Consider the following 72,089-nt stretch of genomic DNA (forward strand, 5'->3'; position numbering starts at 1 on the left):
GGCTCTCGCTCAGTTCCCCTTGCTCGGGCTCTGTCTCTCTCCCGCTCGCTCGGCTCCACCGGCGCTGGGTACACCCCGTTGACGGAGAACAGTTTCAGCCGCTCGACTGGCTCTCGCTCAGTCTCCCTTGGTTGGCTCTGCCTCTCCCACTCGCTCGGCTCCCAATCGCGCCTCCCAGCCCACTCGCAGTCCGGTGCTTCCCTCCCCGGCTGCGGCTGAGTTTATCTCTTCCCGCGCCTACGTACCCGGTCGCAGCGCTTCGTGGCTTCGGTCGCTGCCCGGCCTTTTTCGCCGGTCGCGGTCTAGCTGTCTCACGACGCCGTTGCGTCCCCCAGCCTGCCTGTACCGCGGCTTCCTTGCTCCACGCTGCCCCAGTCTCAGCACCTCTGGACCCGACTTCTGTCCGGCTCCTTTCCCCCTCGACCGTGGTCGAGAGCACCGCCCTTATCCTCCGGTTATTCTTTTTACTTTCCCTTACTCACAGTCACCGTGGCCGCCTTGCTTCTCCTGCTGATCGGCTCACTCCTCACCATGGCAGAAGGGACAGTCAGTGCCTGTTGCTGATGGAAGTCTTTGTCTCTCAATTCTTCCTCCTTTCTAGTTCTGCAGCCTCGGGTTTTCTCCCAGCAGAACGACGAGGGCGGTTGCCTCTTCTCGACGCTCGTTAACTGCTTCGGAAGTATTGTTGCCGCAGGGTACGATCGGACTCGTCGCCACTGTAAAGTCTGTGGGTTGTTTAGTTAATTAATACACAGACTACCAGAGTAACTTAAAACAGGATTTTTCTATTCGAATGTCAGGGCGAATCTGCCCAATAAATCCTGACACAACACTTATATGCTGGTGCGGTCGCCGTCGGTATTACAGTACACAGAAGCCAAACAAAGTAGTGCCACACCTAAAATAGTTCTCTTAAAGGTGAACGGTTACATAAAATAGTTCTCTTAAAGGTAGACGGGTACATACACTACAAGTGGAAGGGCACTTACCTCCTGGATCCAGCAGTAAGTAGAAGGGCACTTACCCCCTGGATCCAGCAGTAAGTAGAAGGGTACATACCTCCTGGATCCAGCAGTAAGTAGAAGGGCACTTACCCCCTGGAGCCAGCAGTAAGTAGAAGAGCACTTACCCCCTGAATCCAGCAGTAAGTAGAAGGGCACTTACCTCCCGGATCCAGCAGTAAGTAGAAGAGCACTTAACCCATGGACCCAGCAGTAAGTGGAAGGGCACTTACCTCCTGGATCTAGCACTAAGTAGAAGGGCACTTACCTCCTGGATCCAGCAGTAAGTAGAAGGCACTTACCCCCTGGATCCAGCAGTAAGTAGAAGGGCACATACCTCCTGGATCCAGCAGTAAGTGGAAGGGCACTTGCCCCCTGGATCCAGCAGTAAGTAGAAGGGCACTTACCCCCTGGATCCAGCAGTAAGTAGAAGGGCACTTACCCCCTGGATCCAGCAGTAATTAGAAGGGCACTTTCCCCCTGGATCCAGCAGTAAGTTGAAGGGCACTTACCCCGTGAATCCAGCAGTAAGTAGAAGGGCACTTACCCCCTGGAACCAGCAGTAAGTGGAATGGCACTTACCTCCTGGATCCAGCAGTAATTAGAAGGGCACTTTCCTCCTGGATCCAGCAATAAGTAGAAGGGCACTTACCTCCTGGATCCAGCACTAAGTATAAGGGCACTTCCCTCCTGGATCCAGCAATAAGTAGAAGGGCACTTACCTCCTGGATCCAGCAGTAAGTGGAAGGGCACTTAACCCCTGGATCCAGCAGTAAGTGGATGGGCACTTAACCCCTGGATCCAGCAGTAAGTAGAAGGGCACTTACCTCCTGGATCCAGCAGTAAGTAGAAGGGCACTTACCCCCTGGACAAGCAGTAAGTAGAAGGGTACTTACCCCCTGGATCCAGCAGTAAGTAGAAGGGCACTTACCCCCTGGATCCAGCAGTAAGTGGAAGGGCACTTACCTCCTGGATCCAGCAGTAAGTAGAAGGGAACTTACCTCCCGGATCCAGCAGTAAGTAGAAGGGCACTTACCCCCTGGATCCAGCAGTAAGTAGAAGGGCACGTAACTCCCGGATCCAGCAGTAATTGGAAGGGCACTTACCCCCTGGATCCAGCAGTAAGTAGAAGTGCACTTACACCCTGGATCCAACAGTAAGTGGAAGGGCACTTACCTCCCGGATCCAGCAGTAAGTAGAAGGGCACTTACCTCCTGGATTCTGCAGTATGTGGAAGGGCACTTACCCCCCGGATCCAGCAGTAAGTAGAAGGGCACTTACCTCCTGGATCCAGCAGTAAGTAGAAGGGCACTTACCTCCTGGATCCTGCATTAAGTGGAAGGGCACTTACCTCCCAGATCCAGCAGTAAGTGGAAGGGCACTTACCCCCCGGATCCAGCAGTAAGTAGAACGGCACTTACCCCCATGCATCCAGCAGTAAGTAGAAGGGCACTTACCTGCCTGATCCAGCAATAAGTAGAAGAGCACTTACCTCCCGGATCCAGCAGTAAGTGGAAGGGCACTTACCCCCCCGGATCCAGCAGTAAGCAGAGCGGCACTTACCCCCATGGAACCAGCAGTAAGTAGAAGGGCACTTACCTGTCTGATCCAGCAGTAAGTAGAAGGGCACTTACCTCCTGGATCCAGCAGTAAGTAGAAGAGCACTTACCTCCTGGATCTAGCAGTAAGTAGAAGGGCACTTTCCTCCTGGATCCAGCAGGAAGTAGAAGGGCACTTACTCCCTGGATCCAGCAATAAATAGAAGGGCACTTACCCCCTGAATCCAGCAGTAAGTAGAAGGGGACTTACCTTCTTTATCCAGCAGTAAGTAGAAGGGCACTTACCTCCTGGATCCAGCAGTAATTGGAAGGGCACTTACCTCCTGGATCCAGCAGTAAGTAGAAGGGCACTTTCCCCCTGGATCCAGCAATAAGTAGAAGGGCACTTACCCCCTGGATCCAGCAGTAAGTAGTCGGACACTTACCCCCTGGATCCAGCAGTAAGTAGAATGGCACTTACCCCCTGGATCCAGCAGTAAGTAGAAGGGCACTCACCCCCTGGATCCAGTAGTAAGTAGAAGGGCACTTACCCCCAGGATCCAGCAGTAAGTAGAAGGGCACTTACCCCCTGGATCCAGCAGTAAGTAGAAGGGGACTTATCCCCTGGATCCAGTAGTAAGTAGAAGGGCACTTACCCCCAGGATCCAGCATTAAGTACAAGGGCACTTACCCCCTGGATCCAGCAGTAAGTAGAAGGGCACTTACCTCCTGGATCAAGCAGTAAGTAGAAGGGCACTTACCCCCAGGATCCAGCAGTAAGTAGAAGGGCACTTACCTCCTGGATCCAGCAGTAAGTAGAAGAGCACTTACCCCCTGGATCCAGCAGTAAGTAGAAGGGCACCTACCCCCTGGATCCAGCAGTAAGTGGAAGAGCACTTACCCCCTGGATCCAGCAGTAATGAGAACGGCACTTACCTCCCGGATCCAGCAGTAAGTAGAAGGGCCCTTACCCCCTGGATCCAGCAGTAAGTAGAAGGGCACATACCCCCTGGATCCAGCACTAAGTATAAGGGCACTTCCCTCCTGGATCCAGCAATAAGTAGAAGGGCACTTACCTCCTGGATCCAGCAGTAAGTAGAAGGGCACTTACCCCCTGGATCCAGCAGTAAGTAGAAGGGCACTTACCCCCTGGATCCAGCAGTAAGTAGAAGGGCACTTTCCTCCTGGATCCAGCAGTAAGTAGAAGGGCACTTACCTCCTGGATCCAGCACTAAGTATAAGGGCACTTCCCTCCTGGATCCAGCAATAAGTAGAAGGGCACTTACCTCCTGGATCCAGCAGTAAGTGGAAGGGCATTTACCTCCCGGATCCAGCAGTAAGTAGAAGGGCACTTACCCCCTGGATCCAGCAGTAAGTAGAAGGGCACTTACCTCCTGGATCAAGCAGTAAGTAGAAGGGCACTTACCCCCTGGATCCAGCAGTAGTTATAAGGGCACTTACCCCGTGGATCCAGCAGTAAGTGGAAGGGCACTTAACCCGTGGATCCAGCAGTAAGTAGAAGGGCACTTACCTCCTGGATCCAGCAGTAAGTAGAAGGGCACTTACCCCCTGGATCCAGCAGTAACTAGAAGGGCACTTACCCCCTGGATCCAGCAGTAAGTGGAAGGGCATTTACCCCGTGCATCCAGCAGTAAGTAGAAGGGCAATTACCCCCTGGATCCAGCAGTAAGTGGAAGGGCACTTACCTCCCGATTCCAGCAGTAAGTAGAAGGGCACTTACCTCCTGGATCCAGCAGTAAGTATAAGGGCACTTACCCCCTGGATCCAGCAGTAAGTAGAAGGGCACTTACCTCCTGGATCCAGCAATAAGTAGAAGGGCACTTACCTCCTGGATACAGCAGTAAGTGGATGGGCACTTAACCCCTGGATCCAGCAGTAAGTAGAAGGGTACTTACCCCCTGGATCCAGCAGTAAGTAGAAGGGCACTTACCCCCTCGATCCAGCAGTAAGTGGAAGGGCACTTACCTCCTGGATCCAGCAGTAAGTAGAAGGGAACTTACCTCCCGGATCCAGCAGTAAGTAGAAGGGCACTTACCCCCTGGATCCAGCAGTAAGTAGAAGGGCACTTAACTCCCGGATCCAGCAGTAATTGGAAGGGCACTTACCCCCTGGATCCAGCAGTAAGTAGAAGTGCACTTACACCCTGGATCCAACAGTAAGTGGAAGGGCACTTATCTCCCGGATCCAGCAGTGAGTAGAAGGGCACTTACCTCCTGCATTCTGCAGTATGTGGAAGGGCACTTACCCCCCGGATCCAGCAGTAAGTAGAAGGGCACTTACCTCCTGGATCCAGCAGTAAGTAGAAGGGCACTTGCCTCCTGGATCCTGCAATAAGTAGAAGAGCACTTACCTCCCGGATCCAGCAGTAAGTGGAAGGGCACTTACCCCCCCGGATCCAGCAGTAAGTAGAGCGGCAGTTACCCCCATGGAACCAGCAGTAAGTAGAAGGGCACTTACCTGCCTGATCCAGCAATAAGTAGAAGAGCACTTACCTCCTGGATCCAGCAGTAAGTAGTGTGGTAAACCACTGTATTGTATATTGCCACCTCTGGGTGGCGCTGTGTATGGAGGCATGCCTCAGCTGACTCCACCCACCACTGTGTGGGTTTCGTTCAGACTTGTTCAGTCACTCACGAAGAAGCATGGTCTCTTCTTAGCTAATAAAAGCCTTATTCATCTCTTCTTTCGACTCATCATCTCTTCTTCGACTCATCACCTTTTATGAAGTAATTGATAAGCGTATCAATTTTATTAGCTAAAAGTTAAATGGCGACACCTGAGGAGCAACAACAGCAACGGATACAGCAGACATTGCTGAGAGCCCTCAGACCACCACGCCTGGACCTCGACCCTCAAGATGTGGGTGCATCAGCCAAGTTTGAACACTGGCTGAGCTGCTTTGAATCCTTCCTCGCAATCTCACAGGTTACAGAGGAGGATCACAAACTGAAAATTTTGACCGCCCAGGTGAGCCATCAAGTATATATGCTAATCCGGGACTCTAATACGTACGTGGCGGCCCTCGAGCTACTAAAAGGGCAATATACGCGCCCAGTGAACACAATTTACGCCCGACACCTCTTGGGATCCCGCAGGCAGCAACCGGGAGAATCGGTAGGGGCATTTGCACGGGCGCTACTGGCACTCTGCAGAGACTGCGATTGTAAAGCGGTAACGGCTGTGGAGCACGCGCAGGGACTCGCCTGTGATGCCTTCGTCAGGGGCCTCCAGTCAGACCACACCCGGCAGAGACTGCTAGAAAGCAAGGAACCCGACCTGAAGACGGCCATTGCCCTTGCGCTCTCGTTAGAGGAGGCCCACCGAAACCTCGAGGCATACCCCCGTAACGGCGCCGAGACATGGCAATCGAAACCGTGGGACACGGGACCGCCGCCCCCGGCACCAACCGCTGCAGCGACCCAACCGAGACAGCAGCCTCCGGTAAGAACTGCTTCGATGCCCAGTAACCAGGCCCAAAAATGCTATTTCTGTGGCCAGTTAAAACATCCCAGAGCGCACTGCCCAGCTAAGACAGCTACCTGCTCGGGCTGCGGGAAGAAAGGCCATTACGCTAACGCCTGCAAGGGGAAGCCAGCCAGCAGCGCAGCGTGCGGGCCGTGGGAGCAGCCATCTTATCCGCCATTTTGTGTACCCCCGGCCGCATGGCATCCGCCGCCATCGTATCCAACGCACTCAACCGCCATTTCGTCACCGGAACCGACCACCGTCTCGGCGGATGACTATAGTGACTCACTAAGCCACATACTGGCCTCCGTGACGCTGGATCAAGCCCTCCCTCACCATCTATCCAGCTCCATGATGGATATCGCGGTAAACGGCCGCGCCACCAGTTGCCTGATCGACAGCGGGAGCACAGAGAGTTTCGTCCACCCCGACACGGTACGTAGCCACTCCCTCACGATTCTGCCAACGCACCATCGCATTTCTATGGCGTCCAAGTCCCAGTCAATGGACATCAGCGGCTACTGTGTGGTGACCCTGTCAGTAGGGGGCACTGAATATCAAAAATTTAAACTGCTAGTCCTGCCCCGTCTTTGCGCTGCCGTCCTGCTAGGGTTGGATTTTCAGTGCCACCTTAAGAGTGTCACACTAGCATACGGTGGACCCCTCCCCCCACTCACAGTCTGCAACCAACAACTTTTAAATCGCCCGCTGCAAACCACCTGCAGCCTTTCCACATTAAAAGTCCCCCCCCCTCCCCTGTTCGCTAACCTCACCCGCGACTGTAAACCCATCGCTACCAAAAGCAGGCGGTACAGTGCCGGGGACAGAGCTTTTATCAGCTCTGAGGTGGAGCGGCTCTTGAAGGAGGGCATTATCGAAGGTAGCACTAGCCCCTGGCGAGCCCAGGTTGTAGTCGTTAAAACCACTGCAAAACGCCGCATGGTAATCGACTACAGCCAAACCATAAACCGGTACACCCAGCTGGACGCGTACCCCCTCCCTCGCATATCTGATATGGTCAATCAGATTGCGCAATACAAAGTATTCTCCACCATCGACCTTAAGTCAGCGTACCACCAGCTGCCCATCCGCCATGAGGACCGCCAGTATACTGCCTTCGAGGCAAACGGCCGCCTCTACCACTTCCTTAGGGTCCCCTTCGGCGTCACCAACGGGGTTTCGGTCTTCCAAAGGGAGATGGACCGAATGGTTGACCAGAACGCGCTGCGGGCAACCTTCCCCTATTTGGATAACGTCACCATCTGCGGCCACGACCAGCAAGACCACGACGTTAATCTAGCAAATTTCCTCCGTACGGCCCAACGGCTGAACCTAACGTACAATAAGGAAAAATGTATGTTTCACACCAAGCGCCTGGCCATCCTCGGCTGCGTGGTGGAGAACGGAGTCATCGGGCCCGACCCCGACAGAATGCGCCCCCTAATGGAGCTACCCCTTCCCCACTGCCAAAAAGCACTGAAGAGATGCCTGGGGTTTTTCTCCTACTACGCCCAGTGGGTGCCCCTCTATGCAGACAAAGCCAGGCCCCTCATCAAAGCCACCTCCTTCCCCCTGACACCAGAGGCGTGTGCAGCCTTCACTCTTATCAAGAACGATATCGCGAAGGCCGCAATGCACGCGGTGGATGAGTCCATCCCCTTCCAAGTGGAGAGCGATGCCTCCGACTTCGCCCTAGCCGCGACCCTTAACCAGGCGGGCAGACCCGTGGCCTTTTTCTCAAGGACCCTCCAGGGCCCCGAGATGAGACACTCCTCCGTCGAAAAGGAGGCCCAGGCTATTGTAGAAGCGGTGCGTCACTGGAGGCATTACCTGGCCGGGAAACGATTTACCCTGCTCACTGACCAGCGTTCAGTAGCTTTTATGTTTAATAATAAGCAGAGGGGTAAAATCAAGAACGACAAGATCTTGAGGTGGAGAATCGAACTCTCCACCTACAATTATGATATCTTGTATCGGCCAGGGAAACTCAATGAGCCCCCAGATGCCCTATCACGTGGTACATGCGCCAACGCGCAGAGTGATAGGCTGCAGTCCCTCCACAATGACCTCTGCCACCCGGGGGTCACCAGGTTTTTCCATTTTATCAAATCCCGTAACCTGCCCTACTCCATCGAGGAGGTCAGGACCATGACCAAGAGCTGCCAAATCTGCGCCGAGTGTAAACCGCACTTCTATAGGCCGGACAGAGCAAGCCTGATCAAGGCCACCCGCCCCTTCGAACGCCTGAGCGTCGATTTTAAAGGGCCCCTCCCCTCCGCTGACCGCAATGTGTACTTCCTCAACATAGTTGATGAGTACTCCCGTTTCCCCTTTGCCATCCCTTGCCCAGACATGACCAGTACCACGGTCATCAAGTGTCTGAATGACATCTTCGCTCTGTTCGGGTTCCCCAGCTATATACATAGCGACAGGGGCTCATCGTTCATGAGCGACGAACTTCGGCAGTACCTGCTAACAAGAGGTATCGCCACGAGCAGGACCACCAGTTACAACCCCCGGGGGAACGGCCAGGTGGAAAGGGAGAACGCGACGGTTTGGAAGGCAGTCCTCTTAGCACTAAAATCTAAGGGCCTTCCGACCTCCCGCTGGCAGGAGGTCCTCCCTGCAGCGCTTCACTCCATTCGGTCACTGCTTTGTACTGCCACTAATGCGACCCCTCATGAGAAAATGTTCGTTTTCCCCCGGAAGTCTACATCGGGAACCTCGCTACCGGCATGGTTGACTTCTCCTGGGCCCGTCCTACTGCGGAGGCACGTGAGGACGCATAAAACGGACCCCCTGGTCGAGCGGGTGCACCTCCTACACGCCAACCCCCAGTATGCCTGGGTGACATACCCAGACGGGCGGGAGGACACGGTCTCCATACGAGATCTCGCACCCTCGGGTACCCCTGAATTACCACCGTTATCCCCCTTACCACCGTTATCCCCCTTACCACTGTTATCCCCCACCACCCCTCCCAACCCAACCCCTGCAGACGGCATGCCAAAGCCCCAGGAATCTTCGCCAACCACCCAGACACCAGACCCGACGTCGGATGCTGCAACACCACCGCCGCCACCACGACGATCAGGACGTCAGACAAGGCCTCCTGATAGACTTAACTTGTAGTACCCTTCACCCCGCCGGACTTCACATTAAACAAGGGGTGAATGTGGTAAACCACTGTATTGTATATTGCCACCTCTGGGTGGCGCTGTGTATGGAGGCATGCCTCAGCTGACTCCACCCACCACTGTGTGGGTTTCGTTCAGACTTGTTCAGTCACTCACGAAGAAGCATGGTCTCTTCTTAGCTAATAAAAGCCTTATTCATCTCTTCTTTCGACTCATCATCTCTTCTTCGACTCATCACCTTTTATGAAGTAATTGATAAGCGTATCAAGTAGAAGGGCACTTACCTCCCGGATCCAGCAGTAAGTAGAAGAGCACTTACCTCCTGGATCCAGCAGTAAGTAGAAGGGCACTTTCCTCCTGGATCCAGCAGGAAGTAGAAGGGCACTTACCCACTGGATCCAGCAATAAATAGAAGGGCACTTACCCCCTGAATCCAGCAGTAAGTAGAAGGGGACTTACCTTCTTTATCCAGCAGTAAGTAGAAGGGCACTTACCCCCTGGATCCCGCAGTAAGTAGAAGGCACTTACCCCCTGGATCCAGCAGTAAGTAGAAGGGCACTTACCTCCTGGATCCAGCAGTAATTGGAAGGGCACTTACCTCCTGGATCCAGCAGTAAGTAGAAGGGCACTTTCCCCCTGGATCCAGCAATAAGTAGAAGGGCACTTACCCCCTGGATCCAGCAGTGAGTAGTAGGGCACTTACCCCCTGGATCCAGCAGTAAGTACAAGGGCACTTACCTCCTGGATCTAGCAGTAAGTAGAAGGGCACTTACCCCCTGGATCCAGCAGTAAGTGGAAGGGCACTTACCCCCTGGATCCAGCAGTAAGTAGAATGGCACTTACCCCCTGGATCCAGCAGTAAGTTGAAAGGCACTCACCCCCTGGATCCAGTAGTAAGTAGAAGGGCACTTACCCCCAGGATCCAGCAGTAAGTAGAAGGGCACTTACCCCCTGGATCCAGTAGTAAGTAGAAGGGCACTTACCTCCTGGATCCAGCAGTAAGTAGAAGAGCACTTACCCCCTGGATCCAGCAGTAAGTAGAAGGGCACCTACCCCCTGGATCCAGCAGTAAGTGTAAGAGCACTTACCCCCTGGATCCAGCAGTAATGAGAAGGGCACTTACCTCCCGGATCCAGCAGTAAGTAGAAGGGCCCTTACCCCCTGGATCCAGCAGTAAGTAGAAGGGCACATACCCCCTGGATCCAGCAGTAAGTAGAAGGGCACTTACCCCCTGGATCCAGCAGTACGTGGAGGGGCACTTACCCCTGGATGCAGCAGTAAGTAAAATGGCACTTACCCCCTGGATCCAGCAGTAAGTAGAAGGGCACTTACCCCCTGGATCCAGCAGTAAATAGAAGGGCACTTACCTCCTGGATTCAGCAGTCCTCACCTCCCTTTAGCCGTCAGGTATCCTGAGGCCCGGGAAACACGGCTGGCCAGGTTTAAATTTAAATTGGTGATTAAATGTGAGACTCCCAACCTCATTATAATATTTAAATTGCCAACCTGGCTCCTGCGAGTGGGTTGATTGCCCACCCCCCCGTCCCGCCTCTGTTAAAGCCAGAAGTGGGCGAGTTGGAGCCAGGTTGGGGGTCAGGATTCAGATTTTTAACATCCCACCCGAACCCAACCAGCCGTTTTTGAGGGTTAAAATTTCCACCCATGTCTTTTGGCGGGGTGTGGGGGGGATGTTGGGGGAAGCCTTAACCAGGTGTAAAATTCATGAATTGGTCATTGGAAATCCTATTTTCTTTTTTCTCCACCGTTCTTTGCCAGCACTCAAGTCAGGCATCCAATACAATGGAAGTTACTGAAAGTGACTGTTATGCAACCCAAATCCTCGGTTTGGAAAATACTGGCCTGTAAGAACAAAGATACATCAGCTCAGAATAAAACGGCAAACTTTTAACAGCCTATCAAAGAATCTCCTAAAGCAATAAGGTGGGCAGCACATCAAGGGCTGGTGGGCTTTTCCACACCAGCAAGTACTGGATAAGGTTGTTACCACAGAGACCTTGGACTTTGAAGAGCCCTGCAGCTGCCTGATGACATGGACGCACCCTTCTTTTGTCAATTATCTTAAATCTGTGTCCTCTACTTACCCACCCTCCTGCCAGTGGAAACAGTAGAAGGAAGGAAGCAAGTTATTGAAACATTAATATAATGCAGTTTTTGTATGTCTTTTTTTGTTGAGGGGGTATGGCATCAGTTTCCTTAAAATATCTTCAGCAAATGAATGAGAAAACCATTAATGGCCCAGAACTTGGTGTCGGGGGCTTGCCGCGCGTGCAAGCCCCCGATGTGCACTTACCCGGCGCGCCGACATCTGAAACCTGGCCCGCAGTGGATTTCCTGTCAGTGGCCCGGTTCTGATGTCAGCGCGCTGTGCTAACCTGACCCAGCGACGTAGTTAGTGCGATCTGCCGGCTGGGATCAGGTGAGCACTGTTCAGCCAATCAGGGGAGGGGAAACTTCATTCATAAGTTTGAGAGTAAGAACTGTCCAACTCATGAAAAGTACTGCACCCCAAAACACTACTTAAACTTTAAATAAAATTTAAAAAAAACATCCCAAATTAAATTAAGTATAAATAAGTTAAAAAAAATAATTTAAACAATAATTTTTTTTGAAAAAAATAAATTTTTAATAAAAAGGGTTTAAAACTAAACTTACCTTATTGTAGATTCTTTAAAATAATAAACCTGTGGAAAAAAAAATTCTAAATTGCACTAAAACACCACTTACCTGTAAAAATAAATACTTACGTGTGCTTTTTACAAGCGTAAAGACCGGAGGCCTTTACACATGCGCAAATCCCCCAAAACAGAGGAAATCCAAGACGCACGCGCTGCCCCCTACAGCGCACGCGCTGGCCTCTTCACCTCTTGGGTTAGAGGAGAGGAAATGCCGCTGTGCATGCTGAAAACCGGCATTTCCTCCGGCCAGACGCGTGCGTACCCCTTCCGGCGTTTGGGGAGGAATTACTGCCCCATTATTTGACAATACCATGTAATGCAGGACACAGTTGCCACAGTGACATCAATTCCTGTTGGGTGAGCAGCACCATGCATGTGCTGCCCTCCTCAGGACTGATGGTAACTGTGCAGCCACAGCTTTCTTTTAATGGAGAAATGGGTGTAGCCCATTTAACCTGCACTTATCATTCCACCTTTTTAAAAATTAATTTGGCTCCAAACTGTCATCCACAAACCAAAATTGGTGATGAGTAGAAATTAAGCCAAGCCTTGCTAAATGATTGGAAATGTATTTTTGAAGTCATATTTCTGATACAATTGTTAAATGTTAGGATCGTTTGCTGATATATTTCTTTCAGCACCAAAGACTTCTCCTGTAAGCAAACCTTCACTCCCTATAAACTGGAGTGTACCTTTTTATACGTACAGCTATCTGGTAATGTAGAGCGCCCGGGGCCGAAGAGAAGCCCTCGTCACTGTACTTAGCTCTCTGGATCTGTCCGATCCTCCACCTGTAACAACAACTTGCTTTTATATCACGCCTTTAACATCGTAAAATGTTCCAAGGTGCTTCACAGGAGTGCAATCAGATAATTCTAGATTTCACAAAGCAGTAGAACATTCTATCAGACAGTGGCGTAAGATATAAACTACAGAATTGGTCTGTTAAAAATGTAATAACTAGTAGCAAAGACCATACAGCAGCTTGCAGTGTTTGTACTGAACTTGTAACTTTTATTGCTTCTTCGGATACAAAAAGTAATAAATGCGATGTTTCACTAACCCTCCTGATACTAAACCTAGAGTGACACCCGCATCAGACCATACATCGGTATTCGCACAGCCCATGGAGTCTGGATAGGTCTCCTCCAGACACTTGTAGTAGTACAGTGCTATGAGAGAAACTGGGAGCATGGCCCCTGAGATTAACGCTCGGTACCCTTTGAGATTCGACCAGGAGCATAGGAAATAGAATATGTGTCTTTCAAAATCAAATAAAACTGCCAATCAAATGGAAAAAAACATCTGCAGGCTAAAGTCTTCCACCTGGCATCTTGGCAAATTCCATCTAATAGGTGCTTGCTACAAATTCATTTGTCAGCTCATTGTAAAACCCCTTCCACCTGAATAGACCGCTCACAGAATAAAGCAAGCTGTTTAACAAAATAGTTTCCAATCAAAGGGCATCTACTCTTACGATAGCAAAATACTGCAGATGTTGGAAATCCGAAATAACAACAGAAAATGCTGGAAAAACTCAGCAGGTCAGGCAACATCCGTGGAGAGAAATTTGAGTTGACGTTTCGGGTTTGACCCTTCTTCAAAACTTAACCAGTTTTGTAAACAAAATGTTGAGTTGAATATGAAAACCACAGATCTCATCAGCAGTGACTTCATTATTTCAAGCTGAATACTGACTGGCAAAAAAATCAAGGCCATGAAACTTCTCCCTCTTGGCGCCGGCATTTAAGGCCACCTCGCTTCCGGCCACTTCTGGCGTGGGCTGCGACAATCGCCATTTTGGGCAGGTCAGTAGCGCGGCCGTTGCATGCGTTCACCAGAAGAATGCTCATGAGGTAGACTGTGACGTCAGTCAGTGTGCAATGCTGATTTGAAGCATGACCTACTATTTTGGATGTTCCCGCTTGACTGCAAGCCCTTTCCAATGCACACACAAATGAACATGCGTTCAGCTGCACAAGGGACCAACAACTTTCAGGTGACTTGCTTTTTGATTTCTACTGGCTCTGCGTAAATTTGTGCAACTGTTTGGAGCTTCCTACAGTTTTTTTTAAAGTTGGTGACGTGACAGGGAGTGGTGCTGCAAGTGGAGAAGGCCTTACTTCTGAATTCAAGGGGCTCAGACTCTACTTGCAGTCCCCCTCGCGCTGCAGCATGACGGGGAGATGAAGCAGAGGCAGCAAAGAAGATGACAAGCTGCTCACAGAGGGAGGAGGAGGAGGGGCAGAAGGGCTCTCAGCAGGAGGTCTTACCCACTTAGGGGCCTCGAGATCTCTTACACCCACAACTAAGCCAGTAGCAGTGTATTTGGAGGCTCTGCTTCACCAAGGAGGTGGTCACAGAACTCTGCCATCTCTTGGAACCTGCAGCCTCAGAGCAGAGCGAGAACGGCGCTGCCAGTGGCCCACAAGGTCACCGTGGCCCTGAATCCGTCCAGTCTGGAGCAGGCGACATAGCTAACATCTCTCAGTTCTCCATCCATCGCTGCATCTGGGACATCACAGAGGCTGTACTCTAGGAGAAGGGACGTCATTGTCTTCTTTCTGAACAGAGAGAAGCAGGAGGAGCGCACATATGGCTTTACCAGGATATGGGGCTTCCCCATGGTGCAGGGCTTTGCAGGCGCCGCAAATCAATCCTGAGATGTGCCGCAACCGAAAAGGCTACCATTCACTTAATGTGCAGTTAGTGTGCGACCACGCCCAGCGCTTCCGGATGGTCAATGCCCGGTATCCTGGCAGCATTCATGATGCCTTCATTGTGTGCCAGTCCGCTGTGCCAGCAATCTTCCAGCCACCACGTCAAACCTGAGGGTGGCTGCTTGGAGACAAGGGCTATCCACTCTACACCTGGCTGATGAATCCCCTCCGCAACCCCACCAGTCATGGCCAGCAGTCATATAATGACAGCTATGCTGCCACAAGGAAGCTCATTAAGCAGACCTTTGGAGTGCTAAAACAACGGTTCCACTGCCTTGACCGCTTGGGAGGAGCCCTCCAGTACATGCTGGAGCGGGTGACCCATTTTGTGGTGGTCTGCTGCATGCTCCACAACTTGGCTATCATGAGGGCACAGCCCTTGCCACCATGGTTCCTCAACCACCTCAGGAGGAGAAGGAAGAGGAGGAGAACGAGGAGGAAGAGGAAAAGGAGGAGGAGGAGAAGGAAGGGAGGAATCAGGCAGCAGATTCCTGATCTGGATGGGCTGTCCGTGAGCGCCTCATCAGACTCCGGTTCCAATGAATGATACTCCAGATCCCCGTTGCTCAACACTTCCTCACCTTATCATCCTGCTGTCACGGAACATCACAGCATCCTCTTGGGCACAAAGTTGAAATGAAAGCCACCACTAAACAAACATTCCAAACATAATTTATAAATGATTCAATCCAATACTATGTAACAAAGTCAACTGATCAACCTTGTGCATTCCCTTAGTGTCTGTCTTTCATGCTCCTTTGCCTACACTAGCGCTCCTACGCAGTGCTACCCTAGTGGCTGCAGCATGGCCGGTGGAAGGCTGCTGACTTTCCATGGTGGTAACTGCAGATGGCCTTGTAGGATGACCTCGAGCAGCTCTGGGCTTAGAAGGCCCAGCTGTAGACTGCACCACCTCGGCATGAGCGGCAGTAGTCTGGGCTGGATGGCAGACAGGCACCAGCAAGGGCACTGGCGGAGTGGCAGTTGTGGGAGTTTGGATTCTAGCATCCTGAGAAAAGACACCAAGTTCTTGCTCCGCTTAGCCACTGCCACTCCCCGGGTTGGCACCTCAGCATTCCTAGCCATTTGTTGGAGCACAGATTTCTGGACTGCTGTGAGCCCCTGCAAGCCCCTTTCCACATTCATAAACCCAGTCACGATGGCATCAGTCTGAGCTTGCGTGGCAGAAAATTGAGACTGCATGAGAGCAGTCTGAGCTTCCACTGTAGCTCTCAGACATTGGGTCACTTACGCTTGTGTTGCAATGGAAGCTGCAACATCGCCCATCACACCCAGGATCGTGGTTGAGCCCACAAGTGTGCTGATGGAGTTGCCCATCATTTGCATCCTGGAAATCATGGGCTCCAAACTCCACGCAAAGCCACATGCAATGTTGGAGCCGGACTCTTCCATGCTCCTCAACACTGACAAGAGGCTCTCTGGCAGGCCTGCCATTGCACCTAGCATTTCTGTGTACATGCCCATCACCCTTCTTCTGAAGGCCGCCCCATCAAAGGCCTCACCTGAATCCTGTGCAGCAGAACTCGTGTGCGAACTCGCCCTCCGGGGAGCTGGAACCTGAGCTACCCTTTCCCCCTGACCTGGCTGCAGCCCACTTGTGCCCGGTGACTCACCACGTGCAGATCCCACCTATATACTACCCTCTAAAATACGCACAGTGCCATTTTCTGAGCTGGTGCCTGGGAGTGTCAGATCGAGTGACGGTGCCTCTTCTCCATCATTCTTCTCCTCCACTAGGTCAAGGACAGGCTGGGCTGCTGGCAGTTCTTGAAAGGAGAAAGGCACAAGGGTTGGGCTGTGGTGAGGGGAGGGGCCAAAGCAAGATGTGCATGCTTACACCATCTGCACCTTGTAAGTGAGAAGAGATTGTAAGTTGAGGCGGAAGTGAGATGTGAGAAGAAGGATTAGTTATGAGCATACCGTCATCAGCAATGCTTTCAGCCTCGCTGCTCACATGGCCTCAGTGATGGCCCCTCCAATAATCTCCAGAACCGTCACATCCAGCACAGTAAGGTCCTGCAGACATGCTTCACCCCTGCCTGTCTGCTGCTGCTCATGTTAGTTGTAAGCCACCTTGGCCTGCAAGAGAAAGGGAAGTGAGTCAGTGAGTGTGGTGCAATGTGTTTTGGTGATGTGCCTGTCATGGTTGAATAGCTGACATTGTGTGCAAGGAGTGAGATGTGGGTGTGAGGCTTGCAGCAATGGTAAGTGTGTGAGGGTGAGATGAAGCTATGATTATGAAGCATGAATCGTGATTGCTAGAGATTCTTGGTAGGTGAGTGATGGGTGTGTGGTGCATTGAGCAGTGTGGAAGGCTAGTGGTGCAGTTGGTGGGATATGGCATTTGAAGATGCATTCACTGAACTTGGCCACTCGTGTGAGGTCATTAAACTTCTTGCAGCACTGGATCCAAGTCCTGGGAACAACACTCATAGCACTGACGGCTTGGGCTATCTCCTCCCACTGCCTTCTGGCATTCTGTCTGGATGGCCTCCTGCTCACCTGTAGGTAGAGGACCTGTCTTCTTCTGTGTACCCCCAGGACCAAGGCCTCCAGTGCTGCATCTGAGAAGCACATACCCCTTCTCTTCACTGTTGTGACATGGCTGCATCCACAGTGACAATGAGGTGCTTTTGCAACAAAGCACCTCCCCTTTAAGAAGTGCAGAGTGCCTAGGCAAAAGTTTATTGGCTAGTAGACTGAACCCGATATTGGTCCCCCTGTGGAGCGCTGAGCCAATCAGCAGCGCGGTTAGCGCTGGGCTCAGCACTCCAGTCATTATAATGGGCAGGCAGCACGAACTTTGTGCGCTGCCTCCACCATGTTGAACGGGCGCGGCCACATCGTGCTTCGTGATCCCCGTGCCCACTTTCAGGTCTTATCCAATTTCACCCAAAAAATTTAAAATCACTGCTAATTTCCGACAACAGTGACTACAATTCAAAAGGAATTCATTGGCTCTATATAAAGGCAAGTTCTTTTTTTCTGTACATATAGAAATTAAACTTACGATTAGAATTGAGACTGAGTCCCTATTCACCACAACTATTGCATTTGATATATCCCATTTACAAAACTAAGGGAGAAAAATTCAGTATCACCCCGTTTGGGGCGCCATTATCGGCCGTGCGCAAAGTTTAGTGCCTGGTGCTAATTATCGCCTCCGATGGCAAACTTGGCTTTTAGCACCCCTGGAGGTGATTGGAGCGCTAAATCAGGTGCTTTACATCTGTCTTAAGGCGCAAAGGCCGAGGAGCGAGGCGCTACCTCAGAGAGCTGGCGAAGCAAGGAAGGGCAAATCAAAATGAACCTGCAAAGTGCTGCTCAGTACCCAAAACTCCTTCACACAGCATTGAATCTCTCCAGAAGTCTCTGACCTAGAAATTCGGTATAGCCGCGTTTGGGGCGCTAGTCCTGGCGATGCGCAAAGTTTAGCGCCAGGCGCAATTTAGCACCACCTAGCGTGATATTGGGTTGCAGCGCCCCTAAAGGTGATTACGGCACTAAATCAGGCACTGCACGCTAATCTTAAGGCGCAAACCCGGCAGCGCAATCCAATTTCACCGCGGCGGGGCGCCGCGAGGGTGCTGGCAATAATCACTTTCCCTGAGACACACTGGCGCCGGCCAGCTCTTAAAGGGGCAGGTCAATTGGCATCACCAGACACACTCACTGCCTTGTTGGCCTTCAAAGTGGTGGAAGCCTACCTGTGGCACACCAGCCCAGCAAGACATGGAAAGGGTGAGGCAGAGGGTGGAACGCCTCACTGATGGGGCATTGGATGCTTTGGTTGGCGCAGTGGAATCAAGGCCAAGGAAGATGGTCGGAATGTGATTTATGTTTTGGACAGTCTCCCGGGTGTGAGAAGCAGTTATGTGTCAGTGTATTAGTTTTGCTTTCTGTTGCCATAGCTTTCTCATGTTTGAAGGAACTACATTTTGTGTAATGAAACACTTTCTTCATTTACAATGGCCATGCCTTCTATTTACATGCATCTTGCCCTTCACAGGCTTGGGGGTATCAGACCTATTATGTCCGTCTATAATTGAGACACAGACTGCAGGAGTTGATTATAACAAGTCTTTACTGAATGGAGACAACCTGGAAACTGAAACTACAGAAGCCTGCTAGGGCCTTTTATACAGGGGTGGTCACTGCCGGTACTGCAGTCTGAGACCAGTTATTCCCTTAAAGGTACATACACAACAATTCCTCCCCTTTTAGATAAACAGTACATAACATTCATTTAACAACTAAATAATAACTAATTACAATTACAATTACGGTTGCTAGATATATTGGTTGAAGTTAAGCAATTATAAGTTCAGTCTTTGAGGAGGCTTCCTGATTCTGTCTGGATAATGCCTCTTTGGGATATCAGGTTCTTCTGGTAAGGTTGAGTCGGGATCAATGTCGTTGTTTGGTTCGTCTGCTTCCAATATCACCGATTCTGCGGTAGATGCAATTGGTACTTCGGTTTCATCGTCAGGTGTATCAGATCGTGGTGTGGAGTTGACGTTTTCCAGTGACTCTAGAATCTGGTCAGCATGGCATCTTACAATGCTCTCCCCAACGTCCACGGTATACATTAGAGGTCCTTGCCGTGTACAGATCGTTCCTGGCTGCCATTTCTCTGTGCGGTAGTCCCGGGCCAAAACTGGTTGACCTATCTTAAAACTCCTGGTCGGCCTTTCATTCATATTCTGAAACTGCCTGTTCTCCACATCTCTTCTGACGTTTGGCTTAACCAAATCCAAGCGGCATCGTAGTCTTCGATTGAAGAACATCATGGCTGGAGTTTGGTTGGTAACCACATGTGTCGCATTCCGGTAGGCAAACAAGAAGTTATCCACCTTGTGTTGTAGGGGTATATCTTCATTACACATTGCCTTGATAGCCTTCTTGAATGTTTGAACAAACCTCTCGGCCAATCCATTAGTGGCTGGATGATATGGGGCGGATGTGTAATGGTTAACACCATTGTTCTTTAAGAGCTTCCGGAACTCTTCAGACACAAACTGTAGTCCATTGTCAGAGCAAATCTGTTCAGGCAGCCCATTCCTGACGAATATGGTTCGTAAGATTGTGATCGTTTTTTCTGTGGTGGTTGAGGACATTTTTATTACCTCTGGCCACTTTGAATGTGCATCCACCGCAATTAAAAACATCGAGTCCATAAAGGGACCAGCAAAATCAATGTGTGCCCTTTGCCATGGAGATGAGGGCCACTCCCATGGATGGAGAGGGGCTTGTGGTGGGGCGTTATGGACCTTCTGGCATCCTGTACAGCTCTTGGTCATCTCTTCGATTTCTCTATCGATTCCCGGCCACCACACAAACGCTCTGGCTAAGTTTTTCATTTTTACCCCTCCCAGATGACCCTCATGAAGCTCATTGAGCACTCTATCCTTCAATTTGGGTGGAATTACTACTCTGGATCCACACATCAAGCTTCCTCTGCACACTGACAGCTGTTCTCTTCTCGGCGAGAATGCTGGCAGCAGTGGTTCGCCATGTGCCGGCCATCCCTTCACCATTAAATCATAGACCCAGGAGAGTGTCGGGTCATTTCGTGTTTCCTTTTCTATGTTTGCATTCGTCACAGGGAGACATTCGACTATAGTCGAGTGGAATAACTCCACTGGATCCACTGCCAGTTCTTCTTCCACCGTTGGCAACGGTAGGCGCGACAATCCATCAGCATTCCCATGCTGTTTAGTTCCTTTGTACTCGATGTCATATTGGTGAGCCCCTAGGAAAAGGGACCACCTCTGTAGCCGTTGTGCCGTCATTATCGGTACGCCCTTCTGAGGGTTGAAAATGGAGACGAGAGGTTGATGATCAGTTAGTAGAGTAAATTTCTGACCGTGCAGGTAGTGATTGAACTTCTTCACCCCCCACACCAGGCTGAGGGCCTCTCTGTCAATCTGGGCGTAGTTACGCTCGGCTGAAGTTAACGAGCGTGACGCAAAAGCTATCGGCCTCTCAGAACCATCAAGGAATTTATGTGACAATACCGCCCCAATGCCGTAGGGAGACGCATCACACGCCAGTCTTATCGGTAGTGATGGGTTGTAGTGAGCCAATACTTCTCTTGAAGTGATTAGGTCCTTACTCTTCTGAAAGGCCCGCTTGCATTCATCGCTCCATTTCCATGCTACTCCCGTTCATGTGGATGCAGAATTGTGGACAAATTCGGCAAAAACTTAAGATAGTAATTCACCAATCCGAGGAATGACCTCAGTTGCGACACATTTTCAGGCGCTGGAGCCTTAACTACCACTTCAATTTTGTCAGGGGACTTATGCAACCCCTCTTCATCAATCACGTGGCCGCAATACGATATCTGTTTCTTAAAAAACTCGCACTTGGGGCGATTGGCTCGTAGCCCATGTTCACGTAGTCTAGTGAGCACCTGCTTTAGGTTGGCAAGGTGTTCACTGTCATCTTCACCTGTCACTAGGATGTCGTCCAAGTAACACTGAGTCCCCGGAATCCCTTGCAGGACTTGTTCCATCGCTCTTTGCCATATCGCCGGAGCTGATGCTACTCCGAATACCAGTCGATTATATTGGTAAAGACCTTTGTGAGTGTTTATCGTGAGATACTTCCTAGAGGATTCTTCAACCTCCATCTGCAAATATGCTTGTGCTAGGTCAATTTTTGTAAAACGCTTCCCTCCAGATAGTGAGGCGAAGATATCTTCTATCCTTGGAAGAGGATATTGTACTGTGTGAAGGACTGGGTTCACCATCACCTTGAAGTCCCCACAGATGCGAACCTTCCTTGGCTCCTCAGACTTATTGTTTAATGTTTTCTTCATGACAGGAACGATGGGTGTCGCCCACTCGCTCCAGTCTACCTTAGATAACACGCCTGCATTCTCCAGATTCTCCAGCTCTGCCTCGACGGCTGGGCGAATTGCATATGGTACCGGTCTTGCTTTGAAAAACTTGGGAATTGCATTCTCCTCTATTTTTATCGAGGCGGTTATGCCTTTAAGAGTGCCCAGTTCTTGTTGAAATACCTCTTTGGCGTCAGCTAAGATTGTTGACAATCATCCAGGAGTGACGTCGTCATCCTTTTTACCAGCCACCGTCAGTGCCTGAATGGAGTGCCAGTCTAAACTTATCTTTCTGATCCATTCGCGTCCCAATAACGGTGGTCCACCATCTTGCAGAATGTAGAGATACAATTTCTGTATTTTCTTGCCGTTGTATTCGACAGGCACCCTTATTTTTCCTCTGGGGTATACTTTTTGCCCAGTATACGTCCTCAAGACAATGGATATCTCTCTCAAGGGTATGTGTGAGAATAGCCGCTCGTAGTCTCGTCGATTCATGATGGTTAGAGCTGATCCTGTATCCAATTCCATTTTGACTTGGGACCCTGCTATTGTGAGGGTGACCCAAATGGTTCGGTGATCCTCTTTTGCGATTACGTTGTGAAGTTTGAGACAGCTTAGTCTCTTGTTCCCGGATTCACTATCGCTCATCTGGTCTTCGGAACTACTGTCCGTCATCTTTTGTACTTTCCTGTACGGTTCCTTAGTAGCCTTTTTGTTGTCGTTGGTCTTCTTCCCAGACCTGCAAACTCGTGCAATGTGTCCCATCTTTCCACATTGCCTGCATATTTTGTCCTTGGACCAGCAGTCCTTCTGGTCATTGTTTGTTCTGCCGCAGCGATAACATTTTGCAAATCCCTGTGTCATTTCGTGGGTGCCGTATTCCTGTGGCTTTTGTTGTATTTCCGCAGCTCCCCTTGCTGCTGCTTCGTACGATACTGCCACGCTGAAAGCCTTATCTAGCGTCAGCTCTTTCTCTGAGAGTAACCTCCTCTGGGTTCCTTCACTCAGGAGTCCACCGACAAATTTGTCCCGTAAGGTATCTGCCAGTCCTGCTCCGAACTGGCAGTGCTTTGATAGCTTGCGTAGTTCCGTAAGGTAATCAGCATTGCTCTCATTTTTATGCTGATTTCTCCTGTAGATTTTAAATCTTTCTGCTATCAGCAGCAGTGTAGGATTTAGGTGTTCCTATAGGATAGCAACAATTTCGTTAAAACTCTTCGCCTTCGGTTTGGCTGGAGTAATCAGGTCCCACAATAGGCCGTACGTTCTTGCGCCCATTAAATTTAGCAATACCGATGCCTTTTTCTCATCGGCTATTTCGTTTGCCTCGCAATATACCTCGACTCTTTCCACATACGTGGTCCAGTCTTCTATTGCATTATCGAAGGCAGTGATATTGCCAGTCTTTGGCATCTTGAAAATCTGAGATGGCGCCTCCCGCGCTTTTCCTTCTTCCCCGCCGAGTTAAGATGGCGCCTCCTGCGCTTTCCCGCCACTGCCGCTGCTGCCAACGCTGTTGCTGGCGATTATATTTATTTTACTATCCTGTAATGGCGACGCCCTATGGTCTTCACGCCTCCCCGATCGCTGCTGCCAATGCCGCTCTCCGCGGTATTTTTATTTTTCTATCGCGCTTCAATATTTGCTCCGTTAATTGAAGAACTGTTCCCATCGTGGAGCAGACCCTCTGGGACACTTCCCTCCCTCTTCTTAGGTCCGAACGCTGCCCGGCTGTGAAGCACCGGCTGCGCCCTGTGTGCTCCACCCTCTCTCTCTCTCTTTGCTTCCCGACTCGCTGACCGGCCCCGTTGCAGAGCCACCCGATCGAGCTCTAGCCTGCCGCAGCCCACAAAGGATCAGTGCACTACCTGCCACCAGCCCTATTAGCTGGGAAATCACAGACTGGAGACCAAGCCTGGCTCTCGACACTCTCTCCTGCAATTTTTCAATCCGATGATTTGGAGGGCGGTTGCCCACGGTCGACGCCCGTTTCTCGAGTTTCTTTGGATTATTTTTTTTTTCTTTCTTCTGTCTCCGACCTTCAATAACGTCGCCTGAGGTGCTGCCGAGTTGCAGGTAAGTTCGTTTCTTGCTCGTCGCCAGTATTGTGTCCGTGTATAATTGAGACACAGACTGCAGGAGTTGATTATAACAAGTCTTTACTGAATGGAGACAACTGGAAACTGAAACTACAGAAGCCTGCTAGGGCCTTTTATACAGGGGTGGTCACTGCCGGTACTGCAGTCTGAGGCCAGTTATTCCCTTAAAGGTACATACACAACAAGACCGGTTCCATTCCTGTTCTTGGAATGGCAGCAAGCATTCCGTGAGAGGGGCCTAGATGGTACTTCTGATCAGCCTCTGAAGCGCAGCCTGAGAAGAGCCGCTCGCGTAGAAGTTCAAGCCAGCAGGCATCTTCTCAGCCACCAACAGAGATGTCCTGCACCTTATCTGAGGCTGCAGATCTGGCTGAAGCAGCTGGCACAGCTCAGTCACCACCTCCTTTCTAAATCGCAGCCTTCTGACACACTGCTCCTCCGGCATGTTCATGTAGGAAAACTGCTGTCGGAAAACCCTGCCAGCGTAAGGTCTGCTGTGGCGACGTCTGTTGGCCCTGCTCCGTCTGGCCATGCCCGCCCCCCTCTCCCAGCATCTCAGTGCCTTTTCCAGATGATTCAGCAGCAGGACGTTCCCCTCCAATGCAGCCCCCATAATAAGTGCCCACAGGATGGTTCCCCGTTGCCAAGGCTCACCAACAGCAAGGTGATGGTCAGAAGGCTGAAGATCGTCTGCCTGCGCTGGCTCAGTGGTAAAATGGCCCTCAGTGTGCAGCTCAGCAACTCTTTGTAGCTCTCGAGGAAGTTGTGCTCCAAAAATGGCTGCCGCTTTTAAACCACACCAGGCCCCTTTAAATAACGCTCCTCCAGCCCGAGAGTGACTTGGTAAGGTCCAGGTAAGCTGTCACTATTAGCGCCAGGCGCTACGGAGGGGGGCGCCACTGAATTTCCGGTCCAGGGCGCCCAAAAGGCGTTGCACACTCAAATGACGTCATAATCAGCCTGCGCCCATGAGCGGGCGCTAAGATTTAGCGCCGGCGCTAAATGCATGCTCAATATGGGGCGAGGCGCTAGGCACCTTGCGCCCGCCTGGAAATTGGCTAGCGCCCCACTTCTCGGCCTCTTTAGGAGTTAATCGGTGGCGTTAACAACCGAATTTCTCCCCCCCTCTCTCTCTCTCTCTCAGAATGCGTGGTGCAAAAATGTCACCAACAAAAAAAGGCAGGAAGTGGTTGCCTTTAAGTAGCGCTCCCCCAGTCCCTTCCTGACTGCAAAATGGTCCCCTCAACCTGTCGTTGCTAGCGGCAGGCGGTGAGGCAGGGGGCCCCACTCAATATGCGGTCCGGGGCGCTAACGGGGCGATGCACACTCGACTGACGTCACGATCTGCCGCCGCAGGAGATCGTGGCGGTAGTGTTTAGCGCCGCCACAAAATGTCTGGTTAATTTCGCGTGCAGCGCAAACATCGCCGCACCCGGGCGCTAGTTGCTTTGCGCCCCATTAGCGCCCTCTTAAGGCGCTAACGGGAGGCGCAAACAATTGAATTTTCCCCCCTTTAAATCTATTATTTAAGCAATAGTCTTAGTGTTGGTCTCTTATTGCAATATCATATTAGTTTAAAAGCTGCTGTAAAATATTGCGGTCATACAGCATATTTAGTACAACAGGAATGATATAACTAATGTCACTGAACGGCTGCAGGGCATTCTGAAGGGGGAGGGTGAACAGGCAGAGGTCGTGGTTCACATTGGGACCAACGACATAGGTAGGAAGAGGGATGAGGTCCTGCAACAAGAATTTAGGGAGCTAGGTAGCAGATTAAAGAGCAGGACCTCAAAGGTTGTAATCTCTGGATTACTCCCGGTGCCACGTGCTAGTGAGTATAGGAATAGGAGGATAGAGCAGATGAATGCGTGGCTAAAGAGTTGGTGCAGGAGGGAGGGCTTTAGTTTCCTGGATCACTGGGCCTGCTTCTGGGAAAGGTGGGACTTGTACAAGTCGGACGGGTTGCACCTGAACCAGAGCGGGACAAATATCCTTGCGGGGAGGTTTGCTAGCACTGTTCGGTGGGGTTTAAACTAAAATGGCAGGGGGTTGGGAACCTGAGCAGGGAGACAGAGGAAAGGAAAACAGGGATAAAAGCAAAAGATAGGAAGGAGAAAAACAAAAGTGGCAGTCAGAGAAATCAACGGTTTAAATCAAACGTGGCCACAGTAAATAATAATTCTAATAGGTCTAAGAGCGTTAAAAAAACAAGCCTGAAGGCTTTGTGTCTTAATGTGAGGAGCATTTGTAATAAGGTGGATGAATTGGCTGCGCAAATAGAGGTAAACGAATACGATTTGGTTGGGATTACAGAAACGTGGCTCAAGGATGGCCAAGACTGGGAACTCAACATCCAGGGGTATTCGATATTCAGGAAAGATAGGCAAAAAGGAAAGGGAGGTGGGGTAGCATTACTGGTGAAAGAAGGGATTAATACAATTGGAATGAAGGATATTAGCTCTGATGATGTGGAATCTGTATGGGTAGAATTGAGAAATACTAAGGGGAAAAAAACATTAGTGGGAGTGGTATATAGACCTCCAAACAGTAAGGTGAAGGTTGGGGATGGCATTAAAAGGGAAATTAAAGAAGCGTGCAATAAGGGCACAGCAGTCATCATGGGTGACTTTAATCTACATATAGATTGGGCCAACCAAATTAGTAACAATACTGTGGAGGAGGAATTCCTGGAGTGTTTACGGGATGGTTTCCTGGACCAATATGTCGAGGAACCAACCAGAGATCAGGCCATCTTAGACTGGGTATTATGTAACGAGAAAGGATTAATTAGCAATCTTGTTGTACGAGGCCCCTTGGGTCGGAGCGATCATAATATGATCAAATTCTTCATTAAGATGGAGAATGAAGTAGTTGACTCAGAGACAAGGGTCCTCAATTTAAATAAAGGAAACTACGATGGTCTGAGGAGCGAGTTGGGTAGGATTGAGTGGGGAATGGCGCTCAAAGGGTTGACGGTGGATAGGCAATGGCAAACATTCAAAGACCGAATGGATGAGCAACACAATTTGTTCATCCCAGTTTGGCATAAAAATAAAACAAAAGAGGTGACTCAACCGTGGCAAACAAGGAAAATTAGGGATAGCATAAGATCCAAGGAGAGGACATATAAATTGGCTAGAAAAAGCAATAATCCTGAGGATTGGGAGCAGTTTAGGAGTCAACAACGGAGGACAAAGGGATTAATTAAGAAAGGGAAAATAGAATATGAGAGTAAGCTATCAGGGAACATAAAAACTGACTGTAAAAGCTTTTATAGATATGTGAAGAGAAAAAGATTAGTGAAGTCAAGCATAGGGCCTTTACAGTCAGAATCAGGGGAATTTATAATGGGAAACAAGGAAATGGCAGACCAACTAAATACATACTTTGGTTCTGTCTTCACAAAGGAGGACACAAATAACCTCCCAGAGATGCCGAGGAACATAGGGTCTGATGAAAGAGAAGAACTGAAAGAAATCAGTATTTGTAGGAAAATGGTGTTAGGAAAATTGATGGGACTGAAGGCCGATAAATCCCCAGGGCCTGATGGTCTACATCCCAGGGTACTTAAGGAAGTGGCCCTCGAGATAGTAGATGCATTACTGGTCATCTTCCAGAACTCGATAGACTCTGGAACGGTACCCATGGATTGGAGGGTAGCTAATGTTACCCCACTATTCAAAAAAGGTGGTGGAGAAAAAGTGGGGAATTATAGACCGGTAAGCCTGACATCGGTAGTGGGGAAAATGCTAGAGTCTATTATAAAAATGTAATAGCAGAGCACTTGGAAAGTAGTGACAGGATCGGACAAAGTCAACATGGATTTACAAAAGGTAAATCGTGCTTGACTAATCTACTGGAATTTTTTGAGGATGTAACTGGTAAAATAGATAAGGGAGAACCAGTGGATGTGGTGTATTTGGACTTTCAGAAGGCTTTCGATAAGATCCCACACAAGAGATTAGCGTGCAAAATTAAGGCACATGGGATTGGGGGCAAGGTATTGACTTGGATAGAGAACTGGTTGGCGGACAGAAAGCAAAGAGTTGGAAAAAATGGGTCGTTTTCCAAGTGGCAGGCAGTGGCTAGTGGGGTACCGCAAGGATCGGTCCTAGGACCCCAGCTGTTCACAATATATATTAATGATCTGGACGAGGGAATTGGATGTAATATCTCCAAATTTGCAGACGACACAAAGCTGGGCAGGAGGGTAAGCTGCGAGGAGGATGTCGGGAAACTCCAGTACGATTTGGACAGGTTGGGTGATTGGGCAGAAACATGGCAAATGCACTATAATGTGGATAAATATGAGGTTATCCACTTTGGTGGCAAAAACAGGAAGGCAGATTATTATTTGAATGGCAATAGATTGGGAGAAGGGGAAGTGCAAAGAGACCTGGGTGTCCTTGTGCACCAGTCGCTGAAGGTAAGCATGCAGGTGCAGCAGGCGGTTAAGAAGGCAAATGGTATGTTGGCCTTCGTAGCAAGAGGGTTCGAGTACAGGAACAAGGATGTCTTGCTACAGTTGTACAGGGCCTTGGTGAGACCGCACCTTGAGTATTGTGTGCAGTTTTGGTCACCTTACCTGAGGAAGGACGTTCTTTCCATGGAGGGAGTGCAGCGAAGATTCACCAGGCTGATACCTGGGATGGCAGGAATGACGTATGAGGAGAGATTGTGTCGATTGGGCTTATACTCACTGGAGTTTAGAAGATTGAGAGGGGATCTCATGGAAACCTATAAAATTCTATCAGGTCTGGACAGACTAGATGCAGGAAGGATGTTTCTGATGGCCAGGGAGTCCAGAACCAGGGGTCATAGTCTAAGGATAAGGGGTAATCCATTTAGGACTGAAATGAGGAGGAATTTCTTCACCCAGAGAGTGGTGAACCTGTGGAATTCTCTGCCACAGAGGGCGGTGGAGGCTAGTTCATTAAATATATTCAAGAAAGAGTTGGATATATTTCTTGAGGCTAAAGGGATGAAGGGATATGGGGAAAAGGCAGGGACAGGGTACTGAATTTGGATGATCAGCCATGATCACATTGAATGGCGGAGCAGGCTCGAAGGGCCGAATGGCCTACTCCTGCTCCTATCTTCTATGTTTCTATGTTTCTATAGATTATTTAAAAAGGGTTAAATTATTTACAATTGCCTGCTGCATTTCCTACAATAGTGACTACACTTCAAAAATACTTCATGGCTGTAAAACACTTTGGGGGAGAAATTTGGTTGTTAACGCCACCGATTAACGCCTAAAGAGGCCGAGAAGTGGGGCGCTAGCCAATTTCCGGGCGGGCGCAAGGCGCCTCGCCCCATATTGAGCGTGCATTTAGCGCCGGTGCTAAATCTTAGCGCCGGCTCATGGGCGCAGGCTGATTATGACATCATTTGAGTGTGCAACGCCTTTTGGGCGCCCTGGACTGGAAATTCAGTGGCGCCCCCCCTCCGTAGCACCTGGCGCTAATAGTGACAGCTTACCTGGACCTTACCAAGTCGCTCTTGGGCTGGAGGAGCGTTATTTAAAGGGGACTGGTGTGGTTTAAAAGCGGCAGCCATTTTTGGAGCACAACTTCTTCGAGAGCTACAAAGAGTTGCTGAGCTGCACACTGAGAGTCATTTGACCACTGAGCCAGCGCAGGCAGGCGATCTTCAGCCTTCTGACCATCACCTTGCTGTTGGTGAGCCTTGACAACAGGGAACCTTCCTGTGGGCACTTATTATGGAGGCTGCATTGGAGGGGAACGTCCTGCTGCTGAATCATCTGGAAAGGGCACTGAGACGCTGGGAGAGGGGGGCGGGCATGGCCAGATGGAGGAATTCCAACAGACGTCGCCACAGCAGACCTTACGCTGGCAGGGTTTTCCGACAGCAGTTTTCCTACATGAACATGCTGGAGGAGGAGTGTGACAGAAGGCTGCGATTTAGAAAGGAGGTGGTGACTGAGCTGTGCCAGCTGCTTCAGCCAGATCTGCAGCCTCAGATAAGGTGCAGGACATCTCTGTCGGTGGCTGAGAAGATGCCTGCTGGCCAGAACTTCTATGCGAGCGGCTCTTCTCAGGCTGCGTATCAGAGGCTGATCAGAAGTACCTTCTAGGCCCCTCTCACGGAATGCTTGGTGCCATTCCAAGGACAGGAATGGAACCGGTCTGATACCCCCAAGCCTGTGAAGGGCATGATGCATGTAAATAGCAGGCATGGCCATTGTAAATGAAGAAAGTGTTTCATTACACAAAATGTGGTTCCTTCAAACATGAGAAAGCTTTGGCAACAGAAAGCAAAACTAATACACTGACACATAACTGCTTCTCACACTCGGGAGACTGTCCAAAACGTAAATCACATTCCGGCCATCCTTGGCCTTGATTCCACTGCGCCAACCAAAGCATCCAATGCCCCATCAGTGAGGCGTTCCACCCTCTGCCTCACCCTTTCCATGTCTTGCTAGGCTGGTGCACCACAGATAGGCTCCCACCGCTTTGAAGGCCAACAAGGCAGTGAGTGTGTCTGGTGATGCCAATTGACCTGCCCCTTTAAGATCTGGCCGGCGCCAGTGTGTCTCAGGGAAAGTGATTATTGCCAGCACCCTCGCTGTGCCCCGCCGCCGTGAAATTGGGTTGCGCTGCCGGGTTTGCGCCTTAAGATTAGCGTGCAGCGCATGATTTAGCGCCGCAATCACCTTTAGGGGTGCTGCAACCCAATATTGCGCTAGGTGGCGCTAAATTGCGCCTGGCGCTAAACTTTGCGCATCGCCAGGACTAGCGCCCGAAACATGGCTATACCGAATTTCTAGGCCTTTGGAACATCCTGAGGTCATGAAAAGTGCTATATAAATGCAAGTTTTTTTCTTTCTTCATTGCTAAGTTGTAAAAATCACTAAACCCACTAACCATTTTCTACCTCGAATACTAATATCACACATGTTCCAAATTACAATGAATGTAGGTTTCATAGTACTCACAAACAACTTTCACACACATTAAATGTGTTAGTGGGATCTCCATTTTGAAGAGCAGCTGCTGTACAGCAGGAGGGGAATAACTGAAGGATCCACGGAACATGTGGAGGATGAAGTGTTGTCCTTTCCAAAGAATATCCTGTACTGACAAAAGGATAATCACTTGGCCGTAACCTGAAATAGTGCCTGTATTGATTTATTTTGGCTCAGTGGAGAGGTTCTCACTGGTGTATGCTATCAGTTGCTTACAGACTCAGTTAGTCCTCCTTTGCAATTGCACTTGCTTTACAATTAGCTATGACGGTCACCACAACAATGAACTTCTATAATCCTGGTGCGTTCCCTGCCCCAGTGGTTGATTTATAGAGGGAGACTTCCATTAACCACACCGGAGGTCACTGATCCATGACTAATGAAGCTTCCTTAATACCTACTTTCCTAAGGCAGAGAGCCAGCAGCTGCCCAACCAAGATTTTGTGTCCTAACTGGCTTCCAGAGGGTATTTTATGTCACCAACAGCACGATTCTTGAGAGGATGAGTATTTTGAAAATGATGCATTTAGGGATTGGGGGCGAGGAAGATGAGTGAGGTGAATGCAATAAGGGATAGGGTGCAGCCAGCAGAGTTCAGGATAAGTTTGCGTAAGAGGGAACTCAGGAGGCTGATGAGGAGTGCATTGGAGAAATAGATCCTGTAGCTAACAAAGGCATGGGTGAGTGGTGGTGGGGTGAAGTAGGTATGGAGTTGGTGATTTGTCAATGTGAAATTGGGCGGTGTTGATGTTGGGTTGGATAAGCACAGGGTCAAACAGAACACCTGCGCTGTTTAGACTGAGTGGGCAGCTGGGGCGAGAATTCAGGGACATGTGACAAAGTCAGAGTTTCTGCTGAGAACCAAATAGGATGATCTGCTATTGTCAGTGCTTGTTTCTGGGTGACATCCACAAATACCATTTCATTTTTAGAGGGAAACTGAAAGTCTGTTTATAGAAAAACTGATATTGTATTGTTTGCTCTAAGCAGCTTATACCTTATGAGAGACTGGACAGTCCAACAACAGTAGCAGAAGGTTCTATAAAAATGAATTTTGCATAATCGGGCCAGCGTGCCTTTATCCTGAAGCTGGAGTCTGAGGTACAGACATTGCGATGCATCAGGGAGGGGGAGAGTTACCTGGATGTTTTGACCCAGGAGGCAGTCACACCCCTTAGGTTAGGTAGTGGTTCAGATTTGGTTAGTGGTCAGGGACAGGAAGATGTGACTGTGACTCAGGCAGGTAAGGAGAATGCAGATGCAGTAGTGGAGGAGCCTCAGCCTTTGAGAAATGGGCGTTCACTGGCAGAGAGTTGGGCTATTACTACTGCCCTGCAAATGCCGGTGGAACTCATACGCCTGGTAAAAGCAGGTGTAGGGTGTAAGAGTTTAAATAAATATTAAAATAATTTTTAAAAATTATTTAAACAGAAAAAACTTTAAAATTATCTCTAGGTTATTTTTAGCCCTTTAAAACGTTTACATATATTTTTTTTTTAATTAAATTTTAGTTTTAAATGTTTAATTTAATTGTATTTTAATTAATTTTGAACATGTAATGATTTATTTTTACTTAACTGGTGTGTAATTGTCTTTTTTAGGGGATTCCTATTCATGCTTATGGGGATTCTGTATGTAAATGGAATCCCCATAAGCATAATGGGGAATCCCCTTTTTGATTGGTTGGTTTGGCACACATGATCCCTGGGGCACTTGTGAACCACGTGCGCCATTACACATAGAGGCCCAGGAGCACGAGTCTATGAACCTCTGGGACCATCAGGTAGGTTTGTACTTTTCTTGTGGTTTAGAGGCATTCGCTCATGGGAAGCCTATGACAGCAAATTCAGGCCCATTAAAAAGTTAAAATTAAAGGCGCTATATCTGAATGCACGAAGCATTCGTAACAAGATAGATGAATTAATGGCACAAATAGAGATAAATGGGTTTGATCTGGTAGCCATTACTGAAACATGATTGCAAGGTGACCAAGGTTGGGAACTAAATATTCCAGGGTACTTGACTTTTAGATAAGATAGACAAAATGGAAAAGGAGGTGGGGTAGCTCTGATAATAAAGGATGAGATAAAGGCAGTAGTGAGAAAGGATCTTAGCCCAGAAAATCAGGATGTAGACTCAGTATGGGTGGAGCTAAGAAATAACAAAGGTCAGAAAACACTGGTGGGAATAATTTATAGGCCCTCTAACAGTCATCATAGTGTTGAACAGAGTAGAAATCAGCAAATTAGAGGAGCATGTAACAAGGATAATCGTGCGGGACTTTAATCTTCATATAGACTGGGCAAACCAAATTGGCAAAAGTAGCTTGGAGAATGAGTTCATGGAATACATTCAAGACAGTTTTCTAGAACAATATGTCAAGGAACCAACTAGGGAACAGGCTATTTTAGATCTAATATTGTGAAATGAGACAGGGTTAATTAATAATCATATACTAAAAATCTTATACTCTGGGGTAGAGTGATCGTAATATGATAAAATTTCATATTACGTTTGAGAATGATGTGGTTAAGTCTGAAACTAGGGTCTTAAATTTAAACAAAGCCAATTACGGAGGAATAATGGGCGAGTTGGCTGAGGTAGACGGGGGACTTAGAGTGAAAGATATGATGGTAGATAAGCAATGGCAAACATTTAAATAAATCATTCATAAATCTCAATGAATATACATTCCCTTGAGGAATAAAAAATCCAATGGAAAGGTGGTGCAGCCATGGCTAACTAGAAAAGTTAAGGATAGTATTAGATTAAAAGAAGAAGCTTATAATGTTGCCAAAAAGAGTGTTGGTAAGCCTGAAGATTGGGAGGGTTTTAAAAATCAGCATAGGATGACCAAGAAATCGATCAAGTGGGAGAAAATAGAATATCAGAGTAAACTAGCAAGAAATATAAAAACAGATTATAAGAGCTTTTACAATTATGTAAAAAGGAAGAGATTACTAAAAGTGAACGTGGGTCCCTTACAGGCAGAGACAGGAGAAATTATAATGGAGAATAAGGAAATGGCAGAGATGTTAAACAAATATTTTGTGTTTGTCTTCACAGTAGAAGACACAAAGAACATATTGGAAAGGGTCTAACGAGAGTGAGAAACTTAAATTAATTAATATTAGTAATTAATATTAGTAAAGAAAAAGTATTAAGATATAAGTAGAAAGATATTAATGGGACTAAAAACTGACAAATCCCCTGGGGGAAAAATTTGTGTTCATCAGCAAAGTTGCCAGGCACTTAACAGCCGTTGGAAATGGCCGCAACGCTAAACGAGTGAAATTGGTCTGGGGAGCAAGGAGATAGTGGGCGCAGAGCTCACTTTCCATGTAATGCAATCCTGGTGGCATTGATGGAGGGAGCCGGGATGAAATTTCTGCCCAAGTCCGGTGTAGCAGCTTCCCACAGCCTCTGGGAGTGAAGCTGTGGAGCTCGCAGGGAACTGGGGGTAATGAAGAGGTATGAGAATTAAAGGGGCCATGCACACTGAAGCAATACAAAAATAAAATGCTGTGAATCAATATATTTTTCAGCCCTTTCTGCCTTTTAAGAAATATTCAATGTTTAAAAGAAGTTCCAAATGTGAATATTCAGCTGTTAAAGCTGAATTAATTTCCTAACCGCAACAATTGGGAAAATTGTCTCAGCACTAACACAAATGGCTCAGCAAGCCAGGGAAGGTGCACTGAGGATCTCACATGCAGCACTCCAGCTTTGTGAAGGGGGTAAGCACTGCAAGAGCGGCCCTCTACCTACAGGGGTCAGGAGGCCCTCCAGAAATAATGATGTGGGAGTACATCATTAAGGCCATCACTGCCAGTAGTGTTGCCCCCACCTCCTGGCTCCAGTGCCCAAAGAAGCTTCATGACCTCAGACCACTGGTCAAGGTCAGTGAATGCATCTTCAAAAGTTGTCTCCTACCAACTGCACCACTAGCCTCACACACTGCTCAATGCACAACCCCCAATCACTCACCTACCAACAATCTGCACCAATGATGAGGCACATCTCCCATTCCTAGCCTCACCTCACCCCCTTGGAGGAGACAGTGCAGGCCATTCTTCCAGGGGCATGGTTGAGCCCTTGGCCAGCGACGAGGCTGAAAGGATGCAAAATGCTGGTATCCTCATATGTTATCCTCCTTCTGGCATGCACCTCTTGCTTTCTCGCCCTCCCATCAGCACAACTCCACCCTTGTGCCTTCCTCATTTCATACACTCAAGAAATGCAGTCTGCCCAGCCAATGGGTCAACAAGAAGAAGCAGCCTGCCCAGCCAGTGAGACCGCAGGCAGATGATTCCATCCTGGATATCCCGGCCACAAAGGCACTATCTGGGATGCATCCTTCCATCTGATTTCTCCTCTTCAGCTTCCTCCTCTTCTGCATCTTCCTCTTCTGCGTCTTTCTCTTCCCTCTGCGAGTGGCTGTTGTAAATGTGAAATGACAGCATAAAATGCTGGAAATACTCAGTTGGTCAGGCAGCATGTCAACCTGAGATGTGAGCTCTGTTTTTCTCTCCACGAATGTTGCCTGACCTGCTGAGTATTTGCAGCATGTTCTGTCTTCTCAAGACCTTCATTTACCATCCGAGCCCTTGCAAGCATCCAGCAGCACTCCCTACACACCGAAAACACTTTTCACATCTATTGCAGCAAGCCACCATTCAATAAAATTAAAAAAAACAGTGCAAACCTTAAATTCAAATTTACCTGAATGATGTGTGTGTCCCTCTAAGAGCTGCAGACATCGCCACTGTCAGCCTGCTTGCACGCCAGGTTAGCCTGGCATGCTTAGCACCCAGTGGGTTAAAATTCACATTGACATCACCACGCCGCCATTTTTTTGCAGGGCGCTGCCAGTTACCGGCAGCACAAAGGGGAAGAGCAATATGGCAGCCAGCATGGGACCCACCACCAGCTGACAAAAGAGCAACAGCCGCCATTTTATCGCCATTTCATGGCGCGACGGAGTGGCACTCAACAGATGAATTTCTAGCCCCAGATGGCCTACACCCTAGGGCCGCGATTTTACTTACTTCGGTGAGTCTGTGGCGGGCGATGTCGGTGGCAGGTCACGGCCCTGCTGCTGGCTCCATCCCACTGTGTAAAATTACTTTCCGTTGATTGTGTTGTTAAGTCTGCCCAGCACATTACCCAGCCCAATTAGAGGAAGCGGGTCCGGTGATGTCATTTCATGACACGTCATCAGTCGGTTTCCTTAAAGGGACCAAGTCCAAACTTCTTTTGACATTTGTGCTATCAGTGTTCCACAGCATTGAAGTGCTGTAAACAGTGACAACAACATAGGTAGAAAGAGGGATGAGGTCCTGCAGGCAGATTTTAGGAAGCTAGGAAAGAGATTAAAAAGCAGAACCTCAGAGGTAGTAATCTCTGGATTACTCCTGTGCCACACGTGAGTGAGTATAGAAATAGGAGGATAGAGCAGAGATAGTGGCTGGAGAAATGGTGCAGGAGGGAGGGCTTCAGATTCCTGGGGCATTGGGGCCGGTTCTGGAGGAGGTGGGACCTGTACAGGCCAGATGAGTTGCACCTCAACAGAGCCAGTACCAATATCTTCACAGGAAGGTGTGCTAGTGCTTTTGGGGAATGTTTAAAATAAGTTGGCAGGGGGTGGGCACCAGGATGTAACATTAGAAAAGAGAAAAGGAGAAACAAAATGCACAAAGGATTGGGAGGGACGGATAGCACTAAAGTAACAAATAGTAAGGTATTAGGTGGGGTCAGACTAAGAGAGAACACAGTATGGTTTAAGATAGGTTTACAGTGTATGTATGTGAACGCACGAAGCATAGTAAGCAAGGTTGGTGAGCTGCAGGCACAAATAGCCACATGGGAATATGATGTTGTGGCAATAACGGAGACCTGGCTCAAAAAAGGGCAGGATTGGGTATTAAATATTCCTGGATATAAGGGGTTCAGGAAAGATAGGGAAGGAAAGATACGAGGTGGTGTGGTAGTATTGGTTAAGGAGAATGTTACAGTGCTGGAGAGGGAGGGTGTCCTGGAGGGGTCAAGGACAGAATCTATATAGCTAGAGTTAAGAAATAATAGAGGTGCCAGTGCACTACTAGGTGTATTCTATGGGCCACCAACTAGTTGGAAAAATATGGAGGAGCAAATTTGCAGAGAAATTACAGAGAGATGCAAGAACTATACAGTACTGATAATGGGGGACTTCAACTATCCTAATATAGACTGGGATAATAATAGTGTAAAGGGCAGAGAGGGGGAAGAATTTCTAAAGTGCATTCAGGAGAACTTTCTTGATCAGTAGGTTTCTGTCCCAACGAGGAAGGAGGCATTGCTGGATCTGGTTCTGGGGAATGAGATAGGCCAAGTGGAGCAAGTATCAGTAGGTGAACATTTAGGGAACAGTGATCACAGTATCATAAGGTTTAGATTAGCTATGGAAAAGGACAGGGAGCAATCTAGAGTAAAAACTTAATTGAGGAAGGCCAATTTCAGTGGGATGGGAACGGATCTGGCCCAGGTAAATTGGAATCAAAGATTGGCAGGCAAAACTGTAATGGAACAATGGGCTGCCTTTAAAGAGGAAATAGTTTGGGTACAGTCGAGGTACATTCCCACTAGGGGGAAAAGTAGGGCAACCAAAGTCAGAGCTCCCTGGGTAACGAAAGAGATATAGAGTAAGATGAAGCAGAAAAAAAGCGTGTATGACAAATGTCAGGTCAAGAATACATCTGAGAATCAGGCTAACTATAAAAAGGTCAGATGAGAAGTAAAAAAGAAAATAAGTCAGGCAAAGAGAGGGTATGAGAATAGAATGGCAGCTAACATAAAAGGCAATCCAAAGGCCTTTAGTAGGCATATAAATAGTAAACAGATAGTAAGAGGATGGGTGGGGCCAATTAGGGACCAAAAAGGAGACCTACGTATGGAGGCAGAGGGTATGGCTGAGGTGCTAAGTGAGTACTTCAACAAGGAAGAAAATGCTGCCATAGACATAGTGAAGGAGGAGGTAGAGGAGATACTGGATGGGATAAAAATTAATAAAGCGGAGGTACTAGAAAGACTGGCTGTACACAAGTAGGTAAGTCACCAGGACCGGATGGGATGCATCCTATGATGCTGAGGGAAGTGAAGGAAGTAATCGTGGAGGTACTGGCCATAATCTTCCAATCCTCCTTAGAACCAGGGTGGTGCCGGAGGACTGGAGAATTGCAAATATTAAACCCTTGTTCAAATAAGGGTGTAAGGATAAACCCAGCAACTACAGGCCAGTCAGTTTAACCTCGGTAGTGGGGAAGCTTTTAGAAACAATAATCAGAGACAAAATTAACAGTCACTTGTACAAGTGTGGATTAATTAAGGAAAGCCAGCACAGATTTGTTAAAGGCAAATCGTATTTAACCAACTTGATCGAGTTTTTGGATGAGGTAACAGAGAGGGTTTGTGAGGGGTTTTCCTGAGAGATGTCCCTGAGCTTTCTCTCTCTAGAGGCCTCTCTCTCTTGCACAGTAAAACCTTGAGTGGTTCGACCCACTCGCCCCTTAGATTCTATACTCTGGACTTTGGGGCAGGAACTACAATGTAGAGAAAACTCTTGTAGACCAAGTTTGATGAAACAAAATGAAATTTTATTGCATAAGGAAAAATATCTAATCAAATGCAAGCAGATAAGAGAGTACATGGGAGGGAAAAACACAAAACAAATCATAACGACACGATACTAACTAAGGCAAATACAGGCATCTTATACTCTACAAAAATCATCATGAAATAAGGAAACACACGGAACATCGAGGGACAACAACTCATGTTAATTGTACCCTTAAATCCACCCCCTTATTAAACCTATCTAGATCTGATTGTGAAAGGCCAGAAAAATGCTCACCAATCCCACTAGGAAGTGCAAGGTTTTGAAATCGAGTCTGTGTTTGGTCCTTTCAGGCGTTTCGTCTCCACGTGGATCGTGGAGCCCCTGTGAGCTGCGCCACACCTCTCTCCTGAGGTGGGGGCCGGGGGCGGCTGGACACCGGCGGGCCTGGATGTCGGCGGGGTCGAGGATCGTCGGCTCGACCCTGGTCAGAGGAGCCTTGGGCTGGCTCCCATCGCTTCTTCAGTTTCTTTTTATTTCTTCTCCCGAGCCAGGGTGGCTGGAAGGTTTCTTCTCTTGGGGTTTTATTTTTTGTTTCTTCTCCCAAGTTGGGTCGATGGCCTCTCGTTCTGGCAACGGCCCGGGGATGATCGATGATCTCCCGATGTGTTTCCCCGGGGCGGGATGCCGGCTTCGAGACGGCCTTCTTGATGTTGGCTTGGTTCTTCTTCCTCCTCCGAGTGCCTGCTTCTTCTTCTGAGTGTTCGGATTCAAGCTCCTTCCCGAAGCTGTGTCTGTGTTCAAGCTTGCCTCAACTGCCAAAAAGTCTTCCAGATATACCTTTCTTCCAGAAGCTTCTGTCTCCCGCCCAAAATCAGGTTAGTCTTTGTTTAACTTTTGGTGGGCTGGGAGCATAGCGGGGTAGTTATTATATTTTTTAATGTTTTTGATGGCCGGTAAAGGCCCATCTCTGGTCTGGAATGACCTTCATTGTTTTTAATGTCCTGCTGATCTCGTTATCTAGTCCTGGGTGCTGTTCTCATGAATATGAAATTGTCCCCTTTTGTCTGGGTCAACATTTAGATGGCCTCTGTCTCCAGGCTGATCTTGACTGGATCTGCATCTAATCCATATGTATATGTGGGGGTCTGGTTTTGTTCCCTCAGAAACGGCTTCCAGAACTTGCTGTGGGTTGAATCCACAAAGCTGTCTGAGGTTGCGCAGGAACCATTTTAAAGTGTTCCAATAAGCTGGTCACATGGTATGGCGGCCATTTTGTATGCCCCTTTTTCTGGGCTTCTTTTAAAACAGTCTTTAAAATCACGGCCTCTTCTGCCATTTGACCCTTATTAATATAAAGTCCAATTTTGCGAATCCTACAGGTTGATGAGGGGAATGCGGTTGATATGGATTTCCAATAGGCATTCGACAAAGTGCCATATAATAAGAACATAAGAGCATAAGAAATAGGAGCAGGAATAGGCCGCTTGGCCCCTCGAGGCTGCTCTGCCATTCAATAAGATCATGGCTGATCTTGGGCTCAAAGTCAATTCCTCGCCCGCTCCCCATAACCCTTCACTCCCTTATCTTGCCAGGCTTGCCAGCAAAGTTCAAGCCTACGGAATAAAAGGGACAGTGGTAGCATGGATACGAAATTGGCTAAGTGACAGGAAACAGAGAGTAATGGTGAACGGTTGTTTTTCGGACTGGAGTTTTCTTTTATTCGTTCACGGGATCTGGGTGTCGCTGACAAGGCCAGCATTTATTGCTCATCCCTAATTGCCCTTGAGAATGTGGTGGTGAGCCGCCTTCTTGAACCGCTGCAGTCCGTGTGGTGAAGGTACTCCCACAGTGCTGTTAGGGAGGGAGTTCCAGGATTTTGACCCAGCGGCGATGAAGGAACAGTGATATATTTCAAAGTCAGGATGGTGTGACTTGGAGGGGAACATGGAGGTGGTGGCATTCCCATGCGCCTGCTGCCTTTGTCCTTCTAGGTGGTAGAGGTCGGGGGTTTGGGAGGTGCTGCCAAAGAAGCATTGGTGATTTGTTGCAATGCTTCTTGTAGATGGTACACACTGCAGCCAAGGTACGCCGGTGGTGGAGGGAGTGAATGTTTAAGGTGGTGGATGGGGTGCCAATCAAGCGGGCTGCGGGGAAAGGGCAGAGGAGTGGGACTAGCTGAAGTGCTCTTGCAGAGAACCGGCACAGGCTTGATGGGCTGAATGGCCTTCTTCCGTGTTGTAACCATTCTATGATTATATGATTCTATGGGAGTGGAGGTAATATATTAGCACGGATTGAGGATTGTTTAATGACAGAAAATAGAGAGTAGGAATAAATGTGTCATTTTGGAGTGCTGCAAGGTTCAATGTTTGGACCTCAGCTATTTACAATCTATATCAATGACTTAGATGAGGGGACTGAGTGTAATATATCAAGTTTGCTGACAATACAAAGCTAGGTGGGAAAGTAAGCTGTGAGGAGGATGCAAAGGGGCTGCAAAGGGATATAGACCGATTAAGTGATTGGGCAAGAAGGTGGCAGATGGAGTATAATGTGGGGAAGTGTGAAATTATCCACTTTTGTAGGAAGAATGGAAAAGCAGAATATTTTTTAAAAGGTGAGAGACTAGTAAATGTTGGGATTCAGAGGGATTTGGGGGTCATTGTACACGAATCACAGAAAGTTAACATGCAGGTAAAGCAATCAATTAGGAAGGCAAATGATATGTTGGCCTTTATTGCAAGGGGTTTGCAGTATAAGAGTAAGGAAGTCTTGCTGCAATTATACAGGGCTTTGGTGAGACCACATCAGGGCCTGTATTTTCTGGAGTTTCGAAGAATGAGAGGTGATCTCATTGAAATGTATAGCATTCTTAGAGGGCTTAACAGGGTAAATGCTGAGAGGCTGTCTCCCCTGGCTGGAGAATCTAGAACTAGGGGTCATAGTCTCAGGATAAGGGCTGGGCCATTTACGACTGAAATGAGGAGAAATTTATTCACTCAGAGTGTTGTGAATGTTTGGAATTCTTTACCCCAGAGGGCTGTAGATGCTCAGTCGATGAGTATATTCAAGATTGGGATCGATAGATTTTTGGGCACTCAGAGAATCAAGGGATATGGGGCAATGTCCCCCCTAATTTTTTTGGGGTGCATGGCCCCCTTAAGATGCTGCGCAGCTCGTTCTCAGTTTTGCGCATGCACGAAACGTAACATTGAAAAGCCGGTCCCAGACTTTGTGGGACTGGCAGCGAGCTGCACAATCGCATGGCCGCGCAGCTTATAGGGAACATTGATATGGGGATAGGACAGGAAAATGGAGCTGATGTAGAAGTTCTGCCATGATCTTATTGGATGGTGGAGCAGGCTCGATGGGCTGTATGGCCTACTCCTGCTCCGAATTCTTACGTTCTTATGTACTTAAAACTTCCCAAGGCACTTCACAGGAGTGTTATCAGACAAAAGTTTCCACCGAGCCACTTAAGGAGATATTAGGACAGGTGACCAAAAGCTTGGTCAAAGAGGTCGGTTTTACGGGTCATCTTAAAGGAGGAGAGAGAGGTAGAGAGCTGGAGAGGTTTAGGGAGGAAATTCCAGAGTTTAAGGAACATAGGTACAGGAGTAGGCTTTTTACCCCCTTGAGCCTGATCCTGCATTGAATGAGATTATGACTGATCTATGACCTAACTCCATATACCGGCCTTTGCCCTATATCCCTGAATACCTTTGGTTAACAAATATCTATCAATCTCAGATTTAAAATGAACAATTGATCCAGCATCAATTGCCATTTGTGGAAGAGAATTCCAAACTTCTACCACCCTTTGCATGTAGAAGTGTTTCCTAACTTCACTCCTGAAAGGTCTGGCTCTAATTTTTAGGCTATGTCCCCTAGTCCTAGACTCCCCAACCAGCGGAAATAGTTTCTCTCTATCTACACTGTTAGAACCGGGTTTTCCTGGTCCTCGTCTTGAGTTCCGTAGTACGAAGAATGATTTCAGGCTCGAGGGTTCGGAGAGTTAAAACAACATTTTATTACTTCCAACTGTTCGCAGTGGTCACACAGTATATTGAGGTCTTTTACAGTACATTCGTGTCCCGAGAGTCACACCGGGTTAGGCATGTGTTGCCAGCATTTACGTCCCCGGGAGGTGTCTGACTCTCTTGATGATCCACACGTCTTCTGGCTAAGAGCGAATACCGGTAGGGAAGCCCCTTTTATACAGTGGGACAAGGGTCATTACATCACTTCCCTGGCAACAAGTGTTCTCCAATGGGAATCACTTAAGCCCTTTCAGTTTGGCCATGATCTGGTCTTCAGTCTGGCGGGCAAGTCCTGACTTGTCTCACTGCTGCATATGCCTTCCTGAAGTACCGGATCATGATTGGGCACCGCACAATAGCTAGTCAGTCGCCTTCTAGCTAGCAGTTAAGCCCTTTCAGTGACCTTTATTGCTCATTAACACTTGGCCGCAGGCTGGGGCAGGTGTCTCTCTTTTCTGCTAGCTTTGCACTTTGCAAAGCTGGGGCTGCTCTTTAATCTAATCTAGACTTTCCTTGTGCGAAGCCATTTTTGTAAGCCAATTCATCGTCCATTTTATTCACATTTCCACAACACTATGAGTTCCCCTTAATATCTTGGAAACTTCAATCAATCAACCCTAACCGTCTAAATTCCAGGGAATAGAACCCTAATTTGTGTAATCTCTCCTCATAACTTAACCCTTGGGGACCATGTATCACACTGGTAAATCTATGCTGCACTCCCTCCAAGGCCAATATAACCTTCCTAAGTTGTGGTATCCAGAACTGAACATAGTACTCCAGGTGTGGTCTGACCAGGGCTTTGAATAGCTGTAGCATAACTTCTACCTCCTTGTATTCTAGACCTCTAGATATAAAGCCAAGCATTCCATTAGCCTTTTTGATTATTTTCTGTACCTGTCCATGTCAATTTAATGATCTAATGTAGGGCCTAGATAGCTGAAGGCACAGCCGCCAATGGAGGGGCGAAGGAAATTAGGGATGCACAAGAGGTCAGATTTGGAGGAACGCAGAGTTCTTGGAGGGTTATAGGGCTGGAGGAGGTTACAGAAATAGGGAGGGGTGAGGCCATAGAGGGGTTTGAAAATAAGAATGAGAATTTTAAAATCGAAGCACTGCTGGACCGGGAGTCAATGTAAGTCAGCAAGCACAGGGGTGATGGGTCGACGGAACATCGTGCAAGTCAGGATATGGGCAGCAGAGTTCTGGAGGATGGAAAATGGGAGGCCGGCCAGGAGTGCATTGGAATAGTCGAGTCTGGAGGTAACAAAAGCATGAATGAGGGTTTCAGCAGCAGATGGGCTTAGGTAGGGGCGGAGACAGGCAAGATTCACATTGAAGTGCTACTGTCGGGGCAGAACAAGAGGTTTTGTGATAGTTCACATAGGAGAAAATCACATTAGGAGTTAAAGAAATATATGTGTGGATCACCTCAAAACTCCGGGTAATGTTCTCTGGTATAGGTCTGATTTTTGTTGAAGGAGACACTACCCAGAAACACTGAGGGCTAGATTTTCGGGCCGCCATCAGGTGGGGTTTCAGGCATGTGGGGGGGGGAAATCCTGAATTCGGGGGTCCCGACACCATCCCGCCCAAAACCCCGCCCCACGTAAGTTTCAGGGGCGGCAGGTACCCGCCCCGCACTGGGACCCACCGAAACCAGGCGGGAAGGGATTAGTGCCAATTAACTGCCTGTTAACAGGTAGTTAACAGGCAGTTTTTAGCCTAACCCCTATTTTGAGGGGTTTCGTGTGGGTTTCCCGACGGCTCCAAACCACGCCAGGTTGGAGCGGCGGGCCGTCGGGTTGAAGGAGTTGGAGGGGTCGCGATGTCGGCGCTCAGGTGAGTGATGGGTGCATGAGTGCAAAGGTAAGTGTGTTTGGTGAGTCTAAAGTGTGTAAAGAAATTTTACTTACCTGTACTTACCTTAACAGCCTTTCTTCCTGTAGCCGTCGGGAGCGGCATCACTCACCCGGCACTTAAAGCTGAACGGCTGCGATCTGTCAAAAGTGATAGCCTTCAGCTTTGAGTGCCAGTAAGAGTTCTAACTGAGTCTGTGCAGAATGACTCATGTCAGAACTCAGAGTGTCAGTGTTTCACAGCTTCAAACAGCTGTGAGACACTGATATTTCATCTGTCAAGAACTCTTGACAGATGAAATTGCAGTCTGTGATGTCACCTGTTGCTGGGTGGCCCTTAATTGGCCTGCTGAGCCTGCTGGGCGGGCTCAACAAGGTCAATCAAAGGAAAATCGCGTGGATTGGCTGGACGTCGAAGTAGGCGGGTCAAAAACCTTCTTCCCGACAGGTTCGGCAAAATCTACTCCTGAAGATGCAAATAAATGGCTGGTACACAATTTGGCGTAAAAATAATATTGGCACTTTAATAAGAACTGGGACTGTTTTCAAGCCACATGGGCTGGTATAAGGGAGATGAACTACACTGGTACAGAGCAGGAACGATGAGACTGGAGAGGGGGAAGGTGAAGAGGTGCTGTGGTAATAAGCATGATGAGTTACAGTAGTTCATTCTGTAGATGATACATTCTGTAGCCACAGTGCACCAGTAGAGAGAGGATGGATACTGTGTCCAGTAGCACCTGATCGATCCTGGGTGATGTTGATCTTTTTCAGTGTTGATGCAGATGCACCAATTCAGGCATGTAGAGAATATGTGAGGCATGTGCCGGAGATGCATCCATCTGCAGCTACTAGCAGACCGCATTGAGGCGCTGGAGCTGCGGGTGGATGGGTTGTTGAGCATTCACGATGCTGAGAGGGTTGTGGATAACACGTTTAGTGAGTTGGTCACACCGCAGGTAAACCTCCCCGCCACAGGAAGATAGGAAATGGGTGACCACCAGGCGGAGCAATAGAAGCAGGCAGGTAGTGCAGGAGACCCCTGTGACCATTCCCCTCTCAAACAGATTTTCCGTTTTGGATACTGTTGAGGGGGATGACTCACCAGGGGAAGGCAGCAGCAGCCAACTTCCTGGCACTGGGGGTGCTCCTGCTGCCCAGGAAGGGGGGAAAAAGAGTGGGAGAGCAATAGTGGTAGGGGATTCTATAGTAAGGGGAACAGATAGGCGTTTCTGTGGCCGTAGACGTGAATCCAGGATGGTTTGTTGCCTCCCTGGTGCCAGGGTCAAGGATGTCACTGAGCGGCTGCAGGGCATTCTGGAGGGGGAGGGTGAACAGCCAGAGGTCGTGGTCCACATTGGTACCAACGACATAGGTAAAAAGAGGGATGAGGTCCTGCAGCAAGAATTTAGGGAGCTAGGTAGAAGATTAAAGAGCAGGACCTCAAAGGTTGTAATCTCTGGATTACTCCCGGTGCCACGTGCTAGTGAGTATAGGAATAGGAAGATAGAACAGATGAATGCGTGGCTAAAAGGGATGGTGCAGGAGGGAGGGCTTTAGTTTCCTGGATCACTGGGTCTGCTTCTGGGAAAGGTGGGACTTGTACAAGTCGGACGGTTTACACCTGAACCAGAGGGGGACCAATATCCTTGCGGGGAGGTTTGCTAGCACTGCTGGGGGGGGTTTAAACTAACTTGGCAGGGGGATGGGATACAGAGTGGAACTATAGTAGAGGGTGATTTACAGCCAAATACGGAGGAAAAAACAAGTCAGCTGGGAAGGCAGAGCAAATATGTGAAGGCAAAAGGGAATATGGCAAGGCTGGAAGGCATTTATTTTAATGCAAGGAGTCTTGCAAATAAGGTGGATGAACTGAAGTTGTTGTTGAACACATGGGAGTACGATATTGTTGCTATCATGGAGACATGGTTGAGGGAGGGTCAGGACTGGCAGCTCAATATTCCGGGGTATAGAATCTTCAGGCGAGACAGAGGGGGGTGTAAAAGGGGAGGGGGTGTTGCAATATTAATTAAGGAATCAATTACTGCTGTAAGGAGGGATGATATATTAGCGGCTTCCTCTAATGAGGCCATATGGGTAGAACTTAAAAACAAAAAGGGGGCAAGCACTTTGCTGGGAGTGTACTATAGGCCCCCAAACAGTCAGGGGGAGATAGAGGAACAGATATGTAGGCAAATGTCAGAGAAGTGCGAAAATAATAGAGTAATAATAGTGGGGGATTTCAACTTCCCCAATATAAATTGGGATAGTCAGAGTGTGAAAGGCTTAGAGGGTGCAGAATTCTTAAAGTGCATCCAGGAGAGCTTTTTGAGCCAACATGTAGAAAGTCCTACAAGAGAGGGGGCGGTACTGGACCTAATTCTAGGGAATGTAGCCGGGCAAGTGGTGGAAGTGTCAGTGGGAGAGCATTTTGGCGACAGTGACCATAATTCGGTGAGATTTAAGATGGTCATGGAAAAAGACAAAGACGGCCCGGAAATAAGGGTTCTAAATTGGGGAAAGGCCGATTTTAATATGATAAGGCAGGATCTGGCCAAAGTGGACTGGGAGCAGCTACTTAGAGGAAAATCCACATCAAAGCAGTGGGAGACTTTCAGAAGTGAAATAGAGAGAGTACAACGCCAACATGTTCCTGTAAAGGTCAAGGGTGGGACCAACAAGCAAAGGGAACCTTGGATGACAAGGGATATACAAAAATGCATTGGGAGAAAAAGGGAGGCTTTTGGCAGTTACAAAAGACTAAAGACGGAGGAAGCCCTAGAGGAGTATAAAAAGTGCAGGGGCATACTTAAAAAAGAAATTAGGAGGGCGAGGAGGGGCCATGAAATAACACTGGCGAGCAAAATAAAGGAATATCCTAAGATGTTTTATAAGTATATACTATCTGAAGTGCCCGGCGGTGCCGAGGCTTTTTCGAGGGCATGTTGTTGTTGGAAGAGAGAGAGAGAGAGCGACTGGGGGGGGGAAGGGGAGGGGGGGAAGGGAGGGGGGGAAGGAAGGGAGATGGGGAGGGGGGGAGGGAGGGGGGAAGGGGGGGAAGGGAGGGGGGAAGGGAGGGGGGGAAGGGAGGGGGGGAAGGGAGGGGGGGAAGGGGGGAAGGGAGGAGGGGGAGGGGGAAGGGAGAGAAGGGGGAGAAGGGGGGGAAGGGAGGGCGGGGGCAGGGGGGAAGGGAGGGGGCGGGGGCGGGGGGGGGAAGGGGGGAAAGGGGGGAGGAAGGGGGGCGATGGGGGGGAAGGCGAGGGCGGGGGCGGGGGGGAGAGGGAGGGCGGGGGGGAGAGGGAGGGCGGGGGCGGGGGGGAGAGAGGGAGGGCAGGGGGAGGGGGGCGGGGGGAAGGGAGGGCGGGGGGAAGGGAAGGGGGGAAGGGAGGGGGAGGGAGGGGGAGGGAGGGGGAGGGGGAGGGAGGGGGGAGGGGGAAGGGGAAGGGGGGCAAGGGGGGGAAGAAGGGGGGGCGAGGGGAGGGGGGAAGAAGGGGGGAGGGGAGGGGGAGGGGAAGGGGGGAGGGGGGAGGGGAAGGGGGGGAGGGGGAGGGGAGGGGAAGGGGAGGGGAAGGGGGGGAGGGAGGAAGGGAGGCTTGAGGCTGAGAGACGGCCACGGCCATGCCCCGTTGCCGGGGTAACCCTGCTGCGCCGCCCCGCCCCGCACTCCCGAGAGCCCCGCACTCCCGAGAGCCCCGCTCTCGAAGCCCCAGCCGCCCCGCCCCGCACTCCCGAGAGCCCCGCTCTCCGAGCCTGCCCCACACTCCCGAAAGCCCCGCTCTCCAAGCCCCAGCCACCCCGCACTCCTGAGAGCCCCGTTCTCCAAGCCCCAGCCGCCCCGCACTCCCGTTGCCGGGGTAAACCCTTCCCGCTCACCAAGGGCGAGATCCGCACTCTCGAGAGCCCCGCCCCGCCCGAGCCAAGCGTGGAACAGAGTCACACCTGCTCCTGCTGCCGCGCGCACCCTGACCCTCGTGGCTGACGCCGTTGCCCCGGGTAACGTGACACCGGGGTCGGGGGGGGTGGGGGTGGTTGCTGAGGAGCTTAGCTCGGGCCTGGCTGGCCAAGAAAGGCCAGGCTTTCAGGCCTAAGAAAAAAACAGGGAAAGGTAGGAAAAAGAATCTTCAGGTTAGATAAAATATTTAGAAATGAGTGATTTATTTTAAAAGAATTTAATAAATTCAATTTTATTTTGGTGGAAATGTATATTTGAAAAGAAAGACGCAGAAAGCAGGGAAAAAGAATGGAAGCAAGATGGCGGCTACTCACCTCGGTTCAGAACGATAAGGCCCGCCCGTCGACCGTCAGGTGACCAAAGCGTAGGATTTGTCAATCGTCCCGTCACTCGACCGTAGGAGGGCCCGGCCGCACGCGGCAGCAAGCCGGCGTACGATTGGTCGACCTCGAGGTCACTCTGTCGCTAATGAGCGGATAATGAGATGCTAATGAGCGGAATGTTAAGGTTTTTTGGATACCGCAGGCGCGATTTTAGCCCGGCCGAAACGTAAATACGCTTAAAACTGTTTTGGAAAGGTTAGCTTTCTTTCGACGTAACGCACGCGTAGGTACGCCCTGTAACTTTCGAGCGCATAGCCGCCCAGATGCACACGTGCAGACAGACAGAAGGAAAGACAGACAGAAGGACAGAAGGACAGACAGAAGGACCAATTTATATATATAGACTAGCTGAAGTGCCCGGCGGTGCCGAGGCTTTTTCGAGGGCATGTTATTGTTGGAAGAGAGAGAGAGAGAGAGCGACTGGTGCAGGGGGGAGAGAGGACAGAGCGCAACTGGGGGGGAAGAGAGAGAGCGACTGGGGGATAGAGAGAGAGTGACTGGGGGGAAGAGAGGGCGGGTGGTGGAAGAGAGGGCGGATGGGGGAAGAGAGGGCGGGTGGGGGGAAGAGAGTGCGGGGTGGGGGGAAGAGAGGGCGGGTGGGGGGGAAGAGAGGGCGGGGGGGAAGAGAGGGCGGGGGGGAAGAGAGGGCGGGGGGGAAGAGAGGGCAGGGGGGAAGAGAGGGCGGGGGGAAGGTGGAAGGGGGGAAGGGAGGGGGGAGGGACGGCGGGGGGGAAGGGAGGGGGGAGGGGTGGGGAAGGGAGGGCGGGGGGGAAGGGTGGGAGGGCGGGGGGGAAGGGGAGGGCGGGGGGGAGGGGGGAAGGGAGGGGGAAGGGAGGGCGGGGGGGAGGGGGGTAAGGGAGGGGGGAAGGGAGGGCGGTGGAGGGGGGAGGAAGGGAGGGGGGAGGGGGCGGAAGGGAGGGGGGAGGGGGCGGAAAGGAGGGCGGGGGGGAGGAAGGGGAAGGGGGGAGGGGAGAGGGGAAGAAGGGGGAGGGGGAGGGGAAGGGGGAGGGGGAGGGGGGAAGGGAGGGGAGTGGGGTAGGGAGGGGGAGAGGGAAGGGAGGGGGAGGGGAGAAGGGTGGGGGAGGGGGGAGGGGGAGGGGGTAAGGGGGGGAAGGAATGGGGAGGGGGGAAGGGAGGGGGAGGGGGAAGGGAGGGGAAGGGCGGGGGGAGGGAGGGAGGAAGGGAGGGCTTGAGGCCTGAGAGACGGCCACGGCCACGGCCCGGTTGCCGGGGTAACCCTGCCGCGCCGCCCCGCACCGCACTCCGGAGAGCCCCGCTCTCGAAGCCGCAGCCGCCCCACCCCGCACCTCCCACGAGCCCCCGCTCTTCAAGCCTGCCCCGCACTCCCGAGAGCCCCGCTCTTCGAGCCCGCCCCGCACTCCCGAGAGCCCCGCCCTCCAAGCCCCAGCCCGGGCCCGCACTCCTGTTGCCCGGGGTAACCCTTCCCCGCTCACCAAGGCCGAGATCCGCACTCTCGAGAGCCCCGCACCCCCCCCGCCCGAGCCGAGCGCGGAACAGAGCAGCTCCTGCTGCACGCGCACCCTGACCCTCGTGGCTGACGCCGTTGCCCCGGGTAACGTGACACCGGGGTGGGTTGGTGAGGAGCTTAGCAGCAGCCCAGTTACCTAGCTCGGGCCTGGCTGGGCAAGAAAGGCCCAGGCTTTCAGGCCTCAGAAAAAAACGGGCAAAGGTAGGAAAAAGAATGTTCAGGTTAGATAAAATATTTACAAATGAGTGATTTATTTAAAAGAATTTAATAAATTGAATTTTATTTTGCTGGAAATGTATATTTGAAAAGGAAGACGCAGAAAGCAGGAAAAAGAATGGAAGCAAGATGGCGGCTACTCACCTCGGTTCAGAACGATAAGGCCCGCCCACACACACACACCGATTAGCTCGACCGTCAGGTCACCAAAGCGTAGGATTGGTCAATCGTCCCGTCACTCGAACGTAGGAGGGCCCGGCACACGCGGCAGCAAGCCGCCGTACGATTGGTCGACCTCGAGGTCACTCTGTCGCTAATGAGCGGATAATGAGATGCTAATCAGCGGAATGTTATGATTTTTCGGATACCGCGGGCGCGATTTTAGCCCGGCCGAAACGTAAATACGCCTTAAAACCGTTTTGGAAAGGTAAGCTTTCTTTCGACGTAATGCACGCGTAGGTACGCCCTGTAACTTTCGAGCACATAGCCGCGCAGACGCACACCTGCAGACAGACTGACAGAAGGACAGAAGGACAGACAGACAGACAGGAGGGCCGATTTATATATATAGATAGACTAGCTGAAGTGCCCGGCGGTGCCGAGGCTTTTTTCGAGGGCATGTTTGTTGTTGGAAGAGAGATAGAGAGAGCGACTTGGGGGGGGGGGAGAGAGAGAGAGAAAGCGCGACTGGGGGGGAAGAGAGAGAGCGACTGGGGGGTAGAGAGAGAGCGACTGGGGGTAGAGAGAGAGCGACTGGGGGGAAGAGAGAGAGAGACTGGGGGAAGAAAGGGCGGGTGGGGGGAAGAGAGGGCAGAGGGTGGGAAGAGAGGGCGGGGGGAAGGGAGGGCGGGTGGGAAGGGAGGGCGGTGGGGGAAGGGAGGGCGGGGGGGGAAGGGAGGGCGCAGGGGGGAAGGGAGGGCGGGCGGGGGGAAAGGAGGGGCGGGGGGGAAGGGAGGGGGGAAGGGAGGGGGGAAAAGGGGAGGGGGTAAAAGGGGAGTGGGGAGAGGGGAGAGGGGAAGGAGGGGGAGGGGGAGGGGAAGGGGGAGGGGGAGGGGGAAGGGGGGGAGGGAGAGGGCGGGGGGGGAGGGAGGAAGGGAGGGCATGAGGCTGAGAGAAGGCCACGGCCACGACCGGTTGCCGGGGTAACCCTGCCGCACCGCCCCGCCCCGCACTCCCGAGAGCCCCGCTCTCGAAGCCCCAGCTGCCCCGCCCCGCACTCCCGAGAGCCCCGCTCCCCTAGCCCGCCCCGCACTCCGAGAGCCCTGCTCTCCGAGCCCCCCCCCCGGCCGAGAGCCCCGTTCTCCAAGCCGCAGCCACCCCGCCCCGCACTCCCGAGAGCCCGCTCACCAAGGCCGAGATCCGCACTCTCGAGAGCCCCGCCCGAGCCGAGCGCGGAACAGAGAGAGACGCCGCGTCTCACCTGCTCCTGCTGCACGCGCACCCTGACCCTCGTGGCTGATGCCGTTGCCCCGGGTTACGTGACACGGGGGGGCGGGGTGAGGAGCTTAGCAGAAGCCCAATTACCTAGCTCGGGCCTGGCTGGGCAAGAAAGGCCCAGGCTTTCAGGCCTAAGAAAAAACGGGGAAAGGTAGGAAAAAGAATCTTCAGGTTAGAGAAAATATTTACAAATGAGTGATTTATTTTAAAAGAATTTAATAAATTCAATTTTATTTTGGTGGAAATGTATATTTGAAAAGAAAGACGCAGAAAGCAGGAAAAAGAATGGAATCAAGATGGCGGCTACTCACCTCGATTGGTCGACCGTCAGGTGACCAAAGCGTAGGATTGGTCAATCGTCCCGTCACTCGACCGTAGGAGGGCCCGGCCGCACGCGGCAGCAAGCCGCCGTACGATTGGTCGACCTCGAGGTCACTCTGTCGCTAATGAGCGGATAATGAGATGCTAATGAGCGGAATGTTAAGGTTTTTCGGATACCGCGGGCGCGATTTTAGCCCGGCCGAAACGTAAAATACGCTTAAAACCGTTTTGGAAAGGTAAGCTTTCTTTCGACGTAACGCACGCGTAGGTACGCCCTGTAACTTTCGAGCGCATAGCCGCCCAGAGGCGCACCTGCAGACAGACAGAAGGACAGACATACAGAAGGACAGACAGAAGGACAGACAGAAGGACAGACAGAAGGACCGATTTATATATATATATAGACTAGCTGAAGTGCCCGGTGGTGCCAAGGTTTTTTCGAGGGCATGTTGTTGTTGGAAGAGAGAGAGAGCACGACTGGGGGTGGGGGAGGGGGAGAGAGAGAGAGAGAGAGAGAGAGAGAGAGAGAGAGAGCGACTGGGGGGGAAGAGAGAGAGCGACTGGGGTGTAGAGAGAGAGCGACTGGGGGGTAGAGAGAGAGCGACTGTGGGGAAGAGAGAGAGAGCGACTGGGGGGAAGAGAGAGAGCGCGGGTGGATGGAAGAGAGGGCGGGGGGAAGAGAGGGCGGGGGGGGAAGAGAGGGGGGGTGAAGAGAGGGGGGTGAAGAGAGGGGGGGAAGAGAGCAGGGGGGAAGAGAGCAGGGGGGAAGAGAGGGGGAAGGGAGGGGGGGAAGGGAGGGTGGGGAAGGGAGGGGGGGAAAGGGAGGGGGGAAGGGAGGGCGGGGGGGAGGGGGGGAGGGAGGGGGGGGCGGGGGTAAGGGAGGGGGGTGGGGGGAGGGGGAAGGGAGGGAGGGCGGGGGGGGAAGGGGGGGGAAGGGGGGGGAGGGGGAGGGGGGGAGGGGGGGAGGGGGGAGGGGCTGGGAGAGGAGGGAAGAGGGAGGGGGGGAGGGAAGGGGGAGGGGGGAAGGGGGGAGGGGAAGGAAGGGAGGGGGAGGGGGGGGCGGGGGAGAGGGGAGGGGCCGGGGGGGGCGGGGGGGAAGAGGGGGAGGGGGGAGGCAGGCAGGGGGGCGGGGGGCGGGGTCGGGCGGCGGGGCGGGGGCGGGGCGGCGGGGCGGGCGGGTGGGGGAGGGCGGGGGAGGGGGGGAAGGGAGGGCGGGGGAGGGGGGGAAGGGAGGGCAGGGGGAGAGGGGGGAAGGGAGGGCGGGGGAGGGGGGAAGGGAGGGGAAGGGGGGGGAGGGAGGAAGGGAGGGCTTGAGGCTGAGAGACGGCCATGCCCGGTTGCCGGGGTAACCCTGCCGCGCCGCCCCGCCCCGTCCCGCACTCTCGAGAGCCCCGCTCTCGAAGCCCCAGCTGCCCCGCCCCGCACTCCCGAGAGCCCCGCTCTCGAAGCCCCAGCTGCCCCGCCCTGCACTCCCCGAGAGCACGCTCTCGAAGCCCCAGCCGCCCTGCCCCGCACTCTCGAGAGCCCCGCTCTTGAAGCCCCAGCCGCCCCTGCCCCCGCACTCCCGAGAGCCCCGCTCTCCGAGCACGCCCCGCACTCCCAAGAGCCTCGATCTCCAAGCCCCAGCTGCCCCCACACTCCCATTGCCGGGGTAACCCTTCCCGCTCACCAAGGCCGAGATCCGCACTCTCGAGATCCCCGCCCCCCCCCGCCCGAGCCGAGCGCGGAGCAGAGTCTCACCTGCTCCTGCTGCGCGTGCACCCTGACCCCTCGTGGCTGACGCCGTTGCCCCGGGGTAACGTGACACCGGTGTGGCGGGGGGGTGAGGAGCTTAGCAGCAGCCCAATTACCTAGCTCGGGCCTGGCTGGGCAAGAAAGGCCCCAGGCTTTCAGGCCTAAGAAAAAAACGGGGAAAGGTCGGAAAAAGAATCTTCAGGTTAGATAAAATATTTGCAAATGAGTGATTTATTTTAAAACAATTTAATAAATTCAATTTTATTTTGCTGGAAATGTATATTTGAAAAGAAAGACGCAGAAAGCAGGAAAAAGAATGGAAGCAAGATGGCGGCTACTCACCTCGGTTCAGAACGATAAAGCCCGCCCACACACGCACCGATTGGCCCGGCGGCACACGCCAGCAAGCCGGCGTACGATTGGTCGAGCTCGAGGTCACTCTGTCGCTAATGAGCGGATAATGAGATGCTAATGAGCGGAATGTTAAGGTGTTTTCGGATACCGCGTGCGCGATTTTAGCCCGGCCGAAATGTAAATACGCTTAAAACCGTTTTGGAAAGGTAAGCTTTCTTTCGACGTAACGCACGCGTAGGTACGCCCTGTAACTTTCGCGCGCATAGCCGCCCAGACGCACACCTGCAGACAGACAGACAGACAGAAGGACAGAAGGACAGACAGACAGACAGAAGGACCGATTTATATATATAGGACTAGCTGAAGTGCCCGGCGGTGCCGAGGCTTTTTCGAGGGCATGTTGTTGTTGGAAGAGGGGGGTGGGGGGGGAGAGAGGGAGGGAGAGAGAGAGAGAGAGAGAGAGAGAGAAACTAGTGTTTTCACACTCATCCCACAAAATAGGTCCATTTTATTTCGTTTTTTGAACTATATAAATGCGTTCTTTCCACATAAGCTGCTGGAATATCCAGGGTCTCCGCTCCTGAACTTTTGGGATGAAGAGTACAGACCCTGAATTCCTAAAAGCTATAAAAGACATTGATATAATTGTGTTAACAGAAACATGGTGCCAAAAGGACGTGCCCACCCACTGTCCTCCAATGTACCATGAAATCATTGTGCCCTCAGTAAAGAACACTAAGACACGCAAGGGCAGAACCTCCGGGGGAATCTTGGTGTGGGTATAAAGGAGAACTGGACAAACAGATCTCACCGATAAAACAGGGAAAATCACACGTATGGCTAAAATTAGATAAAAATATAGGAATAGCAAAAAAAGATGTTTACTTATGTGCGATCTACATACCTCCAATAGAATTGCCATATTTTGAAGAGGAGTTATTTGATACTCTCCACATGGAAATCAGCCATTTCCAGGCCCAAGGAAAGGTGCTACTATGTGGGGGACCTAAATGCAAGGACCGGATGTGAACCTGACTTCATAGACCCACAGGGCAACAACCATGTGTTTGGCCAGACCCCTTTATATGTCACACCAGCCATCGCAAATCGGAACAACCTTGATTGTGAAATAAATAAAAGCGGTAGGGAGGTAGTGCAACTCTGCCGAGCCTTAGGCCTGTACATAGTTAATGGTAGGTTCAGAGGGGACTCCTTAGGGAGACTATTCCTCAACTCTTGGGTCTAGTGTGGTGGATTATACAATCACTGACCTGGACCCCTGCGATATCAACGCATTCACTGTCAGGCAGCAATCCCCCCCTCTCAGACCATAACCAAATAAATGTGTACCTTAAACTTTTCTGCCCAAACAACAGACACAAAAAAAGGAACCCAGTAAGCTCCATAAAATAAACCAGACATACAGATGGGCCCCAGGCAGTGGAGATAAAATTCATCACAGCACTAAATTCACCTGATCTCTCAAGTAAAATATCAAAATTTAAAGAAAATCTATATGAGATCACCAGAGATGGTGTAAACATGGCCATAGATGATATAAATATGATCTCTCCATGAGGCAGCTGTAAAAAGCCGACCTTGTGAAACAGAAGAGGAAACGTTACAAAAGACAAAATAAAAATGAGAAATGGTTTGACCACGAATGCAAAAATGCCAGAAAAGACCTGAGAAAAATATCAAACCAAAAGCATCGCCAACCAAACAATCCAGACCTACGTATTAGATACAATGAGACCCTCAAAAGATATAAACACACCATTAGGAACAAAACACAAAATTATACCCACAAAATACTCGAAGAAATTGAAAACTCCATTAATCCAAATCAATTCTGGGATATGTGGAATAACCTGAGTACAACACAATTGCAAGCATTACAAATCCAAGATGGCGACATCTGGAGAACACATTTTGAAAACCTCTACAAAGACATCCCAATAAACGAAACAAACCCAAGTCAACATCATGTCACAGAAAAACTCCACACACTAGAAGCAACAATTAAAGACAACCAAAACCCTCTAGACTCCCCAATCACATGGAAAGAACTGGCCACAAAAACAAAATCCCTCCACCTAAAGAAAGCCTGTGGTCCAGACAACATCAAAAATGAAATGCTCAAGTTCAGCAATATGGAGATGCAGGGTGCGGTACTCAAGTTATTCAACATCATATTACGTTCAGGCTGTTTTCCCGATATCTGGTGCCAAGGACTCATCTCTCCCATATATAAAAGTGGAAACAAATCAGACCCAAATAACTACCACGGCATCTGTGTCAACAGTTGTCTAGGGAAGTTATTCTGCAGTATTCTAAATAGTAGATTACTGGATTTTCTTAACAAACATAATATCCTTAGAAAAAATCAAATAGGCTTTCTTCCAAAACACCGCACCACTGACCATATCTATACCCTTCACACTCTCATTGAAAAACATATACACCAAACAAAAAATGGGAAAATATTCGCTTGTTTCATTGACTTCAAGAAAGCCTTTGACTCTATCTGGCACGAAGGGCTCTATTATAAACTTCTTCAGTGTGGAATAGGGGGCAAAGTCTATGACCTTATTAAATCGATGTATCTGAAAAATAAATGCGGTGTCAAAATTGGAGACAAACGCACTGGTTTCTTCACCCAGAGAAGAGGCGTCTGGCAGGGCTGCAATTTGAGCCCGACCCTGTTCAACATATACATAAATGAATTAGCAGACATGCTGGAGCAAAGCGAGTCACCGGGTCTCTGTCTCCTGGATGGAGAAGTGAAATCCCTGTTCTATGCGGACGACCTGGTTCTGCTGTCTCCCACAGAACAGGGATTACAGCAACAACTAGACCTACTCGACAAATACTGCCAAAATTGGGCCCTAACAGTAAATCTATAGAAAACCAACATCATGATTTTTCAAACAAGGGCCAGGTGTCAGGAAAACAAATACCAGTTTACTCTCAGTGATACCATCATAGGACACACTATGAGCTACACTTACCTTGGTCTAACCATTACAGCATCAGGGAGCTTCAGCATAGCAGTGAATGCACTAAAAGAAAAAGCCCGAAGAGCCCTATATGCAATAAAAAGAAAATTCTACAACATCCAAATCCCAATCAAAATCTGGCTCAAAATATTTGACAGCATAATCCTGCCCATTGCGCTCTACGGTAGTGAAGTATGGGGCCCGCTCAATCACCATAGCTACACTAAATGGGAAAAACACACAATAGAAGCCCTACATGCAGAATTTTGCCGAAGCATCCTTCGCACCCAAAGGAAAACACCAACAAATGCATGCAGAGCCAAACTAGGCAGATACCCACTGATAATAAACATCCAAAAACGAGCACTAAACTTCCTAAATCACCTCAAATCTAGCTCCCCAGACACCCTTCATTTTAAAGCCTTCCAGACCCAAGAGCTAAACCCAGAAAAGAGTCCCCTGAGTCAGCTGCTACTGAAACTAAGTACTCCTACTCAGCCGGACCCTGACCAGTCCCAGACCAACACTGCCGTCCAAACACCAATCCGAGTGAACCAAATCATTAAACAATGCAAAGAAACCTACCTGGAACACTGGAACAAAATAACCAAAAGCCAAAGCAGATTAGAATGTTACCGGGCCCTAAAAAGAGAATATAAACTGGCAGACTATCTCTCGACCATCAGAGACACAAAACAGAGACAGACCCTCACCAGGTACAGACTAAGCGACCACCAACTGGCAATTGAAAAAGGAAGATACAAGAAATCCTGGCAGCCTAGAGAGAATAGAATATGTGATCAATGTCTGGCCGGCGAGGTTGAGACAGAGATGCATTTCCTCCTAAAATGCGAAAAATTCAACACATCAAGAAACATATTATTTGACAAGCTCAGCCAAACAACCCCAGATTTCAAGGAATTGGATGACCTGTCAAAATTAAGATTAGTCCTGGGAGAAGGAGACAGACCATACCTTGGTGCCAAATATGTAACAACATGTCACAACCTGAGGACTGTTTAAAATTAATACTGAATGTACCCAATGATGTACAAAGACTGTTTAAATTATTATTGTTTAAAGTAATATTGTATGTACCCAACGAAGGTCAAAATTGTTTGACACCTACAGAATGTTGGAAAACTGTACTTTTTGTTATGTAAGCTTTGGCAATATGGTTCTCTGTAAACTTTCATGCCAATAAAGCATTTGAATTGAATTGAATTGAGAGAGAGAGAGAGAGAGCGCGCGACTGGGGGGGAAGAGAGAGAGTGACTGGGGGGTAGAGAGAGAGCGACTGGGGGGTAGAGAGAGAGCGACTGGGGGGTAGAGAGAGAGCGACTGGGGGGAAGAGAGAGAGCGCGGGTGGGGGGAAGAGAGGGCGGGGGGAAGAGAGGGCGGGGGGAAGAGAGGGCGGGGGGGAAGAGAGGGCGGGGGGGAAGGGGGGGAAGAGAGGGCGGGGGGGAAGGGGGGGAAGAGAGGGCGGGGGGGAAGGGGGGGGAAGAGAGGGCGGGGGGGAAGGGGGGGAAGAGAGGGCGGGGGGGGAAGGGGGAGGAAGAGAGGGCGGGGGGAAGGAGGGGAAGAGAGGGCGGGGGGGAAGGGGGGGAAGAGAGGGGGCGGGGGGGAAGGGGGGAAGAGAGGGCGGGGGGGAAGGGGGAGAAGAGAGGGCGGGGGGGGAATGGGGGGAAGAGAGCGCGGGGGGGAAGGGGGGGAAGAGAGGGCGGGGGGGGGTTAGCGGGGGAAGTGTGGGCAGGGGGGAAGGGGTGAAGAGAGGGCGGGGGAAGGGGGGAAGAGAGGGCGGGGGAAGGGGGGAAGAGAGGGCGGGGGGGAAAGGGGGGGGAAGAGAGGGCGGGGGCGAAAGGGGGGGGAAGAGAGGGCGGGGGGGAAGAGAGGGCGGGGGGAAAGGGGGGAAAGGGTGGGGAAGAGAGGGCGGGGGGGAAGAGAGGGCGGGGGGAAGAGAGGGAGGGGCGGGAAGAGAGGGCGGGGGGCAAAGAGGGGGGAAGAGAGGGCGGGGGGAAAGGGGGGGAAGGGGGGAAGAGAGGGCGGGGGGGAAGAGAGGGCGGGGGGGAAGAGAGGGCGGGGGGAAAGGGGGGCGAAGAGAGGGCGGTGGGGAAGAGAGGGTGGGGGGAAAGGGGGGGAAGAGAGGGCGGGGGGAAAGGGGGGGAAGAGAGGGCGGGGGGAAAGGGGGGGAAGAGAGGGCGGGGGGAAAGGGGGGGGAAGAGAGGGCGGGGGGGTGAAAGGGGGGGAGAGGGGGGGATGGGGGGAAGAGAGGAGGGGTGAGAGAGGGCGGGGGGGAAGGGGGGGAAGGGAGGGGGGAGGGAGAGAGGGCGGGGGGAGAAGGGGGAAGGGAGGGGGAGGGAGAGAGGGCGGGGGGAGAAGGGGGGAAGGGAGGGGGAGGGGGGAAGGGAGGGGAAGGGGGAGGGGGAGGGGGGGAGGGGGGAGGGGGAGAGGGGAGGGCGGAGAGGGGATGGGGGGAGGGGGGAGAGGGTAGGGGGGGAGGGGGGAGAGGGTAGGGGGGGCAGGGCGGGCGGCGGTGCGGGGGGGGCGGCGGGGCGGGAGGGAGGGGGTGGGGGGGAGGGAGGAAGGGAGAGCTTGAGGCTGAGAGACGGCCACGCCCGGTTGCCGGGGTAAACCTGCCGCGCCGCCCCGCCCCGCACTCTCGAGAGCCCCGCTCTTGAAGCCCCAGCCGCCCCGCCCCGCACTCCCGAGAGCCCCGCTCTCCAAGCCCCAGCCGCCCCGCACTCCCGTTGCCGGGGTAACCCTTCCCGCTCACCAAGGCCGAGATCCGCACTCTCGAGATCCCCGCCCGAGCCGAGCGCGGAACAGAGTCTCACCTGCTCCTGCTACGTGCGCACCCTGACCCTCGTGGCTGACGCTGTTGCCCCGGGTAACGTGACACCGGGGGTGGGGGTGGGGGTGAGGAGCTTCGCAGCAGCCCAATTACCTAGCTTGGGCCTGGCTGGGCAAGAAAGGCCCAGGCTTTCAGGCCTAAGAAAAAAACGGGGAAAGGTAGGAAAAAGAATCTTCAGGTTAGATAAAATATTTACAAATGAGTGATTTATTTTAAAACAATTTAATAAATTCAATTTTATTTTGCTGGAAATGTATATTTGAAAAGAAAGACGCAGAAAGCAGGAAAAAGAATGGAAGCAAGTTGGCGGCTACTCACCTCGGTTCAGAACGATAAGGCCCACCCACACACGCACCGATTGGCCCGGCGGCACACGCCAGCAACCCGGCGTACGATTGGTCGAGCTCGAGGTCACTCTGTCGCTAATGAGCGGATAATGAGATGCTAATGAGCGGAATGTTAAGGTTTTTCGGATACCGCAGGCGCGATTTTAGCCCGGCCGAAATGTAAATACGCTTAAAACCGTTTTGGAAAGGTAAGCTTTCTTTCGACGTAACGCATGCGTAGGTACGCCCTGTAACTTTCGAGCGCATAGCCGCCCAGACGCGCACCTGCAGACAGACAGAAGGACAGACAGACAGAAGGACAGACAGACAGAAGGACAGACAGAACGATCGATTTATATATATAGACTAGCTGGAGTGCCCGGCGGTGCCGAGACTTTTTCGAGGGCATGTTGTTGTTGGAAGAGAGAGAGAGAGAGCGACTGGGGGGGGGGAGAGAGAGAGCGACTGGGGGGGGGGAGAGAGAGAGAGAGAGCGCGACTGGGGGGGAAGAGAGTGAGCGACTGGTGGGTAGAGAGAGAGCGACGGGGGGAAGAGAGAGAGAGACGGGGGAAGGGAGGGCGGGGGGGGGAAGGGAGGGCGGGGGCGGGGGGGAAGGGAGGGTGGGGGGGAAAGGGGGGTGCGGAAGGGGGGGGCGGGTGAGGGCGGGGGGGAAGGGAGGGGGGGGAAGGGAGGGCGGGAGGGGTGGGGGGGGAAGGGAGGGGGGGAAGGGAGGGCGGGGAAGGGGGGGCGGGGGGAAGGGAGGGCGGGGGGGGAAGGGGGAGCAGAAGGGGGGGAAGGGGGGCGGGGGGGAAGGGAAGGGGGGTAGAGGGGGGGAGGGCGAGAGGTAGGGGAAGGGGAGGGGAAGGGGCGGGGAGGGCTTGAGGCTGAGAGACGACCACGGCCACCACCGTTTGCTGGGGTAACCCTGCCGCGCCGCCCCGCCCCGCACTCCCGAGAGCCCCGCTCTCGAACCCCAGCCGCCCCGCCCCGCACTCCCGAGAGCCCCGCTCTCCGAGCCCGCGGAGCTCCGTGCCGCCCCACGCACTGACATGGCCCCGCCCTCCCGAGCTGTCTTGAAGATCGCCCCGCCCCGCACTCCCGAGAGCCCCACTCTCGAAGCCCCAGCCGCTCCGCCCCGCACTCCCGAGAGCCCCGCTCTCCGAGCCCGCGGAGCTCCGTGCCGCCCCACGCACTGACATGGCCCCGCCCTCCCAAGCTGTCTTGAAGATCGCCAATTGCGGCTGAGACGGCCGGCGGGCCCGGTTGCCGGGGTAACCCTAAGCCCCGCCCGAGATCAGCACTCCCGATAGCCCCGCCCCCCGCCCGAGCCGAGCGGGGAATAGAGAGAGAGACGCCGCGTCTCAGCTGCTCCTTCTGCGCGCGCACCCTTTAGTAAGGTAGCGGTGCTGGGCTGAGGCCCGCCCCTGCAGCTTTCGAGTGGGGCCAGGAGGTGCCTAGCTCGGGCGTGGGTGTGGAGGAGTTGCCGAGGCTTCGAGGCCTACCTGGAAAAACAGGGAAAGGTAGGAAAATTAATGAGATTAGATAAGTTAATAACTTTCTAAATCATTTTTTTTTAAAACAATATGTGTTTTAAAAGCAACGTTTTTTTTAAAGACGCAGAAAGCGGGAAAAAGAAAGGAAAAGTTTGGAATCAAGATGGCGGCGACTCACCTCGGTTCAGAACGATAAGGCCCGCCCACACATGCACCGATTGGCCCGGCGGCACACGCCAGCAACCCGGCATACGATTGGTCGAGCTCGAGGTCACTCTGTCGCTAATCAGCGGATAATGAGATGCTAATGAGCGGAATGTTAAGGTTTTTCGGATACCGCGGGCGCGATTTTAGCCCGGCCGAAACGTAAATATGCTTAAAACCGTTTTGGAAAGGTAAGCTTTCTTTCGAGGTAACGCACGCGTAGGTACGCCCTGTAACTTTCGAGCGCTTAGCCGCCCAGACGCACACCTGCAGACAGACAGAAGGACAGACAGACAGAAGGACAGACAGAAGGACAGACAGAAGGACAGACAGAAGGACCGATTTATATATATAGATAGATTAAGGGCACGAGGATAACCAGGGAAAGGGTAGGGCCCATTAGGGACCAAAGTGGCAATCTGTGTGTAGAGCCAGATGATGTAGGCGGGGTTTTAAATGAATTTTTTGCATCTGTGTTCACTATGGAGAAAGACGATGTAGACATGGAAATCGGGCAAGGGGACTGTGACATACTTGAACATATTAGCATCGAGAGGGAGGAGGTACTAGCGGTTTTAGCAGGCCAGAAAGTGGATAAATCCCCAGGCCCGGACGAGATATATCCCAGGCTGTTGTGTGAGGCAAAGGAGGAGATTGCAGGGGCTCTGACACAAATTTTCAGAACCTCTCTGGCCACAGGGGATGTACCAGAGGACTGGAGAACAGCTAACGTAGTACCATTATTCAAGAAGGGTAGCAGGGATAAACCAGGGAATTACAGGCCAGTGAGCCTAACATCTGTGGTAGGTAAATTATTGGAAAAAATTCTGAGGGACAAAATTAGTCTCCACTTGGAGAGGCAAGGAATAATCGGGGATAGTCAGCATGGCTTTGTCAAGGGTAAATCATGTCTGACCAATCTGATTGAATTTTTCGAGGGGGTGACTAGGTGTGTGGATGAGGGAAATGCTGTGGATGTGGTTTACATGGATTTCAGTAAAGCTTTTGACAAAGTCCCGCATAGGAGACTGGTCAAGAAGGTAAGAGCCCATGGGATCCAGGGTGCCTTGGCGCGTTGGATCCTAAACTGGCTGAGTGGCAGGAGGCAGAGGGTGATGGTCGAAGGTTGCTTTTGTGACTGGAAGCCTGTGTCCAGTGGGGTACCTCAGGGATCGGTGCTGGGACCCTTGCTGTTTGTGATCTACATAAATGATTTGGATGAGAATGTAAAAGGTATGATCAGTAAGTTCGCAGATGACACGAAAATTGGTGGGGTGGTAAATTGCGAGGAGGAAAGCCTTAGGCTACAGGACGATATAAACGGGTTGGTCAGATGGGCGGAAAAGTGGCAAATGGAATTTAATCCTGAAAAGTGCGAGGTGATGCATTTTGGACGGACAAATAAGGCAAGGGAATACACAATGAGTGGTAGGACCCTAGGAAGTACAGAGGGTCAGAGGGACCTTGGTGTACATGTACATAGACCCCTGAAGGCAGCGGAACAGGTAGATAAGGTGGTTAAAAAGGCATATGGGATACTTGCCTTCATTAGCCGAGGCATAGAATATAAGAGCAGGGAGGTTATGATGGAGCTGTACAAAACGCTGGTGAGGCCACAGCTGGAGTACTGTGTGCAGTTCTGGTCGCCTCACTATAGGAAGGATGTGATTGCTTTGGAGAGGTTGCAGAGAAGATTCCCCAGGATGTTACCTGGGATGGAGCGCCTCAGCTATGAAGAAAGACTAAACAGGCTGGGGTTGTTTTCCTTGGAGCAAAGAAGGCTGAGGGGGGACCTGATTGAGGTGTACAAAATGATGAGGGGCATAGATAGGGTAGATAAAGAGGAACTTTTCCCCTTAGTAGGGGGGTCAATAACAAGGGGGCATAGATTCAAGGTAAGGGGCAGGAGGTTTAGAGGGGATTTGAGGAGGAACTTTTACACCCAGAGGGTGGTTGGAATCTGGAACTCACTGCCTGAAAGGGTGGTAGAGGCAGGAACCCTCATAACATTCAAGAAGCATTTGGATGAGCACTTGAAATGCCATTGCATACAAGGCTATGGACCAAATGCTGGAAAATGGGATTAGACTGGACAGGGATTGATGGTCGGCGCAGACACGATGGGCCGAAGGGCCTCTTTCTGTGCTGTATAACTCTATGACTCTATGACTCTAATATTCCATCATACTCCCAAATTGAGCCTTCTGGATATTGTAGCGGCTTTGAGGGATCAGGAGCAACGTTCCCTCTAAGCTGCATGGCCGGTCCCACGCAGCTCAGGACCGGCTTTCTCGCATGCACAAAACTCTGAATGGGCCACGTAGCCACTTAAAGGGGCTGCGCACCCAAAAAAAAATTAGGGGGAACACTGATCAGGAGATGAGCTACTCATCACACAGTACCAAGCCCCTGCCCTGCTCTTGTAACCATGTTGTTAAGCTTCTGGTCCATGGTGACCCTCAGGATGCTTATCATTGCGGACTCAGAGATAGTGATGCTCCTGAAGGTTGCGGGAGGTGGTTTGATCCATTGGAGATGGTCATTGCCTGTCACTTGTGTGGCACAGATGTTACCAGCCACTGGTCAGTCAGAGCCTGGATGTTATCCAGGTCTTGACGTCGCCTGGTATCGGCTGCTTTATTATTGGAAAGTGTTGCGAATTGATTTGAACATTGTGGAATAGTCAACAAACAACCCCAGTCCTGAACTAATAGAAACATAGAAACATAGAAGATAGGAGCAGGAGTAGGCCATTCGGCCCTTCGAGCCTGCTCTGCCATTCAATGAGATCCTGGCTGATCATCCAAATTCAGTACCCGGTCCCTGCCTTCTCCCCATATCCCTTGATCCCTTTAGCCTTAAGAAATATATCCAACTCTTTCTTGAATATACTTAATGAACTGGCCTCCACCGCCCTCTGTGGCAGAGAATTCCACAGGTTCACCACTCTCTGGGTGAAGAAATTCCTCCTCATTTCAGTCCTAAATGGCTTACCCCTTATCCTTAGACTATGACCCCTGGTTCTGGACTCCCCAGCCATCAGAAACATCCTTCCTGCATCTAGTCTGTCCAGGCCTGACAGAATTTTATAGGTTTCGATGAGATCCCCTCTCAATCTTCTAAACTCCAGTGAGTATAAGCCCAATCGACACAATCTCTCCTCATACGTCATTCCTGCCATCCCAGGTATCAGCCTGGTGAATCTTCGCTGCACTCCTTCCATGGCAAGAACGTCCTTCCTCAGGTAAGGTGACCAAAACTGCACACAATACTCAAGGTGCGGTCTCACCAAGGCCCTGTACAACTGCAGCAAGACATCCTTGTTCTTGTACTCGAACCCTCTTGCTACGAAGGCCAACATACCATTTGCCTTCTTAACCGCCTGCTGCACCTGCATGCTTACCTTCAGCGACTGGTGTACAAGAACACCCAGGTCTCTTTGCACTTCCCCTTCTCCCAATCTATTACCATTCAGATAATAATCTGCCTTCCTGTTTTTGCCACCAAAATGGATAACCTCACATTTATCCACATTATAGTGCATTTGCCATGTTTCTGCCCAATCACCCAACCTGCCCAAATCGTGCTGGAGTTTCACGACATCCTCCTCACAGCATACCCTCCCACCCAGGGGAGAATGGCATTGAGGAAGCAGCTGAAGGTGGTTAATCCAAGGATGCAACCCTGAGGAACTCAATGTCCTGGGACTGCAATAATTGACCTTCAGTAACCATGACCATTTTCCTTTGTGTCAGTTATGACTCTGCCACTGGATAGATTTCCCATGCACTCCCACCAAACCCCCCACCCCCACCCCGCCAACCCCCCACCCACCCCCAATCCAACTGACTTCAATTTTCCTATGGGTTCTTGTGTATTACTCCGTCAAAAGCTGCCTTGATGTCTAGGGCAGTTACTCACACTTCTCCTCTGGCATTCAGCTTCTGTGTCTATGTCTATTGAGTATTACTTAAACTGGACAGGACAAAGAGACAAGAGGGAGGAAATTGAATTCCAAATACGATTGATGAAAGAGTAGATGTTAGCCAAGTGGATGTAGCCAACTGCCATCATGCATGAACACAGTGACCTGGAACTAGCTAACAGTTAGTGGCAAACAACAAGGGCTAAAGGATGAGGCAAATTTACCATAAGGCGTATGAAGTTGAATGTCAGAAACATTAGAAATAGGATGCGTGAACTTGAGTCTGTTGTAGTAGTAGGGGCATCAAGTTTTCAGGAAAGAAAGTAGACCACAGTCGAGGCAGTGTAGTCCTTCACTCAGGGAGACCTAAGAGGTTAAAGAAGTTGATCCTGTTACTGTACAAGGTGAAAATCTACAGAACAAATTAATTTGGCTGGACATCAAAAGGGAGTTAGGGTACAGGTTGCCAAGAGTGAAAAAGAGTGCAAAACAGTTTGGTCTAAGAAGAAATAAGAAATGCATGTAAAACAGGAAGGTTAATTAATGGGAAATGTCAAACAATGAATTGGGGATGATCGCAAATGGTTTAGAGAATGGCACCATCACTTTCCGTGGGGATTCTCCCAATCGCCCACTGTAATTTCGGAAGATCCACAGAAACGCTGTTTCTCCAGGGTTTCTGTGGATCTTCCATCAAAATTATGGTGGACGATTCAGGAGAGTTTCCAAGGAAATTCAACCCCCGAGTTAGTAAATGAAATGCATGGCTGCTTCATTGGGGGCAATTTTGACCTATCCTGCCTGACAGGAAACTAATGGTTTTAGATGCAATGCTAGTTTTACACCTCGCCCGAGTGAAATGGAGAGTAATATTGGGTGGGGTGTAAAAACCGACATTCCACCCAATCCCATGGGTTTCCCGCCCAACGAGATAGGTTAAAATCACCCCCATGGTGTTTGGAAGACCACAAGAGGCAGCGCACATCTTGACTTGCAATTGTCAATGATGCAGAAAACAAACAGGGATTGCAAGTCATGGCATCGTAGTGCGTTGGCAAGCACAGAATGAGAAAGTGTAGCATGATCTGTGATTCAGTAATACTGAGGGCCAAAAGCCAGGTAGATAATTTTTAATGAGTCAAGAGCTTAAATAAGCAAATAGGGAAGATTTTTCAATAGCACTTCAGTAGGCGACAAAGGGATTACGTTTTTAAAGGCATACTGCTGAATCAGCAAGACAAATAGATAATTGGAATTCATCCCAGGTATCTTAAGGTCAATTGTAGCATGCCAGCTGCTGCCCCACCTCAGAGCATCTGACTCAGCATAGACCAAGAGTCAAACTTGGGACCTCCCTAGTTTGTATGACTGCTGCATTTACTTACTTAAAGCTGACTAAGGCATTGAGTAAGCTCCAAATGAAGTCTCTTATGTGCGAAGAGAGCATTACACAATAGCATTAAAAGGCTTGCATAAGTACAGTGAAGCATCACCATAACTGTTAAATGCTTGCATACTGCTTCAGCACAGACAGCAGACAGTTGTGAGGGCAGCAGTAGTGAAGAGGAGAAAATTAAGGTTGTACAGGCTCTGGTCTGTTGGTTTGACAACACAGTGAGGCTGTTTTTATTGAGCTGTGATTGTGCAACAGAGAAGTGTGTATGTTGAATACATATTGAGAAGGCAATATTATCTCCATCACTTGCATTGATTCTCATTGGAATTCTTGGGGGAAGTGCAAGTGATAATAGCACATACTGGAAAAATCATCTGATTTGGTGGTTAAATAGAATAATAATTCAACTTTATTGTCATTGCACAAGTACATGGACAACGAAATGTGATCTTGCAAGCTCCCATGACTGGGAGAAGCAAAGCCGCTGTGCCGGTACGCGCCGCCATTCCATTTCCACCATTCCTCCTGTCCGACAATCTTCAGCCCAACACCCGGGCCTGCTCACCAGCCGCTCCTCCTTCCGTGACCTTCTCACCAACCGCCCCTCCTCGGGGCTTCTTCCGTGACCTTCTGCACCTGGTCTTCCCTGATGGTCACCCCTCCAGGATACTAACCAGGCCTGGCTCTGCTTAGTTTCCAAGCCTTGACCAGTGACCCTGTCCATAGTCCCAGGACCATCTACCTAAATTCCACCCTTTCAACACACTGCAGATTGAAGAATAGGTCCCACTGCTGTGATCATCTTGATGGATGTGGACACACGAGTTGCTTGTGTCAACAACAGTTCAGTCTATTAGCCAACTAAATGAATTATGCTGCTACATCTCAGTAAAAATATTGGCCCTGGAATTACACTGTGAGACACATTCGCACCATCTCCATGAAAACATGTATGATTGGGCAAACCTATTTTCCATGTATATAAAAGCAGGTCACATAATACAGTAAGTTTGAATACAACCAATTGTGTACAGATCTGTATGAAATTATTGAGATGAAACAACTTTTCTCCTTTCTCTAACAAAAATAGGCCTGCCAAATATTTTTCATAATCTCAGAGACCTTTTACGCTGCCCCCCCCACCCTGTTTTGATGCTGCCAACTTGTCCTTAAATAAATTGTTTGAACTCCTTCAAAGAAACTCTGTTCTTCCAGTGTGTTTCTGTGGTTTGAATTGCACGATAATGAATTGCACCATGTTTAAATTTTTGTTTGAAGAACTTGCCATGTACCAAACAAGCTGCAGTGCTGTAGAGGATTTTGTTTGTTTTTTTAAAAAAGTCTTGGCTGTTGCTGAAGCTCCTTTTGCAATGAATCATGTCACTTCCCAATGTTAAATAAAATGCTGTTCCTGAGCAGTAATCTACTGTATCTATTTAGCTGTTTGTTTTAAGAAATAGTTCTACTGCCTAGCGGAATTGTTTGAGTGGTGAGTTCAGCAAACCACTACGTGGTGTCCTGGTGTCTAAAAGGGCTCTGGTCCCAGAAAGAACAATTAGCACTTGAGGCTCAACTGGTCAGTTATTTAAAGTAGCAAATAGGACCCATATGAAAGCATTGTTTGGCTCTCGATCCCTGCTATAAGTGTTACAAGTTCTTAAAGGCCAACTTTTTGGAAAATTACCTTTTTGTGGGGAGTGTTTAAGGGGGGAATTTTAACCTTAAAAAACAGGTGGGTTTGGAGTGTGGGAGTAGTTAAAGTGTTAAAAATCTGATTCCCGACCTGATTCCGCCTCCAACTTGCCCACTGCTGGTTTTAACAGAGGAGGGGTGGGTGGGGGGGGGCCGGGGGGCGTATGGTAGGCAGCCAACCCACTCCCAGGAGGTGCAACATCAATTTAAATATTATAATGAGGCTGGAAGCCTCTTTTTTAACCTCCATTTTGTTTTTAACTGCATGTGGACGGGTTTCACACAATTCGTGAAACCCGCAAGTTAGAGCAAGACAGGGACCGCTGGATCCTGGAGGTAAGTGCCTTTATACCTACCTCCTGGATCCAGAGAGCCTACCCAGACCAACCCCCATGATCAGAGACCCCCCTCACGAGGCCTCCGATTAACCTCCCCTCTTCCAGGCCTCTCACCCACCCACCGCTACCGATAATGCCGAAGCCGACCACGATCCTCTGGTGGCCGACCACCATCTTCCCTTCGCCCTCCCCCCCCGCTTCATCTGGCCCCGATTCTCTCTCCCCCTGATCCTCTGCCCTCCCCCCCGATCCATTTAACGGCCCGGCCCCCCATGCAATTCCTTCTCTGTGCGGCCGCAGGCCTACCTGCCTGCAGCCAGCCAGCCTCTCAATCTGGCTGGCTGTGGGCTGGAAACCCAGGCCTCGCATGCAAATCAGGCCCTGCTGTTAAAGTCAACAGGGCTTGTGGGAAACCTGGCCTCCCGGTTTTCCTGACGGCCTTGAAGGCACCCTACCGCCCGCCCCCCAACCCGACTTCCTCCTCAAAATTCCAGCCTAAAAGTCTAATGCCCCACCAGACTCTGGCACCATTTGGTTCATGCTGGGAAAAGCAGTTAAAGCATGGTCAACAGCAACCAACGAAGTGAGTCCGCTAGCAACTTGTGTTCCACAAGTCCTCCCATTTTACTCTCTCTCATTGGGTAATGTACAAGTTTTACCAAAGCTTGTTGGTGCATTACTTCATCCATAGCTGTACACGAGTTGATGCGCAGACAGCCCGCATTTCTTTTAAAAATGAAATACTTACTTTACCTCATCATTTTTGTGACTATTGCTTTAACTCCCCTGTCGCTGGAGATCCCCACATATAATCAGGGAAGCTTGAGCAGGAGAATGGCCAAAATCTGAAGTGCCAAGGCAGAAAGGCTAAGGGAGGGAGGTCTGAGGCAACTAAATGCTCTGCTATTGACAGCAAAGTAGAGGGAGTATATTGTGGCGGGGGGAGGAAGGGAATGCACAGTTAGTCAGCATTGGAGAACTAAAGAGCAAAGGTTGGGAGTTCGTGTTTGTAACACCTGGAAGTGTGTAATCTGTATCATTATGTAGGTCATTTTGACTGTGATATTTTATGATTCAGTTCTTAGTTACACCAGTTGAGAATGAGTTCTTTTGAGAACATTGCTAACTTACTTGGTATCCAGTGTCCATATAATGAAATCATTGTGTGTATTTATGATAGACCTGTCCAAAAACAGAGATTGTTAATGTTGTGAGATCTCTAATATGGCAAATGTTGTTTGTCTCCCTTACTAATCAAGATCCTACACAAATGTTCTTTACAAGGTTCTTTCTATACCCATGTTTAGTGTAGCTCTGAACACAGCCTTATAACGGAGGTTACATGTGTGCCTCAGTATTTAATATATATCAGATTTGTATATCACTTTTACATTTATGTGTATAAGAAATTTCAGTCTCCCTTTGTTTCCCAATTTGAGCTGGAAAGAATTACTATGATTAAGTTTTTGATTCCAGGTCAGAGGCTGGGTGTTCTGTGTCTCACCTCCTGACTCCCCAAAGGCTTTCCACCATCTACAAGGCACAAGTCAGGAGTGTGATGGAATACTCTCCACTTGCCTGGATGAGTGCAGCTCCAATAACACGCAAGAAGCTCGACACCATTCAGGACAAAACAGCCCGCTTCATTGGCACCCCATCCACCACTTTAAACATTCACTCCCTCCACCACCAGTGTAGTGTGTCTGCAGTATTTACCATCTACAAGTTGCACTGCAGCAACTCATCAAGACTTCTTCGGCAGCACCTCCCAAACCCGCGACGCCTACCACCTAGAAGGACAAGGGCAGCAGGCGCATGGGAACACCACCACCTCCAAGTTCCCCTCCAAGTCACACACCATCCTGACTTGGAAATATATCGCTGTTCCTTCATCGTCGCTGGGTCAAAATCCTGGAACTCCCTCCCTAACAGCATTGTGGGAGAACCTTCACCACACGGACTGCAGTAGTTCAAGAAGTCAGCTCACCACCACCTTCTCAAGGGCAACTAGGGATGGGCAATAAATGCTGGCCTTGCCAGCGACGCCCACATCCCATGAATGAATTAAAAAACTACCATTTTTGCGTGTCATTTAATAATTGCACCATAGTCTGTGGCTCAAAAGCCAGTTATGTGAATCACATTAATTTGCATATTCTTGGCTATACTGTCTATCATTGATAGATATTGCTATATTGAACAATGGATCATAGCAACAAACACTTCAGTGTAGTTGCCTCAGATTAGATGTAAGAGGATAAGCAGCCAGTGCTTCTCTTACACACATATGCCAACTGCAAGCAATGCTCAAAGGAAAGTAAATCGTTGGTGGACTTCACCATTCTGGGAAGTCACTACTGGCTAAACACATTTCATCAATGATAATGTAAAATATGTGTGTGTATCCTTGCGTACAGCGTGCACTTCCTCTCCGTGTCATACTTAATTCATGTCACAACTTCCCCACCACACTTGGTTGCTAAAACCACTCTTGTGAAAAACAATTATAATAATTTAAAGTTCTACCTAACATTGGATTCTTTGATTTCTGATACTGAGGCTGTGATTAAATTCAGCTTATTAAATTTAACTCCCAAGGCAATGCCACATTATGCCTTACCATTAAAGCCAGAAGACATGGAATGCAGACTGCCGCACTAACTTGTAATATTGATTAGTAAACAAAGAAGGTTGTTGGTGCTGTTTGATAACTTAATTGGCCAGTTGTTGGTTAATTTAATGTACCCAGCAGGGGAACTAGCTAAACAGATATTTGGATGTCTTGAGGCCCCCAAATCAGAAAAGAGGCATTTTAACCAGCGGTAATTTTGATATTTCATTGGGCTGACCCCTTTCCACCTGACTTCACACTCTTAATGGGATAACTTCTTTCTGCATCTCTTTCTCTTCCTCACAGAAACAGCAGAATGGTAGAGTGAATCCAGCT

The sequence above is a fragment of the Somniosus microcephalus genome, chromosome 1 (genome assembly GCF_052327205.1).
Source record: "Somniosus microcephalus isolate GS21.2 chromosome 1, FLI_Smic_1.0, whole genome shotgun sequence".
In the NCBI taxonomy this organism is placed as follows: Eukaryota; Metazoa; Chordata; class Chondrichthyes; order Squaliformes; family Somniosidae; genus Somniosus; species Somniosus microcephalus.